Source organism: Triticum dicoccoides, chromosome 2A (genome assembly GCF_002162155.2).
Source record: "Triticum dicoccoides isolate Atlit2015 ecotype Zavitan chromosome 2A, WEW_v2.0, whole genome shotgun sequence".
NCBI lineage: Eukaryota > Viridiplantae > Streptophyta > Magnoliopsida > Poales > Poaceae > Triticum > Triticum dicoccoides.
Genome location: NC_041382.1, coordinates 589,529,453 through 589,601,541, shown reverse-complemented (window position 1 = coordinate 589,601,541; position 72,089 = coordinate 589,529,453). Strand labels below are relative to the sequence as shown.

Sequence of the window (72,089 nt, the reverse complement as noted above, 5' to 3'; positions counted from 1 at the left end):
TTATCACAAGCAAATACAACTGCTAAGAATTCTTTTTTAGTAGTAGCATAATTTCTCTGAGCATTGTCTAGAGTTTTACTAGCATATTGAATAACATTTAATTTCTTATCAACTCTTTGCCCTAAAACAGCACCTACAACATAATCACTAGCATCACACATAATTTCAAAGGGTAAATTCCAATCAGGTCGTTGAACAATAGGTGTAGAGATAAATGCTTTCTTAAGTATTTCCAATGCTTCTACGCAATCATCATCAAAAACAAATGGTATATCTTTTTGTTATAAATTATTCAGAGGCCGAGAATTTTTTTGAGAAGTCCTTAATGAACCTCCTATAAAAACCGGCGTGAACAAGGAAACTTCTTATACCTTTGATGTCCTTGGGACATGGCATCTTTTCAATAGCATCAACCTTAGCTTATCAACTTCAATACCTCTTTCAGAAACTTTATGCCCCAAGACAATACCTTCATTAACCATAAAGTGGCACTTCTCCCAATTCAAGACAAGGTTAGTTTCTTCACATCTCTGCAAAACTCCATCTAGGTTGCTTAAGCAGTCATCAAAAGAGGATCCATAGATGGAGAAATCGTCCATGAAAACCTCACAAATCTTTTCACAAAAGTCAGAGAATATAGCCATCATGCATCTTTGGAAGGTAGCAGGTGCATTACATAAACCAAAAGGCATACGTCTATAAGAAAAAGTACCGAACGGGCAAGTAAAAGTGGTCTTAGATTAATCATCAGCTGACACAGGTATTTGAGAGAAACCAGAATAACCATCTAGAAAGCAAAAATGTGTATGTTTGGATAATATTTCTAGCATTTGATCAATAAAAGGTAAGGGGTAATGATCTTTTTAGTAGCCTTATTTAATTTGCGGAAATCAATTACCATCCTATAACCTATAATAATTCTTTGCAGAATCAATTCATCTTTATCATTAGGAACGACAGTAATACCTCCCTTTTTAGGGACACAATAGACAGGACTTACCCACTGACTATCAGCAACGGGATAAATTATACCTGCCTCAAGCAGCTTTAGTATTTCCTTTCTTACCACTTCTTTCATCTTAGGATTCAGCCGTCGTTGGTGATCACGAACTGGTTTGGCATCTTTCTCCAAGTTTATTTTGTATTGACATAGTGTGGGACTAATGCCCTTAAGATCATTGAGAGTATACCCAATAGCAGCACGAAGCTTCTTCAGAGTTTTCAATAATCTCTCTTCTTCATGATCTGAAAGGTTAGCACTAATAATAACATGATATATCTTTTTCTCATCAAGATAAGCATATTTAAGAGTATCAGGTAATGGTTTGAGCTCAAACATGGGATCGCCCTTGGGTGGAGGAGGATCCCCTAGGATTTCGACATGCAAATTGTGTTGCAGGATGGGTTCGTGTTTAAAGAACACTTCATCTATTTCCCTTCTTTCATTCATAAACATATCATTTTCATGGTCTAGCAGATATTGTTCTAAAGGATCACTAGGAGGCACGACAATAGAAGCAAGACCATTAATTTCATCTTTACTAGGCAATTCCTCTTCACGGTGTTGTCTACGAAATTTAGAGAAATTAAACTCATGAGACATATCACCTAAACCAATAGTAACAACATCCTTTTCGCAATCTATCTTAGCATTAATTGTGTTCAAGAAGGGTCTACCAAATATAATGGGACAAAACCTATCTTGTGGGGAACCAAGAACAAGAAAATCAGCAGGATATTTAGTTTTTCCACACAAGACTTCAACATCTCTAACAATTCCAATTGGTGAAATAGTATCTCTTTTGGCAAGTTTAATTGTGACATCAATATCTTCTATCTCAGCAGGTGCAATATCATGCATAATTTCTTTGTATAAGTCATGAGGTATAGCACTAGCACTAGCACCCATATCACATAAGCCATGATAACAATGATCTCCTATTTTAATAGAAATAACAGGCATGCCTTACACGTGTCTATGTTTATCTTTAGCACAAGGTTTAGCAATTCTAGCAGTCTCATCACAGAAATGAATAACATGCCCATCAATATTATCATACAAGAGATCTTTAACAATAGCAATATTAGGTTCAACTTTAATTTGCTCAGGAGGTGTATAAGTTCTAATATTGCTTTTACGAACCATAGTTGAAGCTTTAGCATGATCTTTTATCCTAACAGGAAAAGGTGGTTTCTCAACATAAGCAGTAGGAACAATAGGATCATTATAAGTGATAGTCTTTTCTTCAACTTTAATAGGTGCAGCTACTTTGACTTCTATGGGAGGATGATATTTAAACCACTTCTCTTTAGGGAGATCAATATGAGTAGCAAAGGATTCACAGAAAGAAGCTACTATTTCAGAGTCAAGTCCATATTTAGTGCTAAATTTACGAAAAACATCGGTATCCATAAAAGATTTAACACAATCAAACTTAGGTGTCATACCTGACTCCTTACCTTCGTCGAGATCCCAATCTTCAGAGTTGCGTTTAATTCTATCCACCCATTTGAATTCAATAGTTTTCATCATAAAAGAGCCAGCACAAGAAGTATCGAGCATGGTGCGGTTGTTATCAAAAAGTCGAGCATAAATTTTTTGAATAATCATTTCTCTTGAGAGCTCATGATTGGGGCATGAATATAACATTGATTTAAGCCTCCCTCAAGCTTGAGCGATGCTTTCTCCTTCGCGACGCCAAAAATTATATATATAATTGCGATCACAATGAACAAGATGCATAGGATAAAACTTCTGATGAAATTCCAATTTCAATCGTTTGTTGTTCCATGATCCCATATCATCACATAGCCTATACCATGTCAATGCATCTCCCTTCAAAGATAAAGGGAAGACCTTCTTAATAACATCACCGGGCACACCTGCAAGCTTAAATAATCCACAAACTTCATCCACATATATTAGGTGCTCATCAGGATGCATTGTTCCGTCTCCTGCAAAAGGATTAGCTAGCAGTTTTTCTATCATACCCGAACGAATATCAAAGTAGACATTTTCATTTTCAGTAGGTTCAATAGGTTGAGGAGCAACTCTTTGCTCTACTGGTCGGGGTGAAGATACCCCGAACAAGCCCCTTAGAGGATTACTTTCCATGGTAACAAGTGACAATAAGTTTCAGGACACTATATAAATTATTCCTTACCAAATTCCACCTACCAAAGGCGCTTCACTCCCCGGCAACGGCGCCAGAAAAGAGTCTTGATGACCCACAAGTATAGGGGATCTATCGTAGTCCTTTCGGTAAGTAAGAGTGTCAAACCCAACGAGGAGCAGAAGGAAATAATAAGTGGTTTTCAGCAAGGTATTCTCTGCAAGCACTGAAATTATAGGTGACAGATAGTTTTGTGATAAGATAATTTGTAACGAGCAATAAGTAACAAAAGTAAATAAAGTACAGCAAGGTGGCCCAATCCTTTTTGTATCAAAGGACAAGCCTGGACAAATTCTTATATAGAGAAAAGCGCTCCCGAGGACAGATGGGAATTATCGTCAAGCTAGGTTTCATCACGATCTTATGATTTGCGTTCGGTACTTTGATAATTTGGTATGTGGGTGGACCGGTGCTTGGGTACTGTCCTTACTTGGACAAGCATCCCACTTATGATCCTCTATTGCAAGCATCCGCAACTACAACAAAAGTATTAAGGTAAACCTAACCATAGCATGAAACATATGGATCCAAATCAGCCCCTTACGAAGCAATGCATAAACTAGCGTTTAAGCTTCTGTCACTCTAGCAACCCATCATCTACTTATTACTTCCCAATGCCTTCCTCTAGGCCCAAATAATGGTGAAGTGTCATGTAGTCGACGTTCACATAACACCACTCGAGGAGATACAACATACATCTCATCGAAATATCGAACGAATACCAAATTCACATGACTACTAATAGCAAGACTTCTCCCATATCCTCAGGAACAAACGTAACTACTCACAAAGCATATTCATGTTCATAATCAGAGGGGTATTAATATGCATATAGGATCTGAACATATGATCTTCCACCAAATAAACCAACTAGCATCAACTACAAGGAGTAATCAAAACTACCAGCAACCCACATGTACCAATCCCGGACTTAGAGACAAGAATTGGATACAAGAGATGAACTAGGGTTTGAGAGGAGATGGTGCTGGTGAAGATGTTGATGGAGATTGACCCCCTCCTGATGAGAGGCTCGTTGGTGATGACGATGACGATGATTTCCCCCTCTCGGAGGGAAGTTTCCCCGGCATAGCAGCTCCGCCGGAGCCCTAGATTGATTCCGCCAAGGTTCTGCCTCATGGCGGCGGAGTCTTGTCCAGAAAGCTGGCTTATGATTTTTTTCTCATCGAAAGACTCCATATAGTAGAAGATGGGCATCGGAGGGCCACCAGGGGGCCCACGAGGCAGGGGGCGCGCCCCCACCCTCGTGGGCAGGGTGTGACCCCCCTCTGGAACTTCTTGCACTCAGTATTTTTTATATATTCTAAAAATGACTTCCGTGAAGTTTCAGGACTTTTGGAGCTATGCAAATAGGTCTCTAATATTTGCTCCTTTGCCAGCCCAGAATCCCAGCTGTCAGCATTCTCCCTCTTTATGTAAACCTTGTAAAATAAGAGAGAATAGGCATAAGTATTGTGACATAATGTGTAATAACAGCCCATAATGCAATAAATATCGATATAAATGCATGATGCAAAATGGACGTATCAACGTGCGCGGGGCGTGCCGCAAGCCAGAGCTCGACCGCTCAGGTTTATCGACGTGGTAGGGACGGACCCGTCCACCAGCACCGTGCCGATGTGAGGAGGCCCCTTGGGAGGCGACGATTGAGCAGGTAGTAATCATAGGTAGATTAAACATGAGAGTAGCAGGCTTAAGTAAGTGCATGGGAGATACGTGCCACTGGGTCAGGCCTGAGCGGCTTGGGGATGGTGCAGCCTGAGGGGCGCTCCCAACAAGGTAAGCTAAAGACATAAAAAGGGATACATGCCACAGGGACAGATAGACCCACGCGGCCTGGGAATGATGCAGCCCGAGGGGTGCTCCCAGCTAAATGAAGTTGGAAAGATGTCACTTGGTTATGTTGACGAAGGAGAGTTGGGGCACCTAAAGGTGCACGGCGAAGGGGTTGCTCCTCACGAGCCACCGGAGCCCTGAGCCTCGGGAGGCTCTGGGGGCTCAAGTGGTTCCCTAAGGACCGTCTCCATCTCCATCAGGACGGCGTGGTGCCTGGCCTCCTGCGCCGCAAGTTGCGCTGGTAGGCGGATGACACGTTCGGCAGGCCAAAGGGCATGCGAATGTAGCTGTGCGGTGGGCCCTCACAGCGTCCCACGCGCGAAGGCCGGAAAAGCTCCTGAGAAGCGGCCCTGTTGAGCCCTGGAACGTCGATGCTGACGCGCAGCCCAGCATCCTTGCCTGGATGGGAAGCTATGCCTCGTGAGCGGCAATCGCCGCGCATGGCCCTTGCGTCTTGCAATTCCTGGGTGGTCTTGGTGATGAACTCCTGAATGGTGGGCAATCCTTGCCCTGTGACCTCCTGACGGAAACGTGCCGCGAAGCACGCCTCCAAGTGGTGCCAAAGCGCCTCCCTCGTGATGTGGGCCAGGTCTGAGGCCTTCCAGAAGAAAGCCCCCGAGCCTTGCCCGAGAAGGGCGCCGGGCGCGCCTTCCTATGCGATGGAGGGAGGCGCCCCTGGAGCGGGCGCTGATCCTAACGAGGCTCCGGCTATGATGCCACCCTCCTGAGGTCCTACGCGTCGCAGCTGCTTATTCTTCTTGGGGATGGCCTCAGGAGGGCCCTCGCCCTTGTTGTCGGGGTCATCGATTGCTGTAGCTTGGAAGGCACGCTCGAGGGAGCACACCGCATATCTTTCTTCACATGGGACCGTGATGATCCCGCCGCTTCCCGGCATCTTGAGGACATTGTAGCCGTGATGGGTCACCGCCATGAACTTGGCCAGGGCCGGATACCCGAGGATGGCATTGTATGGCAGACGGATGTGCGCGACGTCGAAGTCGATGAGCTCGGTGCGGTAGTTCTTGCGTTCCCCGAAGGTGATAGGGAGGCGGACCTGCCTATCGGTGTGGTGGAACCCTCGGTCACTCCTGAGAAAGGCTTGGTGGGCTGAAGCTGGTCATATGGCACTTGGAGGTTGTCGAACATGTCAACGGACAGGACGTTGAGCCTTGCGCCGTCGTCGATGAGGGTCTTGGTAACTTGCACGTTGCTGATGACTGGGGATCAAAGCATCGGGAGGGCGCCAGCGGTAGCTGCGCACTTGAGCTGGTCTGCCGAGCTGAACGTGATGGGGCACTGGGACCATTTGAGCGGGCGTGTGGCTTCGAGCTTGGGGAGGACTGCATTCACTTCACGAGCAAACTGCTTGAAGATATGCTGCTAGGCTGGGGCCTGGGCTTCGCCCAAGATGCATGCGATAGCACGCGGTTCCTGGAAGCCCCCAGCCCCCTCGTCTTGATGGTGTTCATCATTCCTTCTTGGAGGAGGCGGCAGCGGCGGGATCCCAGCGTTGCCTTGAGGATGATCCTCACAAGGCTGATCCCTCCAGGCGCCCTCGCGAGGCTGATCCTGCCAGCGGTCCTCACGAGGCCGATCGCGCCACTCCTGGCGCAGGCCATGGTCATACCAGCGTCTGCCACCACGTCCTCCTCCTCGGCCGTAGCCCCGGTCGCCGCGCTCGGGGCGCCGACCGAAGCGTCCTTCGCAAATGGCTCTAAGCTCTTGACATTCACTGGTGTTGTGGGTGTTCAGGTTGTGGAAGGCACAGAACGGACGGCTGCTCTTGGATGACTCTGGTTAGTCTCTGCCATGCTTGGTGTCTGGTTCCACTGCGAGCACGGCTGCTCCCTTGCACTTCACGTCCTTGGCCTTCGTCTTCTTCTCCTCTGGGTCCATGGCAGGGAGCTCGAGGAGGGAGAGGCGCCCCTCCTCAGCTCTAGCACACTTAGTCGCGATGTTGAACAGCTCTAGGGTCATGCATAGCTCTTCATGGATGGCGAGCTCCTCCTTCATCTTGACGTCGCGAACACTGTCGGAGAATGCTAAGATGATGGCCTCGTCGGTCACCTTGGGGATCTTGATCCGTGCGATGTTGAAGTGCTGAATGTACTTCTACAGGGTCTCTCCTGGTTGTTGCTTGATGCAGCGCAGGTCATCCGTGACCGGGGGGTGGTCGCGAGTGCCCTGGAAGTTGGCGATGAAGCGGTTGCGCATTTCGTCCCAGGAGGAAATTGAGCCTGGGGGCAGGTTCAGGAGCCAGAAGCGGGCGCCCTCCTTGAGAGCCATGGGAAACCAGTTCACCATGACTTTCTCGTCACCGTTGGCCGCTTCGATGCTCAGCTTGTAGAACTGCAAGAACTCCGCGGGGTCGGGGGTGCCGTCGTAGCGAGGTGGCAGATCCGGCTTGAACTTGCCCGGCCAGGCGACGCTACGCAGCTCAGGGGTGAAAGCACGGCAGCCAGCTGTGGTCACCGGGGCCTGTGTTGGGGTGGAGCTTGGTCTTGATGGGGTCTGCGCCCTGCCGCTACAGGTGGCGCGCGGTCTTGCCGCAGCAGCCGGTCCCGGCGTGGTGGTGCGAGGAGCGGCGGAGCGTTTTCTTGCGGTCGAGGGACTTCTTGACAGCTTCTTTCTTCTCGCGCGGGCGCGGGACGTGGCTGGTCGCATCGCGGAGCCGCGCATCTTGGCGCCAGGGCGCCGTCTTGGGGCAGAGGTGGTGGAGGCGCTTCATGAGCTACGTCGCCCGTAGCTGGCGGAGGGCGAGGCGGAGAGAGGGACGGCGCAGGGGAGCCCCCTGCGGAGCGGACAAGCTCGACGATGCGGTCAAGCCAGTCCTCGTAGAGGTCGTCGATCGGGCGGTAGCGCAGGAGCTCGTGCGCCATGAGGAGCGCGGCCCGTGCGTCCATGGGAGGGCGACGTGCATGGGAATAAGAACCGGCCGGGGTCAACGATGAAGTGGCGTTGCGGCCGTCCCGCCGTACCGAGGGGTGCAGCGACGATGCTTGCTGCTTGTTCCCCGCCGGGCTGGTGGCGGCGTTGGCGGCAGGCGACGGGGAAAGACGAGGTGGCCCGCCGACGGGAGCCGTCTGAGCGATGTGGGCGGCAAGGGCAGCCCGGCGCTCAGCACGAGCGCAGCGCACGTCTGCCATGGAGATGACAGAGCAATGGGGCGCGGAGCGACGGAAGGAAGCTTTGGCGCACCCCTACCTGGCGCGCCAAATGTCAGATCACGGATTCCGGCGAACCCTCAAGGTTCGAACACTGGGGTGCGCGTGAAGGTTTCCTTCCTACCGATCCACGCCCTAGCTCTCTAAGATCTCACGGTACGAACTCGACGACTTGCAACACAAAGACACAAGATTTATACTGGTTCGAGCCACCATTGTGGTGTAACACCCTACTCTAGTGTGGTGGTGGTGGATTTCCTCTTGGGCTGATGATGAATAGTACAAGGGGGAGAATAGCCTCCTGAGGTTGAGGTGTTCTTGTGCTTGGTGGGTGTGTGGTTGGGGATGATCTTGATGATCCGTCCTCGATTCGTGATGAGGTTGATCCCCTCTACTGTGGTGGCTAGTTCTACTTATATAGGCCCTGGTCCTCTCCCCAAATATTGAGTGGGAAGGGAGCCAACAACATCCAATTTGAAAGGGGACAGCTAGTACAGCTTATCCTGACAAAAGTGATCTTCGCCTGCAAAAGGCTCTGGTGGTGACGCCATCTTGGGCTCTATGGTAACCTCCGTCTTGCCGTCCTGCTGGTCTTGGTCTTGTTGCACCGATATGGAAACCTTTGCTTGATGCCTCGGTACTCCATGCCTACGCTTGCCCCCTTGGCACCAAAGAGGAAGCAAGGACACTGCACGCACTGGCGCCCGCCTGGTCTCGATCGTCATGGCTCACGTCACGATGACCTCGCGAAGTTTTCCTTGCCTTGATCTCTCCGCCCCTCATGAGCCTGCCTGGCGTGGCCGCTCCTGAGGAGGTCTTCCGTCGTCCGCCTCGCGAGGCTTGGCCCCTCGCGAGGGTCTTGAATGCCTTGTCGATGAAGATGGGTTGTACAGACCTGCCAGCCCAGCCACGCCATGGGCTGCAGGCAGGAAAGTCTGGGGACCCCCGTTCCCAAAACGCCAACAAGAACCACTCGGCACGTCGTGATCTTGGCCTTCTCGCAGGGCCCGGACTCTGTCGACCAGGTTCTGAGCGAGGAAGTGTCTCTCGACGGGCGAGTAGGACTTGTCCTGCGGTCACCGTCGTGCGTTTGTCTGTCATCATAGGGCTGGTGCCCGTACGCGACATCTCACGGTGGAGGCATGAGGGCACAATCGTAGTCGTCGTTATGCCAGGGCGACATGACTCGATCGCATCTCTGATCTTCGTGATGATCTCTGGAGGAAAAAGTGGCTCGGCGCCTGCCCGAGCCGAGTGGGCTATGAGCTGACTGGACGGTCTGCGCATGCATGTATGTGCTATGGATCCGGTCTCTGGACTGAGACACCATCGCATTCTACGACAGGGTTGTCTTGAGGAGCGCATGGATCTGACGAGCCCCTTGTCGACGTGACGCGATCCGAGTGGCAGCTGCTAGATTTTGCAATGGAGTACTTGTTGTGGAACGCAGTAATTTCAAAATTTTCCTACGCACACGCAAGATCCATCTAGGTGATGCATAGCAACGAGATGGGATAGAGTTGTCTACATACCCTCGTAGACCATAAACGGAAGCTTTATGAAAATGCGGTTGATGTAGTCGTACGTCTTCATGATCCGACCGATCCTAGAACCGAAGGTACGGTACCTCCACGATCTGCACACGTTCAGCTCGGTGACGTCCCACGAACTCTAGATCCAGCTGAGGTCAAGGGAGAGTTTCGTTAGCATGATGGCGTGATGACGATGATGATGAAGTTACCGACGCAGGGCTTCGCCTAAGCTCTACAACGATATGACCGATGTGGAAATCTGTGGAGGGGGCCACCGCACACGGCTAAACAATCAACTTGTGTGTCTATGGGGTGCCCCCTTCCTCGTATATAAAGGAGTGGAGGAGGGGGAGGGCCGGCCCTCACATGGCGCGCCCAAGGGGGGAGTCCTACTCCCGGTGGGAGTAGGATTCCCCCTTCCCTTGTTGCAGTATGAAAGAAACGAAGGGGGGGAGAGGGAAGGAAGGGGGCCCGGCCCCCACCCAATTTGGATTGGGCTGCACCCTACACCTTGGCCGCCTCCTCCTCTCTCCCACTAAGGCCCAATAAGGCCCATACACTCCCCGGGGGGTTCCGGTAAACCCCCGGTACTCTGGTAAATGTCCGAACTCATCCGGAACCATTCCGATGTCCAAACATAGCCTTCCAATATATCAATCTTTATGTCTCGACCATTTCGAGACTCCTCGTCATGTCTGTGATCATATCTGGGACTCCGGACTACCTTTGGTACATCAAAGCACATAAACTCATAATATCGATCGTCACCAAACGTTGAGCGTGCGGACCCTACGGGTTCGAGAACTATGTAGACATGACCGAGAGTCGTCTCCGGCCAATAACCAATAGCGGAACCTGGATGCTCATATTGGTTCCTACATATTCTACGAAGATCTTTATCGGTCAAACTGCATAACAACATACGTTGTTCCCTTTGTCATCGGTATGTTACTTGCCCGAGATTCGATCGTTGGTATCTCAATACCTAGTTAAAACTCATTACCGGCAAGTCTCTTTACTCATTCCGTAATGCAACATCCCGTAACTAACGCATTAGTCACATTGCTTGCAAGGCTTATAGTGATGTGTATTACCGAGAGGGACCGGAGATACCTCTTCGATACACGGAGTGACAAATCCTAATCTTGATCTATGCAAACTCAACAAACACCATCGGACACACCTGTAGAGCATCTTTATAGTCACCCAGTTACGTTGTGACGTTTGGTAGCACACAAAGTGTTCCTACGGTACTCGGGAGTTGCATAATCTCATAGTCATAGGAACATGTATAAGTCATGAATAAAGCAATTACAACAAAGTAAACGATCATCGTGCTAAGCTAACGGATGTGTCAAGTCAATCACATCATTCTCTAATAATGGGATCCCGTTCATCAAATGACAACTCTTTGTCCACGGCTAGGAAACTTAACCATCTTTGATTAACGAGCTAGTCAAGTAGAGGCATACTAGTGACACTTTGTTTGTCTATGTATTCACACATGTACTAAGTTTCTGGTTAATACAATTCTAGCATGAATAATAAACATTTATCATGATATAAGGAAATATAAATAACAACTTTATCATTGCCTCTAGGGCATATTTCCTTCAGTCTCCCACTTGCACTAGATTCAATAATCTAGATTACATTGTAATGATTCTAACACCCATGGAGTCTTGGTGTTGATCATATTTTGCTCATGAGAGAGGCTTAGTCAACGGGTCCGCAACATTTAGATTTGTATGTATCTTACAAATCTCTATTACTCCCTCCTTGACTTGATCGCGGATGGAATTGAAGCGTCTCTTGATGTGCTTGGTTCTCTTGTGAAATCCGGATTCCTTTGCCAAGGCAATTGCACCAGTATTGTCACAAAAGATTTTCATTGGACCAGATGCACTAGGTATGACACCTAGATCGGATATGAACTCCTTCATCCAGACTCCTTCATTTGCTGCTTCCGAAGCAGCTATGTAGATCCTGCCACGATGCTCTGCTTGGAACTGCACCAACTGACAGCTCCACCATTCAATAAAAATATGTATCCGGTTTGTGACTTAGAGTCATCCGGATCAGTGTCAAAGCTTGCATCGATGTAACCGTTTACGACGAGCTCTTTTTCACCTCCATAAACGAGATACATATCCTTTTTAGGTATTTTAGGATGTTCTTGACCGTTGTCCAGTGATCCACTCCTGGATTACTTTGGTACCTCCCTGCTAAACTAATAGCAAGGCACACATCAGGTCTGGTACACAGCATTGCATACATGATAGAACCTATGGCTGAAGCATAGGGAATGACTTTCATTTTCTCTCTATCTTCTGCAGTGATCGGGCATTGAGTCTGACTCAACTTCACACCTTGTAACATAGGCAAGAACCCTTTCTTTGCTTGATCCATTTTGAACTTCTTCAAAACTTTATCAAGGTATGTGCTTTGTGAAAGTCCAATTAAGCGTCTTGATCTATCTCTATAGATCTTGATGCCCAATATATAAGAAGCTTCATCAAGGTCTTTCATTGAAAAATTCTTATTCAAGTATCCTTTTATGCTATTCAGAAATTCAGTATCATTTCCGATCAACAATATGTCATCTACATATAATATCAATAATGCTACAGAGCTCCCACTCACTTTCTTGTAAATACAGGCTTCTCCAAAAGTCTGTATAAAACCATATGGTTTGATCACACTATCAAAGCGTATATTCCAACTCCGAGAGGCTTGCACCAGTCCACAAATGGATCGCTGGAGCTTGCACACTTTGTTAGCACTATTTGGATCGACAAAACCTTCTGGTTGCATCATATACAACTCTTCTTTAAGATATCCATTAAGGAATGCAGTTTTGACATCCATTTACCAAATTTCATAATCATAATATGTGGCAATTGCTAACATAATTCGGATGGACTTAAGCATCGCTACGGGTGAGAAGGTCTCATCGTAGTCAACTCCTTGAACTTGTTGAAAACCTTTTGCAACAAGTCGAGCTTTGTAGACAGTAACATTACTGTCAGCGTCAGTCTTCTTCTTGAAGATCTATTTATTCTCTATGGCTTTCTGATCATCGGGCAAGTCAACCAAAGTCCATACTTTGTTCTCATACATGGATCCCATCTCAAATTTCATGGCCTCAAGCCATTTTGCGGAATCTGGGTTCATCATCACTTCCTCATAGTTCGTAGGCTCATCATGGTCAAGTTACATGACCTCTAGAACAGGATTACCGTACCACTCTGGTGCGGATCTTACTCTGGTAGACCTACGAGGTTCGGTAGAAACTTGATCAGAAGTTTCATGATCATCATCATTAGATTCCTCACTTATTGGTGTAGGAATCACTGGAACTGATTTCTGTGATGAACTACTTTCCAAGAAAGGAGCAGATACAATCACCTCATCAAGTTCTACTTTCCTCCCACTCACTTCTTTCGAGAGAAACTCCTTCTCTAGAAAGGATCCATTTATAGCAACGAATATCTTGCCTTCGGGTCTGTGATAAAAGGTGTACCCAACAGTCTCCTTTGGGTATCCTATGAAGACACATTTCTCCAATTTGGGTTCGAGCTTATCAGGTTGAAGCTTTTTTTACATAAGCATCGCAGCCCCAAACTTTAAGAAACGACAACTTGGGTTTCTTGCCAAACCATAGTTCATAAGGTGTCCTCTCAACAGATTTCGATGGTGCCCTATTTAACGTGAATGTAGTCGTCTCTAAAGCATAACCCCAAAATGATAGCAGTAAATCGGTAAGAGACATCATAGATCACACCATATCTAATAAAGTGCGGTTATAATGTTCGGACACACCATTACGCTATGGTGTTCCAGGTGACGTGAGTTGCAAAACCATTCCGCATTATTTCAAATGAAGACCAAACTCGTAACTCAAATATTCTCCTCCACTATCAGATCTTGGAAACATTATTTTCTTGTTACGATGATTTTCCACTTCACTCTGAAATTCTTTGAACTTTTCAAATGTTTCAGACTTATGTTTCATCAAGTAGATATACCCATATCTACTCAAATCATCTGTGAAGGTAACAAAATAACAATACCCGCCGTGAGCATCAACACTCATCGGACCGCATACATCAGTATGTATTATTTCCAACAAGTCTGTTGCTCGCTCCATTGTTACGGAGAACGGAGTCTTAGTCATCTTGCCCATGAGGCATGGTTCGCAAGCATCAAGTGATTCATAATCAAGTGATTCCAAAAGCCCGTCAGCATGGAGTTTCTTCATGCGCTTTACACCAATATGACCTAAATGGTAGTGCCACAAATAAGTTGCACTATCATTATTAAACTTATATCTTTTGGCTTCAATACTATGAACATGTGTATCACTACTATCAAGATTTAGTAAAAATAGACCACTCATCAAGGGTGCATGACCATAAAAGATATTACTCATATAAATAGAACAACCATTATTCTCTGATTTAAATGAATAACCGTCTCACATCAAACAAGATCCACATATAATGTTCATGCTCAACGCTGGCACCAAATAACAATTATTTAGGTATAAAACTAATCTCGAAGGTAGATGTAGAGGTAGCGTGCCGACGGAGATCACATTGACTTTGGAACCATTTCCCACGCGCATTGTCACCTCGTCCTTAGCCAATCTTCACTTAATCCGTAGCTCGTGTTTTGAGTTGCAAATATTAGCAACATAACCAGTATCAAATACCTAGGCGCTACTGCGAGCATTAGTAAGGTACACATCAATAACATGTATATCAAATATACCTTTCACTTTGCCATCCTTCTCCTCCGCCAAATACTTGGGGCAGTTCCGCTTCTAGTGACCAGTCCCTTTGCAGTAGAAGCACTCAATCTCAGGCTTAGGTCCAGACTTGGGCTTCTTCACTTGAGCAGCAACTTTCTTGCCGTTCTTCTTGAAGTTCCCCTTATTCCCTTTACCCTTTTTCTTGAAACTGGTGGTCTTGTTGACCATCAACACTTGATGCTCCTTCTTGATTTCTACCTCCGCAGCCTTTAGCATTGCGAAGAGCTCGGGAATTGTCTTATCCATCCCTTGCATATTATAGTTAATCACGAAGCTCTTGTAGCTTGGTGAAAGTGATTGAAGAACTCTATCAATGACACTATCATTAGGAAGATTAACTCCCAGCTGAGTCAAGTGGTTGTGGTACCCAGACATTCTGAGTATATGTTCACTGATAGAACTATTCTCCTCCATTTTGCAGCTGTAGAACTTATTGGAGATTTCATATCTCTAAATCCGGGCATTTTCTTGAAATATTAACTTCAACTCCTGGAACATCTCATATGCTCCATGACGTTCAAAACGTCGTTGAAGTCCCGGTTGTAAACCAGCAAGGCACACTGAACTATCGAGTAGTCATCAGCTTTGCTCTGCCAGACGTTCATAACATCTGGTGTTGCTCCTGCGGCGGGTTTGTCACCTAGCGGTGCTTCTAGGACGTAATTCTTCTGTGCAGCAATGAGGATAATCCTCAAGTTACGGACCCAGTCCATGTAATTGCTACCATCATCTTTCAACTTAGCTTTCTCTAGGAACGCATTAAAATTCAATGGAACAACAGCACGGGCCATCTATCTACAACAACATAGACATGCAACATACTGTCAAGTACTAAGTTCATGATAAATTAAAGCTTAATTAATCATATTACTTAAGAACTCCCACTTAGATAGACATCCCTCTAATCATCTAAGTGATCACGTGATCCATATCAACTAAACCATGTCTGATCATCTAAGTGATGTTGATCATATCTACTATATGATTCACGCTCGACCTTTCTGTCTCAGTGTTCCGAGGCCATATCTGCATATGCTAGGCTCGTCAAGTTCAACCTGAGTATTCTGCGTGTGCAAAACTAGCTTGCACCCATTGTATGTGAACGTGGAGCTTATCACACCCGATCATCACGTGGCGTCTCGGCATGACGAACTGTAGCAACGGTGCATACTTAGGGAGAACACTTATACCTTGAAATTTAGTGAGAGATCATCTAATAATGCTACCGCCGAACTAAGCAAAATAAGATGCATAAAGGATAAACATCACATGCAATCAATATAAGTGATATGATATGCCCATCATCATCTTGTGCCTTTGATCTCCATCTCCAAAGCACCGTCATGATCACCATCGTCACCGGATTGACACCTTGATCTCCATCGAAGCATCGTTGTCGTCTCGCCAACTATTGCTTCTACGACTATCACTGCCGCTTAGTGATAAAGTAAAGCAATTACATGGCGATTGCATTTCATACAATAAAGCGACAACCATATGGCTCCTGCCAGTTGCCGATAACTCTGTTACAAAACATGATCATCTCATACAATAAAATTTAGCATCATGTCTTGACCATATCACATCACAACATGCCCTGCAATAACAAGTTAGACGTCCTCTACTTTATTATTGCAAGTTTTACGTGGCTGCTACGGGCTTCTAGCAAGAACCGTTCTTACCTACGCATCAAAAACCACAACACGGTATAGTGATTGCTTTTTGATCTTCAGAAAGAACCATGTTCATTGAATACGATTCAACGAAAGTCGGAGAAACTGACACCCACTAGCCACCTGTGTGCGAAGCACGTCGGTAGAACCAGTCTTGCGTAAGCGTACGCGTAATGTCGGTCTGAGCCGCTTCATCCAATAATACCCCTGAATCAAGAATCAACTAGTGACGGCAAGCAATATGTATATACCCACGCCCACAACTCCTTTGTTTTCTACTCGTGCATATAACATCTACGCATAGACCTGGCTCGGATGCCACTATTGTGGAACGCAGTAATTTCAAAATTTTCCTACGCACACGCAAGATCCATCTAGGTGATGCATAGCAATGAGAGAGAATAGAGTTGTCTATGTCCCCTCGTAGACCGTAAGCGGAAGTGTTATGACAACACGGTTGATGTAGTCGTACGTCTTCACGATCCGACTGATCCTAGCACCGAAGGTACGGCACCTCCGTGATCTGCACACGTTCAGCTCGGTGATGTCCCATGAACTCTAGATCCAGCTAAGGTCGAGGGAGAGTTTCGTCAGCACGACGACGTGATGACGGTGATGATGAAGTTACCGACGCAGGGCTTCGCCTAAGCTCTAGAACGATATGACCGAGGTGGAAATCAATGGAGGGGGGCACCGCACACGGCTAAACAATCAACTTGTGTGTCTATGGGGTGCCCCTTCCCTGTATATAAAGGAGTGGAGGAGGGGAAGGGCCGGCCCTCACATGGCGTGCCCAAGGGGGAGTCCTACTCCCGGTGGGAGTAGGATTCCCCCTTCCCTTGTTGGAGTAGGAGAGAAAGGAAGGGGAAGAGAGAGGGAAGGAAGGGGGGCCGGCCCCCCACCCAATTCGGATTGGGCTTGGGGGGGCGTGCCCTCCACCTTGGCCGCCTCCTCCTCTCTCCCACTAAGGCCCAATAAAGCCCATACACTCCCCGGGGGGTTCCGGTAACCCCCCGGTACTCCGGTAAATGCTCGAACTCATCCGGAACCATTTCGATGTCCAAACATAGCCTTCCAATATATCGATATTTATGTCTCGACCATTTAGAGACTCCTCGCCATGTCCGTGATCATATCCGGGACTCCAAACTACCTTCGGTACATCAAAACAAATAAACTCATAATACCGATCGTCACCAAACGTTAAGCGTGCAGACCCTATGGGTTCGAGAACTATGTAGACATGACCGAGACTCGTCTCCGGTCAATAACCGATAGCGGAACCAGGATGCTTATATTGGTTCCTACATATTCTACGAAGATCTTTATCGGTCAAACCGCATAACAACATACGTTGTTCCCTTTGTCATCGGTATGTTACTTGCCCGAGATTCGATCATCGGTATCTCAATACCTAGTTCAATCTCATTACCGGCAAGTCTCTTTACTCGTTCCGCAATGAAACATCCCGTAACTAACTCATTAGTCACACTGCTTGCAAGATTTATAGTGATGTGCATTACCTAGAGGGCCTAGAGATACCTCTCCGATACACGGAGTGACAAATCCTACTCTTGAACTATGCCAACTCAATAAACACCATCGGAGACACCTGTAGAGCATCTTTATAGTCACCCGGTTATGTTGTGACGTTTGATAGCACACTAAGTGTTCCTATGGTATTCGAGAGTTGCATAATCTCATAGTCATAGGAACATGTATAAGTTATGGAGAAAGCAATGGCAGTAAACTAAATGATCAAAGTGCTAAGCTAACGGATGGGTCAAGTCAATCACATCATTCTCTAATGATGTGATCCCGTTCATCAAATGACAACTCTTTGTCCATGGCTAGGAAACTTAACCATCTTTGATTAACAAGCTAGTCAAGTAGAGGCATACTAGTGACACTCTGTTTGTCTATGTATTCACACATGTACTAAGTTTCTTACGAGGTTGGTCACTCGAGTAGACCCGACATTTGTGCCGACTAGAACTGGATTGACGGTGCTCACGTTCGTCCAGCTCCCTCTGAAGCCGTTCGAGGCGGTCGCGCTCGGCCAAAGTGGCCAAGCAAGTCGAATCCATGGCTAACGCCTCGGGAGTCGTTCCGGTGATGGGAGTGTTCAAGAGCTGGTTGTTCCTGCGATGGAGCTCATCCCGCTGCTCCTGAGTGAGCGCTTGAGGCACATATCGCTTGTGGCCCGGGAAGCCGCTGTAAGTGTTGACGTGGGATGTTCCCGCGCGGTCGTCTTTGGGCTTTCTGTAACCTAGGGGCACACGGTGCTCGGAGTTGTCCGCCATAAGAATCTCAATGGTCGACTCGATGCTCTCATACTCAGATTCTTTTGAGGAATTACCAAGTGATCCGTCGGACAGGTCAAGGGCAGGCTCGCCGAATGATACGTCTCCAATGTATCTATAATTTTTGATTGTTCCATGATATTATATTTTCTATTTTGGATGTTTTGTTTTCATTAATATGTTATTTTATATTATTTTTAGGACTAACCTATTAACCAAGAGCCCAGTGCTAGCTTCTATTTTTTCCCTTGTTTTTAAGTTTTACAAAAAAGGAATATCAAACGGAGTCCAAACAGAATAAAACTTTCGCGATGATTTTTCTTGGACCAGAAGGCATCCATAGAGCTTGGAGAGGGACCCAGAAGCTTCCCGAGGAGGCCACAAGCCTCCTAGGCGCGTCCCTGGGGGGGCATGCCTTGAGGGCTTGTGGGCCTCATGGGAGTCTTCCAACCCTAATTCTTGCGCTATAATTTCCCAAACCACCAGAGGCATCTACCAAAATACTTTTCCGCTGCCGCAAGCCTCTATTCCCGTGAGATCCATTTTGGGGCCTTTTTCGGCACCCTGCCGGAGGGGGATTCGATCACAGAGGGCATCTACATCAACCTTGCTACCCTTCCGATGAAGCGTGAGCATTTTACCACAGACCTAAGGGTCCATAGCTAGTAGCTAGATCGCTTCTTCTCTCTCTATGATGTTCAATACCATGTTCTCCTCGATATTCTTGGAGCTCTATCTGATGTAATATTCTTTTGCGGTGTGTTTGTCGAGATCCGATGAATTGTCGATTTATGATCGGATTATCTATGAATATTATTTGAGTCTTTTCTGAACTCTTTTATGCATGACCAAATATCTTTTGTATTTCTCTTTGAATTATCGGTTTGGTTTGGCCAACTAGATTGGTTTTTCTTGCAATGGAGAGGTGCTTAGTTTTGGGTTCAATCTTGAAGTGTCCTCACCCAGTAACATAGCAGGGGTAGCGAAGCACGTATTGTATTGTTGCCATCAGGGTAAAAAGATGGGGTTTTCATCATATTGCTTGAGTTTATTCCTCTACATCATGTCATCTTACTTAATGTTACTACGCTCTTCTGAACTTAATACTCTAGATGCATGTTGGATAGCGGTCGATGTGTGGAGTAATAGTAGTAGATGCAGGCAGGAGTCGGTCTACTTGACATGGACGTGATGCGTATATTCATGATCATTGCCTTGGATATCGTCATAACTTTGCGCTTTTCTATCAATCGCTCAACAGTAATTTGTTTACCCACCGTATGTTTTCTTTCAAGAGAGAAGCCTCTAGTGAAACCTATGCCCCCGGGTCTATTTTCCATCATATATTGTCAGATCTATAAGCCAAAAAACCCAAAAATAGTTTGTTGCAATTTATTTAGATTTATTTTGGTTTGCTTTTTTATTTATCTTTTATACCTATCTATATTAGATCTCACTCTTGTTTGAGACCGTGAAGGGATTGACAACCCCTTTTTCACGTTGAGTGCAAGTGTTTGTTAGTTTGTGCAGGTGCATAGATTCGAGACTTGCTTGTGCCTCCTACTGGATTGATACCTTGGTTCTTAACTGAGGGTAATACTTATCTCTACTTTGCTGCATCATCCTTTCCTCTTCAAGGGAAAAATTGACGCAAGCTAAAAAAGTAGTAGGAAGAATTTCTGGCACCGTTGCCGGGGAGGTTCTACATCAAGCCTACCAAGTACCCATCATAAACCCTCATCTCTTACACTTATATTATTTGCCATTTTCCTCTTGTTTTCCTCTCCCCCACTTCTAAAACATTTTCAGAAAAACACAAAAATATTTGCCTTTTTGTTTGCCCTTTTTGTTTGCCTTTATGTCTTACTTGATTTGTTTGCTCATTTCCTTGGTATAATTGTGTATTTATTCAAAATCAGAAAGCGAAAAGTTTATGGATCCTCATCCATTTGCTAATTTTTTAAGAGATCCAACTATGCTAGTGAGTTGAGTGCACTAGATTATCTTTATGATGATTTGCTTGAAATTCATGAATTTGAAAATTATGATGAAGTGCTAAAAGAAGAAATTTATAAAGTGATTCATGATAGCTCCTTGAATAAAAAGTATGATTGCAATTATGTTATTATAAATTCTATAAATGTCAGTTGTGCTAATAATATGCAAAACCCTAAGCTTGGGCATGCTAATTTTGCTATGTCCATTGCTTATTGCAATGATCATGATTGGGGTCATGATGTTTCTTATGATCTTGAAAATTTATTTAAGCCTCATGAAGAATATGTTTGCATTAATATTGAAAGTGGGTTTGGAAGAGCATCAACTTTAAGTAAAAGTAATTCCACATATTTGGAGAGTGTTCAATCTCATGAGTTTTTTCATGAAAGTGGATTTGGAAAGGTCATGACTTTAGTTAATGATATTCCCACTCTTTTGGAAGAGTGTCAACTTTGCATGCATCTGGATCATGTAGAGAAAATTTAATGCGATAGCTATATTGTTCAACTTCATTATGATCCTACATGTAATTATTATGAGAGATGAAAATACGGTTGTAGAAATTTTCATGTTACTAAATTACCTCTCATTATATTGAGATTGTTATTGTTCCTTTCTTCTTCCTTGCATATGCTAGTTTTTGCTTGTCTTGATAAATCTTTTCCCTATAAAATGCCTATGCATAGGAAGTATGTTAGACTTAAACTTGTATTTCACATGTTACATGATGCTCTATTCGTGTTTCAATTGCTATCTTTCATGTGAGCATCATTAAAATTATCAACGCCTAGCTAAAAGGCTTTAAAGAAAAGCGTTTGTTGGGAGACAACCCATTTTCTTCGTTTTTATGTGTTTACACATTATTACTTCTGTAGTAATTGTGTTTTTGTGTTTTAATTAGTGTTTGAGCCAAGTAAGACCTTTGGGATGGTCTATGGTGACAATTGATTTGATTTTGCCGAAAAACAAAAACTTTTGCGCCCAGTAACAAAATTGATCTGAGTTGCTGGAACGTGATAAATTATTGCATTTTTTACACAAGATTGATAAATAAATTGCCCATATTGTCCTAATTTTTCAAAAAAAATGGAGTTACATAAGTATGCGAAGTTTCCAGATTACTACAGACTGTTCTGTTTTTGACAGATTCTGTTTTCTATGTGTTGTTTGCTTATTTTGATGAATCTATGGGTAGTATCGGGGGGTATTGTCGGTGTCAAAACCGGCGGATCTTGGGTATGAACCATGGAGAAGTAGGAATACAGTAGATATAACACCAATAAAAATTTAGAATGAGTTCAAAACAGTACCTAAAATGGTGATTTATTTTATTATACTAACGGATCTCATGAGTTTTCTGTTGAGTTTTGTATTGTGAAGTTTTCAAGTTTTGGGTAAAGATTTGATGGACTACTGAATAAGGAGTGGCAAGAGCCTAAGATTTGGGATTCCCAAGGCACCCCAAGGTAATATTTAAGGACAACCAAGCATCTAAGCTTGGGGATGCCCCGGATGGCCTCCCCTCTTTCGTCTTCGTTCCATCGGTAAATTTACTTGAGGCTATATTTTTATTCACCACATGATATGTGTTTTTCTTGGAGCGTCTTGTATGATATGAGTCTTTGCTTTTTAGTTTGCCACAATCATCCTTGTTGTACACGCCTTTTGAGAGGGACACACATTAATCATGAATTTATTAGAATACTCTATGTGCTTCACTTATATCTTTTGAGCTAGGCAGTTTGCTCTAGTGCTTCACTTATATCTTTTTAGAGCACGGTGGTGGCTTTATTTTATAGAAATTACTGAACTCTCATGCTTCACTTATATTATTTTGAGAGTCTTTAACAGCATGGTAATTTACTTAGCTTATGAATTTAGTCCTAATATGATGGGCATCCAATAGGGATATAATAAAAACTTTCATATAAAGAGCATTGAATACTATGAGAAGTTTGTTTCCTTGCATATTGTTTTGAGATATAAAGATGGTGATATTAGAGTCATGCTAGTGAGTAATTGTGGATTGGTATAAATACCTGTGTTAAAGTTTGTGATTCCCGTAGCATGCACGTATGGTGAACCGTCATGTGATGAAGTTGCATCATGATTTATTTCTTGATTGTCTTCCCTATGAGTGGCGGTCGGGGACAAGCGATTGTCTTTTCCTACCAATCTAACCCCCTAGGAGCATGCGTGTAGTACTTTGTTTCGATGACTAATAATTTTTTGCAATAAGTATGTGAGTTCTTTATGATTAATGTTGAGTCCATGGATTATACAAACTCTCACCCTTCCACCATTGCTAGCTTCTCTTAGTACCGCGCAACTTTTGCCGGTGCATTAATCCTACCATATACCCTTCCTCAAAACAACCATCATACCTACCTACTATGGCATTTCCATAGCCATTCCGAGATATATTGCCATGCAACTTCCACTGTTTCGTTTATTATGACACGCACCATCATTTTCATATTGCTTTTCATGGTCATGTAGTTGGCATAGTATTTGTCGCAAAGCCATCGTTCATATTTTTTATACATGTCACTCTTGAGTCATTGCACATCCTGTTACACCACCAGAGGCATTCATATAGAGTCATATGTTGTTCTAGTATCGAGTTGTAATTATTGAGTTGTAAAGTAAATAAAAGTGTGATGGTCATCATTATTAGAGCATTGTCCCATGTGAGCAAAGGATGATGGAGAATATGATTCCCCCACAAGTTGGGATGAGACTCCGAACGAGAAATAAAAAAGAGAAAAAAAGAAAAGAGAGAGAGAGGCCAAAGAGCCAAAATAAAAAAATGAGAGAAACAGAGAGATGGGACAATGTTACTATCCTTTTACCACACTTGTACTTCAAAGTAGCACCATGATCTTCATGATAGAGAGTCTCCTATGTTGTCAGTTTCATATACTAGTGGGAATTTTTCATTATAGAACTTGGCTTGTATATTCCAATGATGGACTTCCTCAAATTGCCCTAGGTCTTCGTGAGCAAGCGAGTTGGATGCACATTCCCACTTAGTTTCTTTTTGAGCTTTCATACACTTATACCTCTAGTGCATCAGTTGCATGGCAATCCCTACTCAATCACATTGATATCTATTGATGGGCATCTCCATAGCCCATTAATATGCCTAATTGATGTGAGACTATCTCCTTCTTTTTTGTATTCTCCACAACCACCATATTCTATTCCACCTATAGTGATATATCCATGGCTCACGCTCATGTATTGCGTGAAAGTTGAAAAAGTTTGAGAACACTAAAAGTATGAAACAATTGCTTGGATTGTCATCGGGGTTGTGCATGATGAAATACTTTGTGTGATGAAGATGGAGCATAGCTAGACTATATGATTTTGTAGGGATAACTTTCGTTGGCCATGTTATTTTGATAAGACATGATTGCTTTATTAGTATGCTTGAAGTATTATTGTTTTTATGTCAATATTAAACTTTTGTTTTGAATATTATGGATCTAAATATTCATGCCACAATAAAGAAGATTACATGGATAAATATGTTAGGTAGCATTAGACATCAAAAATTCTGTTTTTATCATTCACCTACTCGAAGACGAGCAGGAAATAAGCTTGGGAATGCTTGATACGTCTCCAACGTATCTATCATTTTTTATTGTTCCATGCTATTATATTATCTGTTTTGGATGTTTTATATGCATTAATATGCTATTTTATATTATTTTTGGGACTAACCTATTAACCTAGAGCCTAGTGCCAGTTTCTGTTTTTTCTTGCTTATGAGTTTTACAGAAAAGGGATATCAAACGGAATAAAAACTTTCGCGGTGATTTTTCTTGGATCAGAAGACATCCATGGAGCTTGGAGAGGGGGCTAGAAGCTTCCTGAGGAGGCCACAAGCCTCCTAGGCACTCCCGTGGGCGGGGGGCTGAGGGCTTGTGAGCCCCTCGGGAGTCCTCCAACCCTAATTCTTGTGCTATAAATTCCCAAACCACTAGAGGCATCCATCAAAATACTTTTCCGCCGCCGTAAGCCTCTGTTCCCGTGAGATCCTATCTTGGGGCTTTTTCCGGCACCCTGCCGGAGGGGGATTCGATCACGGAGGGCATCTACGTCAACCTTGCTGCCCTTCCGATGAAGCGTGAGTAGTTTAGCATGGAACTAAGGGTCCATAGCTAGTAGCTAGATGGCTTCTTCTCTCTCTATGATCTTCAATATCATGTTCTCCTCGATGTTCTTGGAGTTCTATCCGATGTAATATTCTTTTGCGGTGTGTTTGTCGAGATCCGATGAATTCTGGATTTATGGCCAGATTATCTATGAATATTATTTGAGTCTTTTCTGAACTTTTTTATGCATGATCAAATATCTTTGTAGTTCTCTTCGAATTATCAGTTTGGTTTGGCCAATTAGATTGGTTTTTCTTGTAATGGAAGAGGTGTTTAGTTTTGGGTTCAATCTTGCGGTGTCCTTACCCAGTGACATAGTAGGGGTAGCGAGGCACGCATTGTATTGTTGCCATCAAGGGTAAAAAAGATGGGTTTTTCATCATATTGCTTGAATTTATTCCTCTACATCATGTCATCTTACTTAAGGCGTTACTCCGTTCTTATGAACTTAATACTGTAGATGCATATTGGATAGCGGTTATGTGTGGAGTAATAGTAGTAGATGCAGGCAGGAGTCAGTCTACTTCACACGTACGTGATGCCTATATTCATGATCATTGCCTTGGATATCGTCATAACTTTGCGTTTTTCTATCAATTGATCGACAGTAATTTGTTTACCCACGGTATGTTTTTTCTTTCAAGAGAGAAGCCTCTAGTGAAACCTATGGCCCCCAGGTCTATTTTCCATCATATATTTTCAGATCTATAAATGAAAAAAAATATTTTGCTGCAATTTATTTAGATTTATTTTAGTTTGCCTTTTTATTTATCTTTTATACCTATCCCTATTAAATCTCACTCTTGTTCGAGACCATTAAGGGATTGACAACCCTTTTTTCCGTTGAGTGCAAGTGTTTGTTAGTTTTTCAGGTGCATAGTTGAAGACTTGCTTGTGCATCCTACTGGATTGATACCTTGGTTCTTAACTGAGAGAAATACTTATCTCTACTTTACTACATCACCCTTTCCTCTTCAAGGAAAAAATTAACGCAAACTCAAAAAGTAGCACCGAACTCGATAGCCGCCACTTGTTCCGCTGCTGCCTGAGTGGCGACAACGTGCTTGATCCAGAGTTGCAGCCACGAACTCCCGGAGCCCACTCGACCGGTACCCAAAACTGCAGACATTTCCAAGGTCACAAGCTAGTTTTCATTTGCTTTTTTATACGAGCAATTGGGGAGGGGGGGTCCCTAGCTCACCCTATAACGGAGCCGATACAATGGGTTGACCTTGGACTTGGGCAACAACTAGCTTGGACACGTATCCGATTAGGGCCGATTCAGAGCTTTGGCTGGACTTTTGATCCGGGTGTCGACTCAGTCGGGTGGCTTCCTGGACTTGAGTGTAGCTAGGGTAGTGTTGTAGTCGATTTGCCCGACAGTTTGGGCATATGGTGTGCTTCATTGACCTATATGAGAGGGTTGTGCATATGGGTATATTGGTGCACACCTACGGGGATAAATCTTTTTGAACAGTTGTGTCCATGGTTATGGAGAATATGGATCTTGTTGATTTGATCATTGAAACAACTTTAACTTTAATAATCAAAATTTGCCAACCATATAAGTTCCTTGTGGGTTTTCCCTGGTGGAAGATGCAAGGGGAGGACAAGCAAATGCTCCTGCTGTGAACAGTAAAATAGAAAAAATCCAAAAAAAATTGTGGTAAACTTTAAGAAATGTTGAAGTGCATGCAAATTTTCATCACAAAATCACATTAGTGGAAGTCGTGGCAAAAAAGCCAAAATCAAAGCTCCAAAATGTGTTTGAAAGTAACATTCTCAAAGCATCGATTTTGTTTTTGTTTTACCATGCATTGCACCGATGTGATTTCGCGATGAATTTTTGCATACACTCCAAAAATTCCTTAAAGTTTCCCATAAAAGAATCAGTTTTTTTATTTGCGGTTCATCCCGGAACTTTTGAGTTTAACATTATTTCTAGCATTCGTTGTACTATCATGATTGAAGATGAATAGATTGAAAGTTTTCCCGCAAAAAAAAAACCTGTCCCCTTTCCTACCTTTTCTTCTAAAATGCAATAGCATGTGGTGTATTAGCATGTGCCAGCCTAGAGTCTAAAAAGAGGGTAGTATAATGCAGCGTACACTGGTGCATATACAGTACTTAGTGGAAAACTGTGGAATCTACAGGCCAAATTCAGGAGAGGCTGCTTGGACATGTCCTTGTTACGGAGGCACGCTTGCTTTCGTGAGACAGGTCGGACTAGGTCTCATCTCTACCACTGTTAGCTAGTGCTCTACTACAGCAGTGATCGGCGTGAGGTCGAGTTCCTTCCGATTGAACCAGTGGCACATTTGCCGCAGCCCACAGCATTGGCGCAGGCCTCCTATGCTGTCCTGTAATATATTTAGCTTTCCACGTATACAGTTGTACCTCGTACAAAGTACCGTCCTTCATTGTAAATGCGACGAGCGGCAATACGACGAGTGGTACGTAAGATGCATGCATGCATGTTCCTGTTCTCTTGTACCGCGCTCTACAAAAAGTTTACGTACTGTGAGATGGGAAATAACCAGCAGGAGCATATTGTGGCAGTAAACGTCCGTGGATTGAACTAGTAATACGTGAAGTATTTGTAAAACTCTTACGTAAGAATTGCATCGCTCCATGCAAAAAGGTCGATTACGTACGTACGTAGCCGTGCTAGCGGCCGTAGGGTGTAGGACTGTAGGTGTACCGTGCACGTACGTAGGAATTGAAGTGGTCACAGGAGGTAATTTGATGTGCTCTGCAGTCGTCAGGACGAACGTACTACGTAGGTGGTCGATCGATTGGCGATTGCCTGTGAACCGGGTGATCGGTAAAGTCCGGCACGGATTTACCCGATAGATGTGGCTGTGCGTATACTAGTATGTGGCATGCATTGCACCATGCAGGACCTAGCTTTCTTCTACGTATCTTTTTCGAAGCAAGGGGTCGAGCAGGCGCAAATATTGGTGTGGCCGTCGGTCTGGTGGAACAAAAAGGTGTTTTTGGCCACGCATGTTTCTCCATATAGGTAAACGACCACGGCGCGGCTTCGAGATTGCTATCGCAGTTGTGTGCATTAGGCTGGCCACTTTGGTCACAGCTACTAGAAGAACCAAACACGCAGGGCCTCGAGCAAGCATGCGCCGGTTCTGAAATCCGAAATGGGTCGTCGAGCTACTTGTAAAACATCGCTAGCGAGCCATGCACGAGCAAGTGAACGCGCAGGCTTCGGATAAATATGGGCCGTTGGATTGTGCACGCGGGGCAAAGGAGGGTCGTCGATTCTTGGGCCCTACTACGTAGTACCACGTCGTTACCAGCTCGATCGATCGGTACGAGTAGTCGCGCCAAGTAGCTGGCAGTAGGCCGGCTGCGCCGCGCGTGCCGAGCAAGGATGGAGACCGGTCGGTCGCGCTCGCACAGGCAGAGTCCCGGCTCGGCTCGGCTCGGCTCGGCTCGGTAGCTCAGCCGAGCCGCGCGCACCTGCGGTGGCGAGACGGGCACGGGATGGCGGGTCGCCCTGGCGTGGCCGCGTGGACGCTCTCCGGTTGGCTTGGTTGCCCCCGATAAAGCCGCTGCCGGCGCTGCCGCCGGCGCAGGGGAAGCGTCTCTCCATCGCTCTTTCTCCGCACTGCCCGCTGCTGCTGCTCTGATAAACAATTTTCTTGAGGCAAAAGCTGGCACTTTGCTCACAGACACTCCCGCCGCACCAAAGTGTGTTTTCCAGAGCACGTCGCCATTAGTTTTTTTACTGCTAGATAGATAGATAGATAGATAGATAGATAGATAGATAGATAGATAGATAGATTGGCATCATCCTGCATCTGTGGCGCGTAGACGCCCGCCCGTCCGTATGATCCTGCCAGCGTCGCTGAGCTGTGGCCTAGTACTACTGGTTTGCAGCGGCAGCGGGTGCGTTATGTTTGCATTGATCGCGATCCGCAGTGCGCACGCTAGCTCCTGGCATGGCCTCGTGGTCCACGGGGTCCGGGGCGAACGGTCAACCGATGCCCGAAAACAGAAATGGATCGCCTGCACTGGAATGGATTTTTTTTTTAAAGGGGATACCCCGGCCTCTGCACCAGATCGATGCATACGATCCGATGCATACGGCCTGCACTGGAATGGGTAAGCAAAAGATACGGTGATGTCGAGCGCACGGTACACCACAACCACTACGCTGGCCTTCTTCTGCTGCTTGCTCAGATATTTTCGCCGTCGACGTGCTCGGTTCACTTGGGTCCTTGCCACCGTTCTTTACCATAGCAGCACGGTGGCATTTGGAGCGTACATTGTTTTTGGGGGGCTGCTTGATCGATCACGTGAAGTGCATCCGTTGTACTCTTGCAATGCATGCATACAACTCCTACTCGATGTGTAGAGAAGAACGCAGAGCCCACGACCCGCTAGACGCCTAACCAAGCTAGTAGACGGTAGTATATCATGCATGCTGAGGTCTGCAGCGCGTACGTACGATCGCCCCGTCCTTTCGACGGAAAACTGCCACCAACTTGCGTTTCCTCCCGTGGCATGCACTTGTCAACTTGTCACGTATGTACGCATACACTTGCTCTCCGCATCATGTACGTACACCAGGACGACGCCAAGATTCTGAGGCGGCCAAAGAAACCTTGGACACGTCGCCCACATGCCTGCAAAGCCAAAATTAACCTATAGTACTACTATCATGATGGGGTCCCCCTCCAGTCTCCCGCCTTGTGTTGCATTATGCATGCATGCATCATGCGCGCGTATATAGTACTACTAATTAGGCTAGCTAGCGTTAATCAAGTGTGAGCCACTTGCGAAGTACGTAGTGCTTATACTACCACTACGTGAGTACCTGAGCTAGGTAGGTAGATACTCACAATCTCAGGAACGTGCGTGCTAATTGTATTACTCGCTGCAGATATTCCCGTCCACAGGCGCAGATCCGAACCAAGGTGTACGCACCAAAGCAAGAAAAACAAAAGAAGAAAGTTATGTATAAAAGAAAAGAAAAGAAATGGCTGTCTACTGTCTGTCTAGGCGCACACCTGACAATACATCCGTCCATCTTTTTGTTTTGCATGGTAATGCGTGTCTCATTCATATCATGAAAAACAAAGTACAAGCCACATAAAAACCGACATGACAAAACTGAAAGATCATCAACACCCGTAACCTGTTTCCGGCACCACCATAGCAGCCACGAAGAACATGCTGTGTGCGTGAATGATGTAACTGACCGATGTGAGATCGGAGGAGGGCCATAGCCAGGGGAATATAAATAAAGCTGATCGCTCGCCACTACGGTTGGCTGCTAACCTACGTACGTACGTACGCACGCGGAATTAATCGAGTGCCAGAAAGTATAGAGAGGAAACAAGATAATCTGATGCAACAAAAGGACCGGGATCTCTGCGCGCGGTGGCGTGCCGTGTGCGGTGCCGGTGCCTGCCGGCTGCCGGGTGGGTCGTCAGAAAACCGGCACGGGTCAACTCGTGCTGCCGGGACACGCAGGGCCCGGATCATTTTGCTAGATCCGCTTTGATCCTGGTGTCCGTGGAGGTAACCACCACGTGAGGTCAACTCAGGCTTAGTTTAGCTTTAACTCCGTGCTCCTTTCAACCGGCCTAGGCTAGGGGTGGCTACCCTGTTGTACTTTATACGTAGGCTCATGTGGCGCGCGCGCGCAGGCCCAAATGTTCCGCTAGCTAGCTCCATCTCGACTTCTCCAGTGGAACCGGACCGTGATGTGTGCATGTGAGCCTCCGGGCACGTATAGCTGCGCCATGCATGTGGTACGTATTAATTGGATGTGGTTGCATTGCATGCAGTTAGGTTAATCTGCCTTGATGCTGATGCGTATTGTTGCATGGCGTGCATGACACACCCGCCCAGCCCACGTACGTGTCGGCGGGTGGGGCGGATGCGGTGTCCATCATTACGCGTAATGGTAAGAATGGAAATTACTCTAGAACCGATGCTCGGATTACAAACGACATTAGCTCTGTGCTAAATGGAGATCGAAACAGTGGAGCAGGGGTGGCACTCCTTGCTTAACCGTGTGCCCTCCCGCTGTGTTTGGTTGAGGCTGAGATCCACCATTTATGCTGACAAGATTCGGTGCTACTCCTACTACATGCTTGCTTGTTTTACCCCCCCGTACGTTTCTTGTGGCGCTAATATAAGATGCAGAGACATGGTAATGTCGACAAAAACCACATGCAAAGAAATGGTCGTACGTACGCACGTACTTTGTCGCTTGCCACGCTCAAGTAGTTACTTTCCACGGTGTGCTTTTGGTCATGGGCCTCATGGCCACGTTGCACTGTGGCGTACGTCTCTGACAGTTCTGTTCCGCTGTTCGGACGTGTTGCAGCGGACGATTTCTCAAGAGCGCGTCTTCTCCTCGACCCTGCGCAAATCTCAGCGCGAAACATCGGACAGTTCAGGACATCAACGTAGACAAACCAAAAAAAATCTCAGGCGACTTAATTTTAGCAAAATCTTATACCATATCTGTCAAAGTTTCAGATTTTCTCTCTCTTTTTTTTACTATAGACCTATGTCTAAGACGCCACGATTACGTGAACCGGGCGAAACCTTTACCGTGTGCCGCTAGCTGAAGACGACTGTTTCTACCGGCGACCTGTTCCTCTTCACGTCCACCGCATGGATGATGGCGTGTTTTCAGATTATTGTATCATGACTTGGCCAGGAGCGACGCGCAGCACACATGCAGCCAACTGAAGCATATCCACAGTTCGGCGCACAGGACAAGAACCAGACGAGAAAATAGTAAAAATCCTCAACTACGACAACGCTTCGGTCCAACAACTACCATGCCATGCATGTATCAACAAAAGGGCTCGCATGCGGGTACAAAACAAGAACTGTTAGTCCTCGAGCTGTCGAGCACAAATGTGTTAGGGACAGTTCAAAGGCATTACCCTCTTGTCACGAGCAAGCCGGCTAAGTGCTACCGTAATGTGATATAGCATCGGCGCTCGGTAGGCTTTCAGCTAGGGTTATGTGTATATTTTGGGGCTGGGTTAGTAGATTACCCAGTGGCCATGTGGCCAAGGAAGATATATATCTCCGCAATCCACGCATCCCAAAACCAATCATGGCCAGTGTACATTTGCCATTACAAGTGCACACATATATAGCTAACACTGCACCTGTCGTCACCCACTTGCCATGTTCGAGACGGCGCGCTAGCAAGCCCAGCTCCTGTCGAGATCCTTTTGGTTAATGGCCCTAGCGTTTGGCTTGATCGGCTCTCGGGAGTCTCGGTCCATGCCATTGCGTTGAACAAATCAAAGGCTGGCGTTAAATAAAAGCTAGGCTTGGTAGGCAAGATTGCTTTTAGTCCTTGTATGACGCTCCCTGTTTTGTCTCAGAACATGTGATAGGCCCAAGGAAACCATTTGGCGCCCGGCCGAAATCCAGGCCATGGACGGCATTAGGTGAGATCTGGGTGTAAGAAAAATGTATAGCTGCCTGAATCCATCCATCGGCGTCTTTGCGTCAGCATGAGCAGGAAAGCCGTGTCGCTGCCGGTGCAAAATGTGCATGCATGCCAAGCTAAAATGCACCACTTATAGAATCGGGGAAATGCACCACTTCTATTTTCTATTTCAGACAAGGAACATGAAACACTCGGAGGCAAGCTTCATGGATAAGGCGGTCAAGCTATCTATCCAGTCCTCCAGACATGGAATTTTTTAAGGGCAAAACCAAACCTTTTGCTTTGTTATCTATCCATCTCCTTTATGGTCAGTGGCCGCCATGCTCATACAATACGGGAGGCTGTGCCCAAGAAGAAAAGTGCAGTGAAGGACATAAAGGCTCCAAGGAGTGCCCTACTCATGCTTTCTTGTGCCCTAAAGTTCCAAAGGAAGCAACTGCCTTTTTTCTCTCTCACTTGCACCAAGCACAATCAAATATCAGTTCTGGGAACCAAAACATTGGCCCCAATGTACCCTTCCATTCCAACTCATCTCTTACCTTCTACTGTAATGCCTCCTTGATTCTAGGGAGCTGCACTACTACACAACCTCGGCTTTCATTGCATGTCTACAGAGGTGAACGTACCTTTTCAAACGAGGACAATGATGTGTATGTAGGAGTATGATCCAAACCTAAGCTTGAAGCATCATATGTAATCCTGCGGATCATGGTAATTATGGAGCACTACCCTAGACGTCAAAAGATGGCCAACCAGCCAAAGATGAAAGAGAGGAACATAATTATGCACATTGCAAGTGGAGCACGCATCCCGTACAAGGATATCTTTTGCCTGGATTCTCACAGGACTTCCAGTTTCGCTTCAACCTACAGACCTTCGGTCAGTTGGCATGCTGAACTGTGCCTCTTACAGCATAAAGGTAGTACTACTAAGTAGCAGTAGTGGTAAAGATGAATCACCAGGAAGACTTCGCTTGCCCATCCCAAGATAGTTGAACAAGACAACACCCAAGTGTGTCAGTCAGAACTGGCTGTTGATGTCCCAGAGGTGGTGTACGTTCTACTACTACTTAACAGCAAAACGCAAAATGGCAGGCAAATAATTCCACGGCTTGATGGCCCCTGCAACGCACAGATCATTGTTGTTCAGAGCCACACTGTAACTCAACAGAAGTGTGGGCACAAAGAAACCCCTCGAGCACCATGCAGCTTGGGAGGCTAATCCAACTGGTCAAATTATACATGGCATAACATCTCAAGAAATTCCAGTTTTATTGCCAAAGCAAGTCTATATGTCAATGATTACTGTTCAAAATAACCACGAACACTTCATGCGATCAGAATTATTTTGCACTCCTTGTCCTTGCCCATCTTTACACAGCTCGAATACTGGATGCCTGCTTAATGCTTAGGCTTATAAAGAGATTGCCAACCACTGCTATCATTTTAAATCTAACATAGTGTGAGAAATATAGTCTGCCAATGCTAGAAGATAGGTCAGACACCGTCGATATTAACTAACTTGCTTGATGCCTGACTCAAGGTATGAGATCACAAGGTCCGCTGTGTTACTTCCTGAAGCTATGACATTTCCAACAGCCAACCCATCCTTGTTATTTCCTACAAGACATCAAAGTTAAAGTTATAAGTTAACATCTAAGAGTCACTTGGCGGGATTACTATTTCTGGTTTGCTTGCTCTACAAATTTCCAACGAGACTGTTTTTAGATGTTATACACGCATTCTTTTGTTAGAGCTTCATTTCCAGCAGACCAAGGAGCACCATAAATTTTCATGAGAAGTAACAAAAGTAAGGTGGCTTTATTGACTTGCCTGCATAGAAGAACCCTGGAAGATCACTTTCCATCTTTCCTATAGCTTCCAGTGCCGAATCATAATCATGGCCATACAAAGGAAAAGCATTTCTCCAATGTATATGTCTGAGTAACATAAGAAATACTAATAAATTACATGAGCATGAGACAGTGAAACAAATTGTGCACATTCTGAAATTCCCTAGAAGATGGAAAACCACAACACAAGCACAGGAAGGGAAAGCATATAGGCCGATATGCGTGAATACTTACTTCACAAAAGTTGGCTGCCCCTTTACCCCCAGTAGCTTTGTAAGGTCAGATGTCACAAATCGTTTCAAGATAGCCCTGCAGAAGTAAAAAATTGGAATAATGTGCATAAGAAAAGAAGCATAATACAAGATCAAAAGGTTTTTACGTTGGAGCTCCAGCGAGATCTCTATTGTGGCTTCCCCCAATGAATGTTGTAAACAAGTACTGGTCATTAGGAGCTCGATCTGGGAACATCATAGAGGAGAAGAGAGTTCCTATACAAGAAACAGTCACGCACGTATAAATGAGGCTATGTTCTGGGAAAAAAGATGTAGTATGAAGCAATATAAAATCAGAATAAACTAATCACGAGTACACGAAAACTGGTAAAACAAGATTGTTTTGTGTGCCGAACTGAGTGCAATGGTACTTCTGTAAATTGAAAACAGTTCAAGTATAAAGCTGAGGAACCTACCAAGCGTTTTCAAACCATGTTTTTGTTGTTCCTTAAAGGGTATCAAGACCCCAAATCCTTCCAGGGGTCTTTTGACGTCTTCCTTCTTAAATGCTGTTACCATGAGGGACAATGGCAGATAATCCACCTACAAATTAAATATGGCTTAAGATGAGATTCTGCTACACATGTAAAGTTATAAGAAGCCCGTGTATTTTATGACACGACATCAGTCACACATCTTTACAAAAAAGAAAGAAAGAACAAAATCAGTCCACATCTCATAGGTCATAAATGCAATGTTGTGATACAATAACTCGCAGGCTCTAACAACACTAAGTACGGTGTTGTGATATGATCTCCAAGTGCATATGTATCAAGAAAAATATAAAATAATAGCTACAGTGGTACTGGTACAACAGAGTATCTTAACAGTGGAAATGTGATTCCATTATGGCATTGTCTTGAAATCATATACATTCACGTAGCAAGGAATCCTTTGATGATGGAGAAGCAATATAACCATCTTCACTTCAATTATGTATTCATGTCAGTAAAACAGAGTACAGTATGTCTAGCTTATATTCTTAATTACCAATATATTTCCAAAATATGTGTCACTCATTTTGTCCAGAAACAGGAGTTACTTAAAGTGCTAGCAAAAGCACTGAATACTGAAATAGACCATATCACTGATCTACTACTGTTCTCATATAGTTACTTTTTCATGCATTAATAAATACAGTTAGTCTGTCCGCCTTCTGAAATAGACCATATCACTGAACTACTACTATTTTCATAGATCCGTTCGTGACAAGGTACGGGAATGAATCATGTACATGCAAATGTAGAAGCAACAACAAACAGCAACAAGAAAGCCTTTCAGTCCCAAACAAGTTGGGTAGACTAGAGTTGAAACCCATAAGATATCGAAACCAAGTCATGGTTCTGGCACGTGGATAGCTAACTTCCACGCACCCGTCCATGGGAAAAAAACAAACCAGCAATATGGCTCTTGTAGTGATAGACCTGAGAAAAATGGAACTGCTGAAGGGATTGAGACAAATTTCCCCTAGCACCAATTTCTTTACAAGAGCAACCATTTCAATTATTGCATTTGATCTAAAATGGTGATCCTAACCTGACCTTAGGAAGAAAGTCTAGCACAAAGGGAGCTCCACCTTTTGTGAACTTCATCCTCTGGACATTGGACAGTGGAGCCTGCAGAGGGGAAAATGCAAGAGGTACATAATTTGGTTTTATGACCTACGTTTAATAGTAATAATAGCCAGTCATGCGTGAGTGCAGAAATATTAAGTATATTTTATAGATTGGTAGAAAGCAAATTTACCAGATTGTGTATCAAATGAACTTTGAAAAATAATGCAGATGAGTGATTCTTACTGTCATTATAACAGCATCAAAGGACTGGTTCTTTGCAAGCTCCTTACTACTAGCATCTTTTGAATCCACAAAAATTGACCACCCATCTGATGCAGAGAGTTCATCGCAGTTACACGCCAATGACAACACTTGTGTTCCAAGCTTCACATTACTATCTCCAACTTCCTTGTGAAGTGCATCTACTAGTGTCTGAAAAGCATTCAACAACATATGACTTCTAAAAAACAGATGTGAATATTAAGTTTTATGCACCAACCAGTAGAATCAAAAGTCTGAACTGATGGATGGAAAAGGTTGGACAAACCACATATACTACAACACCTGCATGGCTCGATAAGGCCTAAACGTGGACAGAAGGAGGGCAAGCAATATTTCCATTTAAATTGCAAAATCTGAGACTTGAATCCAAGGCCTCTTGGCTTTGATACCATATTAAATTTCATGTACCAACGAGAAGAACCAAAAATCCAAACTGATGGAGAAGGTTGGGCAATACACATATACGTCAACACCCCCTCTAGTGTGTGGCTCGATAAAGTCTAAACTGGCCATGAATGTTGTGTGATTCCACCATGCAACTATTTTGCGATGTTAGTCCTCTTGTATCATAGCTACCTTTGACTTATTTCTCATCTTGCAATACTGTTTCTCGACAACTACGTAGCTAAACATATTCATACACTTGGTCATATATTTGGGCTTTTGTTTGACATAGCTTTAACTAATATCCGCAAGCTAATAAACTTGTGCCAAGTCAATACAGAAATCAGCAGTGATCATGACAGGGTGTAAATGGATCGCTAAGCTGTACAATGGATATAAACATGGCAATATTCCTGGCTTGTGAAACATAAAATAGTGATGCTGGTTCATCGAGTGAACATGCATCCTTGAATGGCACAAAAATAACCATTCCTGCAGTGGCCAAGTAAATGCAGCTCTTTCAAATGGGACAGATGGAGTTTTTCCTTTTTTAGGGAACACAGATGGAGTTAATAGGGTATAGGGCCCATACGCGGGTTTTATTTTTATGTTGTTTACACTAACAAAGGAAATGACATGACACCATTGAAGGAATACCTGCATACCACCATGAAATGAAAATGAGGCCCGCTTGCTCCTTCCTTTTCCTGACGAAGTGCCTCCTTTCTTTGCTGAATCACCTTTAGCTGTTAGTTTTGACAAGATGGCACCAACGATGAGAGAACCATACCTGAGAGCATTGAAGGAGTGTGAATCACCATAACTGGGAACAAATATTGTTGCTATCCAAATTTACGACAACAACATGCTTTAGTGCAAATGACAAGTTGAAACCGCAAACGTAGTGTGTCCCATTTGAAAAAAACTAGTACAAAATCTATTATCATGATAGCAAACATTTTTCTGAATAATGGTGTTGTAGCCCTTTATATTTATAATAATTTATGTCGGCAATTTGTATAGGCATGGATTGATGTTCAAAAAGATGCATATCATCGGGCTAATTAGAAAATATTTCACTCGAAATGAAAATTACAGTATGATTTCGGGAAGATGCATATTATTGGGCTAATTAGGAAATATTATCTTAAATGAAAATTACAATATGATTTTTTGTTCTAGAAGATGCATATTATCAGGATAATTAGGAAATATTTCTCTCAAACTAATCAGTTCTGTTGCATGGCCAATTAGTCCAACTCCAGCAGTAAAAATAGAAAATAAAGTAATATTTGGAGAAAAGCAGAATATCAAATAAAGAGGAAAACACAAGGAGATAGATAGTGCACATATAAGCAGTATTAAAGGGTGAACATTCCGTCAATGCCCAATTCAAGGAAGTCCAACAGGGAAAAAGAAAGGCAGTTCAGTAACAAGCTAACAGCAGGACCCAAGAAAGCAATGCAAGAAACAAGGATATCTGAAAATGACATTTTCACTTGTAGAATCTTTACATAGGTTAAACTGATATACATGCTGTAACATAAAAAAATGCATGGGAGATAGCAAAAGCAAAAACATGGACAAGACAACAAATGAAAATGTAGAAGTGAGAATAGATCACTGCGAGCAAATAAAAAAATGTACAAACTTACTTCTTTTCTAAATTCCATAACCCTGGAAATGCATGACGAATCTGCAAAAAATAGTTGTTACTCAAAGCCAGTACAGTTAATTAACAAGGTGATATGGTCTGGAATAATAATTACTATTAGATTATCAACATTAAGCAAGCATCACATGGAAAGGTCATATGGTGTTTGTGCACATAATGCAGTAGTAACTTACAGATAATGACTCAGGATCTCCTGCACTTGTTCCAGCTACAAATGGATCAATAAGATAGTCAACAACCTGTAATCAACATGGAAATTCATAGCCATGGCTGGTTACAATACGAGCTGCAGAGCTTTTAACTCTATATGATTGAATTACTGATGATCCGTAAGGAAAGAACTCACCTCTTTCCCAAAATGGCGTTCAAAAAAACTCCCAACGCTGTAAAGTTGTCAAAACAGGGACATTCAATTATCTCCTTTAAACAAATAATACATACTACAAACAGTCATGGTGCGCTATATATGCCTTTCCCCTACATAAAACTGCAAGCAGATGAGGCTTAAGGAACACTAGAGTACCAGACAGCCTCTCGGATCCTAAAAACTTCATACGGAAGGTCACCATTTATTATCTTGTTAGCATTTGGCATCTACACCAATGCAAAACACCAAGTGTGAAGGTTCACCTCTCGCGCAAATGCTCGTCAGACACTTTTTTGGAGTTCCTTGTGCTAGATTTTTCATAGAGAAATGGTTCCAGAAAGAACTTGAACTGCAAGGGTAAGAAAGAATTCAGAGCAGAATCAAATTTGAAAGGAAAAGACCTGGAGAATCTACAAATTGTCAATTAGTTACTGAAACCAGCTAATTCAGGTCATGGTAGTGGGCACTAAACTAACACTAGCAATCGATAAAATGTTTGTATTTGTTATGCATTCCAATCTATCAGTGGCACTGGCAATAAATAACTCATTTAGAAGGGGTTAGTGTGCCATGTAACATGTACTGTAGGCTGAAGTAGTTCGTACTAAATAGCAGGATATACCTTTGATTTCGTAGAAAGAACAGTGCTTTTCATTAGCGCGATGGGATCTGAAGGGATCTTATGGAACAAAAAGGAGAAGACTCAAGGGTGAGCTACAATAAGAAAAATGGAAAAGGAGATGCATGATTACATGGAAAACCTATTTACCAGTGCTGGCGCTCCATCCTTAACAGTATAACGCTTGTGCTGGGAGTTAGGCTGAAATAGACATTGAACTTGTAAGGTAATTCATTGATGGGAACAATTTACAGACGACAATGCAGAATGCAAACATAACTAATTATTCGAAGATAGCATTGGCACATACATACTGCAGTCTGTCCTCAAGACCAAGATCGTCGATTAGTCTACTAGCCTCCAATGCACTTTCTGTCTGCGGGTGACAGGATCAGGTTATGTCATCAGCTAATCTTCTAGGTTCCATTTCAGTTTTGAATTCTAATAAGGAGAGGAGTGCATGCCCCAACAGCACACACAAACACATGCTTCTTATATACTAGCAAGCAATTGCGACAAGGAGCAGTAAACCATAATGTACACAGGTCGCACCATTCGCTCCAACACTCGCCACAATCCGTGGCATACAGAGACAGCGCTACACAACGCCACAAGTTATTCACAAACAGAAATGAGCTCACCATAGTGTTGGCTCCTTCGTCCCAGAGGAATCCGCCGTCGGAGTTGGTCCGTATCTTCCCTCCCGCGCGGTCTTCCGCCTCGAACACGGTGACCCGCACGCCGCTCTTCCTCAGCCTGTACGCCGCCACGAGCCCACTGCACGGAGTCACCATTCCGTCAAACACCTGACGTGCGCGAGCGCAAAACCCCCACCCGAGAATTCGGCGCGAAATCGTGTGGACTCACCTGACGCCGGCGCCGACGACGGCGACCGATCTGGCGCGGGGGTCGTCGGAGGCGGCCATGGCGAGCACGGGGCGGAGGCGGCGCCCGCGCGCGGAGGCGAAGCGGGTGGGAGCGTGGGACGAGCAGGAGGAGGAGGGGGCGGTGGCGGAAGTGAGCATTTGATTCGGGGTTTGGATGGGGAGAGGAGCCGCTCGTCGTTTTTCTCCGTCGCTGTCGCCGATCGGAGCCGCGGAGTACTAGTAGGTACGGGGTGGGTAGACCAGTCAGTGGGTCGAAACCGGAGGCGGCGCCCTGGTTATGCCACGACGAGTGCTCTGCGTCATCGCCTTCGCGATCGCTATGCCATCGGCTGTTCCGGGAGCACGTACTAAAAATTATTTTACTCGGACGGGAGAAGAAGCTCTTCTCTTCTCCCAGTCGCAGTTGAACGTCCGTACGATTTCGCTAGTTGTATTTTACACATGGAGCTTCACGAGCGCACACATTTTTGGTGAATGTGACGGTACAGTACCACCACACATCCTACAGGGTTACAGTTTACACTTGTCGCCGCCGCCGCCGCCTGGCGTCGTCCACTTCTTGATGAGGCAGGTGATGGCCCTGGCCAGCCGCTTGGACTTGGACCTGCTCAGCCGCGCCGGCGGCTTCTTACCCTCGCCGCTCTGCTCGGACGCCGCCGTCTTCCCCGCAGCGGCATCCTCCTGCTGTTGCTGCTGCTGCTGCTCCTCCTCCTCCTGTTCCTGCTGCGCGGCGGCCTGGCTGGCCACCTCGAGCAGCTCCACCCGCGGCTGCTGCTGCTCCAGCTCGCGCTGCCGCTGCTCCCGGAACAGCCGGAGCAGCCTCTGCGCCTTGTCCTTGGCCTTGCCCGTGCCGTTCGCCGTCAACGACACCAGCGCCGGGATCACGCCCTCCTGCAGCACCGTCTGGCTGCACCCCTCGTCGCCGTTGCAGATCATCCACAGGCACGACACCGCCTTCTCCTGCTCCGCCGCCTCGCCGTTGTCCAGGATGAACACGATGTCGCCCACGATGGCCTGGTTCGCCGCGATCTCCTTCTTCCCGGGCCAGCTCAGCGCCAGGTTGATCAGCAAGGTCAGGGCCTGGTCCGTCCACGGCGACGACGGCGCCAGGACGGTGTGGATGCTGTGGACCACGCCCGACGAGAGGAGCGCCGGGATGTTGGGCGCGTGCAGGGACAGGTTGTACAGCGTCAGGAGCGCGTCCAGCCGGCACGTGTCGCTCCGGTACCCTTCTTCTTGCAGGCACCTGATCAGGACAGGGATGACTTCGCTCGAGCCGATGATGGCCTGCGCCTCCTCCAGGCAAGACAGGTTGAGGTACATCGCCACCGCAGCCTCGCAGGTCTCCGGTTTCTGCATCATCTGCTCCATCAGAGGGATAACTCCAGCTGAGAGCAGCTGCCGCTTGTTCCTACAGGGCAGACATAGAGCTGAAATGATCAGGCCAAAGAACTGAGCTAAGATCATCCGATCTACCTATGCTTGTTGCAAAGAGCCTTTTCTCTGACACTGTGATTTGAAGGAGAAAGAAACAGGAATGAATGATCTGTATGTGATATTTACCTGTTATTGCTGACAGCAAGATTGAAAAGAGCCATTGTTCCGACCTCCTGAGATTGCACGTCTTCTCTGCTGAGAGCCATCTTCAGGAAGCAGGTGAGTGGCTCGGTAATACCATTAGCACCCACATAGTCCCTGAGCTCATCATCACCCTTCAGCTGGAACCTGACCTGCTCGACCACCTCACGCTGCTCATCGATGCACTCACCACCCTTGCTTAGCACACGCAGCCAGCGTTCACATCTCTCGGGTGCAGCCTCTACAGGGTTATTCTGAAAAGAGCACTTCTCCACAGAGACCTCCTCTTCTTCTTCGCATGTCTCAGATGTCGCCTCCCTGGAATTATGGCTAGAGCACTTCTCCAAAGCAACATCGGTGTTCAACTTGTCGTCTTTTGCGTCTTTTGCGCCTGCGTCTTCGAACAAAATCGTGCTAACACCATTCGTCACCACGCATTTGCTACTCTTTAGAGATGTTATCCTCAAATATTTGAGCTTTGGAGATTCTGGAGGGGCGGAGGGAACTGGAACCCCATTTTGTTCACACCAGGATGTTATCAGACCCTTGATGCAGTAATTAGGTGTCACGGAAAGCTGGGGTAACTCTTTCCGAGTTTTGGGGCAGGTTGTATTCCCACTGTTAAACCATTTCTCGATGCAAGCCCGCTCGTAGGTCTGACCAGATGCGATAACAACAGGGTCATACATGAGCTGCAGAGAGATTGGACACCTTAGTTCCTCAGGTGGCAATGGCATGCTCCCTGATAGCCCTTTAATCTGCTTGAAATTGATGGAGCCAGACCTAGGCAGGAGCTTCTCGAGAGAAGGGAGATTTCCTTGGGGATCAATTGAGCTGGATATTGAAGTGAAGGAGCACGAAGGACTTGAGGACTGGGAGTTGACGGAATCCATTGTTTCGCTCCTGAAATGACTTGAATATTTCCTCATAAGATGCAGCAGATAGGATGCTATTGATTCTTTCTTCGTGTCTTCTTCTGCCTGGGCTCTTTCAAGAAGTCTTCTAATTGCTCTTCTCTCAGTAAGAGCCGCAGCAGATGATGTAATGCCAGCTCTCAAAATAGTTTGCCGAAAGAATTCAAGTTCATTGTCATCAAGGAATCCATTGGATTTCTTCTCATTCTGAATTATCTGTTTCACTTGATCACCAACTTGCTTTTCAGCCTGATCCAAAGCAAAAACTGAATTCTCCAGCTCATTTGCAATCTCTGGGATCTGAAATTTTCCAACAACAAATAATTATCGAAGGGTTTCGCCAAAAATATATCATCTGAAGAATAGGCATGCAAAAAAAAACATGAGAAAACAATTAGCGACTACATCAAGGTAGTGAAGAAGAATCGATGCTATGATATAAAAAACTACAACTCCCTGCTTATGGTGAATCCGTCCATGATGAAACATTATATTCTGTAGTAGAAATTCTAGAAATACGTTTGTACATGACCAGTGAAAACCTGAGAATTAATTGCTTCTGGAAGTGTTTCTTCCAACTGGTGAAGACTTTCTAAAAGAGCGCATCTTGCTTTCTCAAATTTTGTAAGAACACATTCTGCTGTTAGGGCCTGCAATACAATAACCACGTTAAATACAGAACATTGCATTGCTGTAAAAGGAAACAGAAATATGAGAAAAATTGTTCTCTAACATCAGGCATATCCACCAAGTTTGATGAGCGAGATTGTCCAACTAGCATTAACAATTTTATAATGTAGCAGTGCAGTAAAAGAACAGATCGTGTATACATAGTCTGATAAGCTTTTACTTCTCAAACATGGAGAGCAAGCATATTCATACAAATGAAAATTATTTACCAAGTAAAGCTTGCTACACTCTGAGCAATACTGAAGTAGATTCTTGGCTTTATCAACAGCTATGCGCAAGGAGCTCAACGCCAGAAGTCCAGAATTACTTCCAGGTTTTGTACTCTCAAGGGCAGGGATGGCAATTGAAACTTCATGAACTACAGTGTAAAGTTTCTTACATAGTTCACCATGTAGCTGCACAAATAATCAAATAGCAATCCAAATGAATCTACAATGTTAATATGCCATATTATTGCATAAGCAAAGTACTTCCAACGACAGAGTCAAAGACAGGAAATGTAAGAAAAAAACAGCAGCGTTTATCACAGTTTTCTAACTTACTGTTTGGTGACATCAGAGTGTTCTCACAGAAGAGTCTTATCATATATTCCCTCCGTTCACAAATATAAGATGTTTTAACATTTTTATGAATTGGATGTATATAGACATGTTGTAGTTTGCTTGTTTTCCCATTTCAGTCTGTATGTAATCCATATTGAAGTATCCAAAAGATCTTGTATTTGTGAACAGAGGGAGTACAATACAAACTGGTGGTGGTATTTACTGGATGCAATTTTATTTTCTAGCACAAGAGTGCTTATATACATAACTACATAATCATCACAAGGCACATAGGAAGTGGAGTCAATGATCAGAAGCTGTGTTCAATGCCTTCCTATATCTAAAGACAGTCCACAGAGAACAGCAAGGTTACAATCTCATTACCATTGCTGAATTAATAGCTTTTGGTGGAATTTGGGGATCAGCCAGATTACCTTCCAATTGCCAGCAACAACAAAGTCCGCGTCAACCTCAACCCTCTCCATGGCGTCCTTTTAGTCAAATTTCATCTGCAAAGAGAGCAATGTATTGAACATGATATTGCTCATAATCCCCAGCACAAATATGTGATAGGTAACTGGCAAAAGTTTCTTTAATGTTTACAAATTGATTGCATTGGTATATATACAAGAAACGGCTCAAATCTCTCACCATGAGTCAGTATAACTAACTTAAATGCAAAAAAAATATCAAGTTCTACTTGAACTGATGCCTATAGCTTACATAAATGGCATTGATCACATAACCTGAAAGAAAAACATGTCATCAATTAAGTATGCAGTATGTAACCTTAACAACATGAAAAATAGCACCAGAAAAAGAAGGTGGCAAAAGTTCTATGGCCTTCTGATTCACCCACAATTAGCACAAGATTAGAAAATAATAAATCAAACCAATTTAACAAGAGAAGAAGAAAAAGGATGTCTAATCTCTGCAGTTATGCAATCGAAATTGTAAGATGGGAACTCCAGCAACCTTGTTGGTACGGATTCCATCAAGGTGCTTTTGTGTCTAAAAACTGATTTTTGCCAGTTGGGCCAGCTAAAAATGGAGCAATGACAGCATATTTCATGGACCGAAGAGCTAAACTCGGATGCGAGTTGTTTGCGTTCAAATACGTAGAGAAAGCTAGATTCTGAATTGTAACATGCAAACTCCATATATTTCTACAAAATAGCATAAGTGCATCTACCACTGATTTCGACAGCCTAAAGACATTATGTGTAGTTTTTAGTAAATGAGCCAACACGTCTGGTTTTGGTATGGCAGGGCAGGCAGGATGCTCTCTATTGTCAGCATATATTCAGCCACATTGAATAAATAAGGTCGTAAAATATAGTTTAAGCTACACGAATTCCATCTCCATAGTATCACCACGAAGATTGGAGCTCTAATCCATGAGGAACCCAACGCATGCACAAGCTGCAAAGTTAGCAGCGTTCCTCCTCCTCCAACCCCCATCGTCATATAATTCGATAACTGTAGAAATCGAACGAAACCGTCCATACCTGACGGAGACAGGGTGAAGAAGGAGCCGAACCTTAAATTTCCCCATTGCAGGGCAACTTCATCAACTGCTCCGCCTTCAGGTTCTTCCAACCCCCAACCCACCCACCCTTGGTCCAGAGGCGCTTAACTTGGCGCGAGACGGAGAGATGGGAGGAGGGCGGGGAGAAGAGAAAAATGGCCGTGGCGTCGAACCGCGAATAGCACGGGTGCGCCCCCGCGGGGACGGTGGAGGCTGCCGTCCTCGCTGGGCCCCGGAAACCTCGTGCTCCGGAGGGTAAATTTAGGGCCTCCGCCCCCGTTCCCGCTCGCGGAGCTAACCGACGGCGTTCGGATTCGGTTGGCGAGAAAAGGCTGCGCCATTTGCGCATGGAAGCGGCGTGCGCGGCCGCGGGTTGCGGGGCTACAGCTGAGCGCGCGCGGTTGCGGCCACGGCGGCCGGGGTAGGGGTCAAGCGCGTATGGCTGGCAGACCTGGCGGTCAGCTTGGGGGCTCTGCGTTGGGGCAGCGCAAGGTGCGGGGGGCGAGGGTTGCTGCAACGAAATTGCTCTGCTCTTGCTGCAATGGCCGTTCGCGCGAGGCGCCGGGCCGCAGGCACCCTGGGGGTGCGATGCCATTCCATTACTCTCGTCTTTGTGACAGGCGCGGGGCCGAGCTTGGGGGCGATTTTTTATCTTTTATTTTGAGCTGAAAAAACCATTCCACTACTCTTGTTTCTGTGCGACACAGTATAATTTCATTTGGTATCATTGGTTTTTTTTTCTTTTGCATGACGATATCACCGTGTCTCATCATTATTATTGCGATAGTGACTAGGAACAAAGGACCGGAGACCTACCTATAGTGACGTCAAAGTACCAGTGGCCATGGAGGTTCGGTTGAAATTGGTTACGACGACGTCGAGTTGGCGGCGGAGGAAGACTCGACATGAAGGTCAGCCGTCCGGTGATGTGGAATGTAGTGGTGATAGCACGCGCCCCATTCCCTTTGGCATTTAACTAGGAAGGTGTCAGTACATTGCAACGATATCTACATGTTCACAAAATTGAAAACTTGAAAACAAATATGTTAAATTTCACGCGAAATGTATTCCTCTTTTTTTTCTTATTACATGAGGTGGGGAGGGATGGGGCTAGTCTAGAGAGAGGTTTTCTGCAAACGTAGGTTGGAGTGGTTGTAACCCGTCGGCAACTCTAATTTATTATACGTTAAATCAGATTCATCAAATGTATACAGATACAACCATCTAGATATGTCCATGTATAACATTAGAGGAGCCGGTCGTCCAACCCGGTTGACAGAGTACTGGACTAGCTGTACTCACCACGTCGTCTCTTGGTCAGGTGGGTCGGGTCGGGGACATCATGGAGGTTCATCAGGGGCCACGTCAAGAAGGCCCGTGACACATACAAGGAAAATCAAGAAGTCTTGCTGCTAAAGACAAGAACTCCTAATCCGTGGAGAACTCCTCTCCACCGGCGTAGCCGACAAGGACTCTTGTTATTCTAGGCCTCTGGTAGTCTTATATAAATCATTTGAAAGGACATGCGGTGTCCCATGTGTGGTTTTGGTAATTGATGACATTCTCTATGGACTAATGGTTGCTTTGAGTTATATTGGAAGGATTTGTCCATAGGCATTTCTTGAAGTCCATGTGTTGGTTTCAAGGAGTTTATGAGTTGACCAAGGTGCTAGTAAGGAATTATTCAAAGATTGGTCATGTGAGTGTTGAGCTTATTGCAAGCATGTCTTGAAGAAGAAGATCGTGTGATCATCCATGTTTACCTTCAAGACATCATCCAAATGAAGAGAGTTGGAAATATTCAAGGTTGATCAAGGCTAAGTCCAGAGTGAATCAAGTTGATCGACTCACAAAGCATAGAAGAAGTACCGAGAGGGATCAAGTGATCCCATGGTATGGTAAGCATTGTCCATTGCGCTTTGTGTACTAACTCATGGTCTATGTGAGAATCCTATGTGGGGTTAGGTACGTGTCCATGGTCTTGCGTCAAGAGGAAGATATCACTCACCCCATGGAGAGAATGACATCAAGTGGTGATCGTCATCAAGATTGCCGTGTGCAAGTTTAAGTGGGGCATCACGAAGAGATCATGTAACGCCCTCGATGCGGCTATATCTCCCACGTGTCGAAGCACGACTTAAAGGCATAACCGCATTGAAAGCAATGTTGCAAGTGAGGTAATCTTCACACAACCCATGTAATACATAAGGGAAAAGATACATAGTTGGCTTACAATCGCCAGTTCACACAAATACATGAATAAAGCATTACAACATCCAAATACAATAAAGGTCCGACTACGGAACCAAAATAAAATAAGAACCCCAAATGCGACAAGGTCCCCGATCGACCCCAACTGGGCTCCACTACTGATCAACTAGAACGAAACAACACAAAGGACAAGATCTTCATCGAGCTCCTCCTTGAGCTTGGTTGCGTCATCTGCACGGTAACCTCGGCACCTGCAAGCTGGTTTTGAAAGTATCTGTGAGTCACGGGAACTCAGCAATCTCGCACCCTCGCGATCAAGACTATTTAAGATTATAGGTAGGGTAAAGGTATGATGATGGAGCTGCAGCAAGCGACTAGTATATATGGTGGCTAACATATTCGCAAAAGAGAGCGAGAAGAGAAAGCAAAAGCACGGGCGAACAACTATGATCAAAAAGTGATCCTAGAACAACCTACGTCAAGCATTACTCCAACACTGTGTTCACTTCCCGGACTCCGTCGGAAAAAGACCATCACGGTTACACACGCGGTTGATGCATTTTAATTAAGGTCAACTTCAGGTTTTCTACAACTGGACATTAACAAATTCCCATCTGCCCATAACCGCGGGCACGGCTTTCGAAAGTTCAAATCCCTGCAGGGGTGTCCCAACTTAGCCCATGATAAGCTCTCACGGTCAACGAAGGAATAGACCTCCTCCCGAGGCATTTCGATCAGACTCGGCATCCCGGTTCTACAAGACACTTCGACAAGTTAAAACAAATCCAGCAACACCGCCCGAATGTGCCGACAAATCCCGATAGGAGCTGCACATATCTCGTTCTCAGGGCACACTCAGATGAGCTCTCCATACAACTAAAACCAAACCTCGAGTTTCCCCGAGGGGGGCGCTGCACAGGACTCTAGTTTGGACCAACACTCAGAGGAGCACTGGCCCGAGGGGTAAAATAATGATGACCCTCAGGAGCGCGACTCCCAAGGGAAAAGAAAAGGCTAGGTGGAAAATGGTAAAACCAATGTTGGGCATTGCTGGAGGAGTTTTATTCAAGGCGAACTGTCAAGGGGTTCCCATTATTACCCAACCGCGTAAGGAACGCAAAATCCAGGAACATAACACTGATATGACGGAAACTAGGGCGGCAAGAGTGGAACAAAACACCAGGCATAAGGCCGAGCCTTCCACCCTTTACCAAGTATATAGATGCATTAATTAAATAAGAGATATTGTGATATCCCAACAAGTAAACATATCCCAACAAGGAACAACATCTCCATGTTCCAACAAGGAACAAACTTCAATCTTCACCTGCAACTAACAATGCTATAAGAGGGGCTGAGCAAGGCGGTAACATAGCCAAACAACGGTTTGCTAGCACAAGGTGGGTTAGAGGCTTGGTTCAACAATATGGGAGGCATGATAAGTAAGTGGTAGGTATCGCAGCATAGGCATAGCAAAAGAGCGAGTAACTAGCAAGCAAAGATAGAAGTGATTTCGAGGGTATGGTCATCTTGCCTGAAATCCCGCAAGGAAGAATAACGAGTCCATTAAGAAGACAAACGGACGTAGTCGAACGGTTCCTCACAAACGCGACGTTAACGGAAACAACTCGAAGAAGCATCACCGGAAAGAAGCAAACAACATGGTAAACAACCAGCACAAGCATGGCATGATGCACAACCAAGTATGATGCATGTCCGGTTTAAGGAAGCATGACATGGCAAAGTGCACAAACAATACTACAAATTAAGTGGAGCTCATTATGCAACGGAGTTGCATATTGAAGAAAACACCACATGACTTATTTAGTTCTCTCTCGTTTATGTACCCAACACGATTAAATGTTGTTAGCATGGAAAGAGGGTGAAGCAAATGAATACTACCTATCTAGTCAAGTTTAAATGAGGCCGGAAACAACGAACAACAATTCTGGTAAATCCCCATATGCATATTATAGATTTGGTACTGTTCTGCCCTAAACACAATTTTAGGGTTGTTAAACATGCAAAACAAGTACACCATGTTAAACTAGGCATTTTTCTACCCCATATACATATAAAGTTTATTAAATTCCGAGTTACGGTTAAATAGTTATGAATTAAATCATTTTAGCAAGTTATTTAAGCAAATTTAAACAAACGGCATTTTAAACATTTTAAACATAGATGAAAGTTGGATATAATTAACCTACACATAATTCTAAGCATTTTTCATATATAATACATTTTTATCCGGTGCATAAATGATGAGTTATTATATGCATGAAACAAGAGGGGTTTTTCTGCAATTCTGTCTTTACTGGATAAAAAAGAAAATCACAGCAGCAGGAAAAAAAATACTGGGCCGAAAGGGAGCTGCTCACAATGGGCTCTCAGGCCACGCGCGGCTGGAGGGGAGGCTGGGCCTGGGCGCTGGATGGATCGTGCGGGGGCGAGCGGAAGCAGAGGAGTGGTCAACGCGGCTGCGACGACTGCAGCCTCCTCCTCTCGACAAGAGGCAGGAGCAGAACTTGGTGGCTCCAGGCGACGGGGATGGGTGGATCCGGCCCTTGGTCACCGGATCTGACCGGATGTGGGCAAGGACGACGAGGGCGGCACAGATCCGGGCGAAGAACGGTGGGGGTCGCGAGCTCCGGCGAACTCCATGCGGCGGCGCGACGAAACACGAGGATCTGCGCGACACGGGGAGAGAGAGCTCTGTGAGAGAGAGATGAAGAAGGAGCGGCAGGGGAGGGAGAGAGAGACAGGGTGCTCGGGTCCTCAACTCCGGCGAGAGGTCAGTCGGCGGCGCAGGGAGCTCGGGATCGAGCTCTCCCGATCTAGCTCAAGCGAGGCGACGGGGCACAACGGTCGGGCTTGGGACGGCCCAGGATGGGCTCCCCGTGGGCCTGCAGGGCCGCGCGGTGGAGGGAAGACCCAGGGGTGATGTGGCCTCGTCTGGTTGGGCGGGGCGGCGACGCTGCCCACTGGGGTGGCGCCAAATGGCAGGGACGAGGTGGCCGGCGACGGAAATTGAGGAGGAGGTGGTGGATCTGGTTAGTCGGCGCGGGTTTCGAGGTTGATGCGGCGGCTGGAGGTTTGGGAAGGGGCTAGGCTAGGTTTGGACCCGATTTGGAAGGGGAAGTGGTCTATTTATAGTAGGTGGGCTAGGATTAGGGTTTGGAGAGGGGTTTGCTCCGTTTGGACCCTCGGATCGTGATCGTGTGGTCCGCAGCGGAGGGGGAACTAGGTGGTCTGAGAGCAGAGAAGAGAAGAAGAGGCCCGGCGGCTGTTTCCGGAGACCGAAAACGTCCGACGTTAGACCGACTATATTGCCGCTATAGTTATCCGTTGGGCTATCAAACAAACTCCGAATGCGATGAAACTTGGCAGGCGGCCTACCTACAACATAACAACACCGCATGCCAACTTTCAACCCATTCCGAGAACATTTTTCTGGCCACTTATAAAATAATATTTCGGACGTGCCGCGGGCGCGTGCAAGTGTGTCTGGGCTCAGAACGGACAACGGAGAGAACGAGGAGGCCGAGATGGATGCAAGTTTTTAAAACATGATGATGCAATGCACATGATGACATGGCAAGATGCAACACGCAAGCAAAAGACAAGGCAGCAACAAAGAATAAATGGAGGACACCTGGCACATCGGTCTCGGGGCGCCACAGATCATGTGCTTGAAGCTTGCCATCCATTGTACTGTCAATTGACTTGTGAAGATGTGCTAAAGAGTGGCTCACCCATAGTGGAGTATGGGGGAGCAATCAACTAGTCTTCATCCAGCCAACACAATCAAGAAAGATGGTTTAACTTGAGGAAGTCAAGATCCTCGTCATCTAGCTCAAGTGGACTATGTGCAAGACAAAGGTTTTCCCTTGATATGTTTTCTATTTTACCGGTCTCATGGAGATGGGAGACCGAGTTGTAGGATCGATTGTCGTACTATCAAGGGGGGCTCTCTAGTGAGTAGCTTGATCTATCATTCGTCGAGAGCTCAAACCATTGCATCCTTTCATCATCTTTCTTTGTTCTTGTTTGGTTCTTCTCCTTGTGAGCTTTGGAGCTTATGGTCATCTTCATGACAAGCTCGAGTTCATCGAAAGCCGATTTCATATGCATCTTCTTTTATGTTTTCGGTGTTGGGGTTTTTACCGGTCTTATTTGAGAAAGGGTTCTCACCATTTTATTTTGGGTTTTTTCTCAATTGCTTTTAATTGATATTTCTAGCAATATTGTGTTTGCTCTTGTCTTTAGCTTTCCAACAAACTTGATTTTGTTGAATTCCGAGCTCGTATGCGAAAGTTGTGGCCGTTTTGATCTTACCTGTTTTACATAGAGAGGTTGTACCGGTTGACCGGTACAACCGGTGTTTGGAGCGGTTGTACCGCTTCAGAATTGGTCCGAAGGTTGTACCGGCCCTGTACCGCTCTACCACCGGTCTGGGTTCTGTTGTGGAGCGGTTCTTGGGAGGTTGTGGAGCGGTTGTACCGGTTAGTTCAGTTTAACCGGTACTACCGGTTCCCCGGGCTGTTGTACCGCTTAGGGCTTTTTTCCTACAGTTTTTCTGCACATAACGAGCAGATTCGTGGGGACCTATAAAAGGGGGTCTTCTTCCCCATTGTACCCCATCCTTTGAGCTCGTGTTCTTCCCCCATTGTTTACCTTCTTCGAGCTTGCTTTCTCTCAATCCCTCCAATGATTCTTGCTAGTTCTTGAGGGAAAAGAGAGAGGAGATCTAGATCTACATTTCCACCAATTACTTTCTCCTCTATGTGAGGGGAACCCCTTGGATCTAGATCTTGGAGTTCTTGGTGTTCTCCTTCTTGTTCTTCCTCTCATTTTCCTCCCTAGCATTTGTTGCTTTGGTGGGATTTGGGAGAGAAGGACTTGGGCACTCCGTCTGCCCTTGCCATTGCATTTGGTGCATCAGTTTGAGTCCTCCATGGTGATACGTGGAAGTTACAAGTTGAGAAGCTTATTACTCTTGGGTGCTTGGTACCCTTGAGCTTGTTCCTCTTGGGTGCTTGAGCGCCCTGGACGGTTGGTGGTGTTTGGAGCTCAATCATGGTGTAAAGCTTTAGGCAAGCATCGGGGTCTCCAATTAGGTTGTGAAGATCGCCCCAAGCAATTTGACTGGTTCCGGTGACCGCCCCCAAGGGTTGCCAAAGTGTACGGGTTCGGTGACCGCCCCCAAGGGTTGCCATTTGTACGGGTTCGGTGACCTCCCTCAAGGGTCCCTTAGTGGAATCACGGCATCTTGCATTGTGCGAGGGCATGAGGAGATTATGGTGGCCCTAGTGGCTTCTTGGGGAGCATTGTGCCTCCACACCGCTCCAAACGAAGATTAGCATCCGCAAGGGTGTGAACTTCGGGATACATCATCATTTCCGCATGCCTCAGTTATCTCTTACCCGAGCCCTTTACTTATGCACTTTACTTTGTGATGGCCATATTGTTCTTTGACATATATATTGCTATCACATAGTTGCTTATCTTTCTTAGCATAAGTTGTTGGTGCACATAGGTGAGCCTAGTTGTTTTAGGTTTTGTGCTTAACAAATTAACCGCTAGGTTTATTCTGCATTTGTTCAAGCCTAAACTATAATTATTTTAAAGCATCTATTCACCCCCCCTCTAGGCGACATCCTCGATCTTTCAATTGGTATCAGAGCCTTGTCTCTCCTTATTAGGCTTTACTACCTAGAGAGTAAAGATGTCGACTAGGGGATTAGGATTCTCTGACACTCTTAGTTTCGATGGCACAAATTTTGATGTTTGGGTAATTCACATGCTTAATCTCTTTAGGGTCATGGACCCAAATTTAGAGTGAATTGTAGATATGGGTTTTTCTCCTCCAAAGGATCCCCAAATATTATCTTTAGAGGATGAGAAAAACTCTTATCTCAATGCTCAAGCTTCTAATGTGCTTTTCGATAATTTGAGAAATGTAGTTATATTTCAACTCATGCCGTTCCGGGATGCTCATGAGTTGTGGACAAAGCTTCAAGATAAATATGGTGTGCCCAAGATTTGTGGGGATGATTGTTCTCCCTCCACCTCCAGTCGTGTTGCCTTCTCAACTTCTTCTACTTTACCTACATTTGGGTTGCCACAAGGTAATGTTATGGTGAGTAGTGTTGGTTATTGCAATGATGATAGTGCGCTTATCGTTGATGACTCTTCATCACTATCTTGTTGCAATGTTCCATCTTTGGACTTTAACACTTCGTGCACCTTACATGTTTCACATGCTTGTGTTGATAGTCCATGCATATCATGTAGAAATTGCTTGACTAAATCTCGTAATGATATGCTTCCTATATCTTGTTGCCATGATTAAAATGCATGTATTTCCTCGAGCTGTTGTGTTAATAATGTAGAGGAAACCCAACACTCCATGGAACAAGATGTGGTCTCAAATGGTGCTTGAAGGGATCCTACATCATCATCTATTGCTTTATGCCTTATGGCCAAGGCTTCAAAGGTATCTCCTGTTGGGGAACGCAGTAATTTCAAAAAAAAATCTTACGCACATGCACGATCTATCGTGGTGATGCATAGCAACAAGAGGGGAAGAGTGTTGTCCATGTACCCTTGTAGACTGTAAGCGGAAGCGTTATGACAACGCGGTTGATGTAGTCGTACGTCTTCACGATCCGACCGATCCTAGTACCGAAAGTACGGCACCTCCGGGATCTGCACATGTTCGGCTCGGTGATGTCCCACGAACTCCCGATCCAGCTGAGTGTCGAGGGAGAGCTTTGTCAGCACGATGGCGTGATGATGGTGATGATGAAGCTACCGGTGCAGGGCTTCGCCTAAGCAGTACGATGATATGACCGAGGTGGATTATAGTGGAGGGGGGCATCGCACATGGCTAAGAGATCAATGATCAACTTGTGTGTCTATGGGGTGCCCCCTCCCCCGTATATAAAGGAGTGGAGGAGGGAGAGAGGGCCGGCCTCCTAGGCGCGCCCAAGGGGGTCCTACTCCCGGTGGGAGTAGGATTCCCCCTTCCCTAGTTGGAGTAGGAGAGGGAATGAAGGGGGAGAAGGAGAGAAGGAAAGGGGGGCCGGCTCCCCTCCCAATTCGGATTGGGCTTGGGGGGCGCCCCCACCTTGGCTGCCTCCTCATTCTTTCCACTATGGCCCATTAAGGCCCATTGACTCTCCGGGGGGTTCCGGTAACCCCCCTGGTACTCCGGTATATGCCCGAACTCTCTCGAAACCTTTCCGATGTCCAAACATAGTCATCCAATATATCGATCTTTATGTCTCGACCATTTTGAGACTCCTCGTCATGTTCGTGATCACATCTGGGACTTCGAACTACCTTCGGTACATCAAAACACATAAACTCATAATACCGATCATCACCGAACGTTAAGTGTGCGGACCCTACGGGTTCGAGAACTATGTAGACATGACCGAGACACGTCTCCAGTCAATAACCAATAGCGGAACCTGGATGTTCATCTTGGCTCCCACATATTCTACGAAGATCTTTATTGGTCAAACCGCATAATGATATACGTTGTTCCCTTTGTCATCGGTATGTTACTTGCCCGAGATTTGATTGTCGGTATCTCAATACCTAGTTCAATCTTGTTACTGGCAAGTCTCTTTACTCATTACGTAATGCATCATCCTGCAACTAACTCATTAGTCACATTGCTTGCAAGGCTTATATTGACGTGCATCACCGAGAGGGCCCAGAGATACCTCTCCGACAATCGGAGTGACAAATCCTAATCTTGATCTATGCCAACTCAACAAACACCATCGGAGACATGTGTAGAGCACCTTTATAATCACCCACACTAGTAGAAAAGGGGGCTTTGGTCCAGGCCGGGTAAGCCCATTAGTCCTAGTTCAGTCCAGAACCGGGACCAATGAGTGCATTTATCCCGGTTCGTGCGGCTAAGGCATTAGTCCCGGTTCAACTGGGCCCTTTAGTCCCGATTTGTGCCACGAACCGGGACTAAAGGATGTGATGCCCATTAGTCCTGGTTGGTGGCACCAACCGGTACTAAAGGTTAGACCTTTAGTCCCGGTTGGTGCCACCAACCGGGACTAATGGGCTTTGAGGCATTAGTATCGGTTCATGGCACGAACCGGTACTAAAGGTCCCATTTTCAACCCCCCCCCGGTGGACCGCCTTTTCAGTTTTAGAAAAAACAAAAGAAAATGATGGAAATGTCAATAAAATAAAATAAAATAAGTTTCCCATGTGATATGTGGTCTAGTTGTTGGGAAATTTACAAATATGAATTTCGACTTTATTTACAAAATCTCTCTGGAATTTGTAAAATGGGCATAACTTTTGCATACGAACTCGGATTAAAAAGTTTTTTATATGAAAAATCATCTACTCGAAAAGTTACATCCGATAGAGACCGCTTATGGCCTGTTTGCAAATTTGTAGAATCCTCAAATTCCAAAAGGAAAAAAAGTTATGCTCAAATTTCAGTTTTTTTAAATTTTCATTAAATCTGGTCAAACTATGGTCAAACTACTTATTCAAGAAGTATTAGTGTTACTAAATAATTATTCAAGAATATTAGTGTTATTAAATAATTATTTTAGTTTTTTTGAATTTTGGTCAAATCTGGCCAAACTGTGGTCAAACAATGGTCAAACTACTTATTCAAGAAATATTAGTGTTACTAAAAAATTATTGTTTTTTCGAACAATAGTTTCAAACTCAAACAGTGAAATGTGTGACTTCATGCTCAAGCTAAACTCCCGAGGGTTAATAGGATTGACATCTTACTATTGTCAGGAAAACAACGAGTGCAGACTTGGAAACGAGGGAGAATAGAACCCGGAAGTTAAGCATGCTCAGGCTGGGGGAGTGGGAGGATGGGTGACCGTCCGGGAAGTTAGATGATTTGGAATGATGAGGGGTGATTAGAGATTAAATTGAGCAGTGATGAGGGGTGATTAGAGATTAGAGGTTAAAATAATTCAGAAATTTGAAAATAAAAAAAATTCAAAAAAAAATTAAAAAAAATCAGAAAATTTCCTTTAGTATCGGTTGGTGTTACCAACCGGGACTAAAGGTGGACCGGCCACGTGGAGGGCCTTTAGTCCCGGTTCTGGTTCAAACCGGGACTAAAGGGTCAGGGCATTAGTACCGACCCTTTAGTCCCGGTTCAGGAACCGGGACTAAAGGCCCTTACGAACCGGGACAACAGGCCCTTTTTCTACCAGTGCCAGTTACGTTGTGACATTTGGTAGCACACAAAGTGTTCCTCCAGTATTCGGGAGTTGCATGATCTCATAGTCATAGGAACATGTATAAGTTATGGAGAAAGCAATAGCAACAAACTAAACGATCATCGTGCTAAGCTAATGGATGGGTCAAGTCAATCACAACATTCTCTAATGATGTGATCCCGTTAATCAAATGACAACTCATGTCTATGGTTAGGAAACATAACCATCATTGATTCAACGAGCTAGTCAAGTAGAGGCATACTAGTGACATTCTGTTTGTCTATGTATTCGCACATGTACTAAGTTTCCGGTTAATACAATTCTAGCATGAATAATAAGCATTTATCATGATATAAGGAAATATAAATAACAACTTTATTATTGCCTCTAGGGCATATTTCCTTCAGTCTCCCACTTGCACTAGAGTCAATAATCTAGATTACATTGTAATGATTCTAACACTCATGGATTCTTGGTGCTGATCATGTTTTGCTCGTGAGAGAGGCTTAGTCAATGGGTCTGCAACATCCAGATCCATATGTATCTTTCAAATCTCTATGTATCCCTCCTTGACTTGATCGCGGATGGAATTGAAGCGTCTCTTGATGTGCTTGGTTCTCTTGTGAAATCTGGATTCCTTTGCCAAGGCAATTGCAGCAGTATTGTCACAAAAGATTTTCATTGGACCCGATGCACTAGGTATGACACCTAGATTGGATATGAACTCCTTCATCCAGACTCCTCCATTTGCTGCTTCCGAAGCAGCTATGTATTCCGCTTCACACATAGATCCCGCCACGACGCTCTGCTTGGAACTGCACCAACTGACAACTCCACCATTTAATGAAAACACGTATCGGGTTTGTGACTTAGAGTCATCCGGATCAGTGTCAAAGCTTGCATCGATGTAACTATTTACGACGAGCTCTTTGTCACCTCCATATACGAGAAACATATCCTTAGTACTTTTCAGGTATTTCAGGATGTTCTTGACGGCTGTCCAGTGATCCACTCCTGGAGTACTTTGGTACCTCCCTGCTAAATTGATAGCAAGGCACACATCAGGTCTGGTACATAGCATTGCATACATGATGGAGCCTATGGCTGAAGCATAGGGAACACCTTTCATTTTCTCTCTATCTTCTACAGTGGTCGGGCATCGAGTCTGACTCAACTTCATACCTTGTAACATAGGCAAGAACCCTTTCTTTGCTTGATCCATTTTGAACTTCTTCAAAACTTTATCAAGGTATGTGCTTTGTGAAAGTCCAATTAAGCATCTTGATCTATCTCTATAGATCTTGATGCCCAATATATAGGCAGCTTCACCGAGGTCTTCATTGAAAAATTCTTATTCAAGTATCCTTTTATGCTATTCAGAAATTCAGTATCATTTCTGATCAACAAGATGTCATCTACATATAATATCAGAAATGCTATGGAGCTCGCACTCACTTTCTTGAAAATACAGGCTTCTCCAAAAGTCTATATAAAACCATATGCTTTGATCACACTATCAAAGTGTATATTCCAACTCCGAGAGGCTTGCACCAGTTCATAAATGGATCGCTGGAGCTTGCACACTTTGTTAACACCTTTTGGATCGACAAAACCTTCTGGTTGCATCATATACAACTCTTCTTTAAGATATCCATTAAGGAATGCAGTTTTGACATCCATTTGCCAAATTTCATAATCATAAAATGCGGCAATTGCTAACATGATTCGGACGGACTTAAGCATCTCTACGGGTGAGAAAGTCTCATCGTAGTCAACTCCTTGAACTTGTCGAAAACCTTTTACAACAAGTTGAGCATTGTAGACAGTAACATTACCGTCAACGTCAGTATTCTTCTCTATGGCTTGCCGATCATCGGGCAAGTCAACCAAAGTCCATACTTTGTTCTCATACATGGATCCCATCTCAGATTTCATGGCCTCAAGACATTTTGCGGAATCTGGGCTCATTATCGCTTCCTCATAGTTTGTAGGTTCGTCATGGTCAAGTAACATGACTTCCAGAATAGGATTACCGTACCACTCTGGTGCGGATCTTACTCTGGTTGACCTATGAGGTTCGGTACTAACTTGATCAGAAGTTTCATGATCATCATCATTAGCTTCCTCACTTACTGGTGTAGGAATCACTGGAACTGATTTCAGTGATGAATTACTTTCCAATAAGGGAGCAGGTACTGTTACCTCATCAAGTTCTACATTCCTCCCACTCAGTTCTTTTGAGAGAAACTCCTTCTCTAGAAAGGACCCATTCTTAGCAACGAATGTCTTGCCTTCAGATCTGTGATAGAAGGTGTACCCAACAGTCTCCTTTGGGTATCCTATGAAGACACATTTTTCCGATTTGGGTTCGAGCTTATCAGGTTGAAGCTTTTTCACATAAGCATCGCAGCCCAAAACTTTAAGAAACGACAACTTGGGTTTCTTGCCAAACCACAGTTCATAAGGTGTCGTCTCAACGGATTTAGATGGTGCCCTATTTAATGTGAGTGCAGCCATCTCTAAAGCATAACCCCAAAACGATAGCGGTAAATCAGTGAGAGACATCATATATTGCACCTCTAATAAAGTACGATTACGACGTTCGGAAACACCATTACGCTGTGGTGTTCTGGGTGGCATGAGTTGCGAAACTATTCCGCATTGTTTCAGATGAAGGCCAAACTCGTAACTCAAATATTCTCCTCCATGATCAGATCATAGAAACTTTATTTTCTTGTTACGATGATTTTCCACTTCACTCTGAAATTCTTTGGACTTTTCAAATGTTTGAGACTTATGTTTCATTAAGTAGATATACCCATATCTGATCAAATCAGGGTGAGAAAATAACGATATCCGCCGCGAGCTTCAATGTTCATTGGACCACATACATCAGTATGTATGATTTCCAATAACTCTGTTACTCGTTCCATTGTTCCGGAGAACGGAGTTTTAGTCATCTTGCCCATGAGGCATGGTTCGCAAGTACCAAGTGATTCATAATCAAGTGATTACAAAAGTCCATCAGAATGGAGTTTATTCATGCGCTTTACACCAATACGACCTAAACGGCAGTGCCACAAATAAGTTGCATTATCATTGTCAACTCTACATCTTTTGGCTTCAATACTATGAACATGTGTATCACTACTATTAAGATTTAGTAAAAATAGACCACTCATCAAGGGTGCATGACCATAAAAGATATTACTCATATAAATAGAACAACCATTATTCTCCGATTTAAATGAATAATCGTCTCGCATCAAACAAGATCCAGATATAATGTTCATGCTCAACGCTGGCACCAAATAACAATTATTTAGGTCTAAAACTAATCCCGAAGGTAGATGTAGAGGTAGCGTGCCAACGGCAATCACATCGACTTTGGAACCATTTCCCACGCGCATCGTCACCTTGTCCTTATCCAATCTTCGCTTAATCCGTAGCCCCTGTTTCGAGTTGCAAATGTTAGCAACTGAACCAATATCAAATACCCAGGCACTACTGCGAGAATTAGTAAGGTACACATCAATAAAGTGTATATCAAATATACCTTTCACTTTGCCATCCTTCTTCTCCGCCAAATACTTGGGGCAGTTCCGCTTCTAGTGACCAGTCCTGTTGGGGATATACCCCGCGGTATGACCCGACCAGAAGTGTAACCCGGCCGGACTTGGTGGCTCACAGAGACCTGGCGAGTATTTGGTGACTTACTCATGATCCCTGATACGTCTCCAACGTATCTATAATTTTTGATTGCTCCATGCTATATTATCTACTGTTTTGGACAATATTGGGCTTTATTTTCCACTTTTATATTACTTTTGGGACTAACCTATTAACCGGAGGCCCAGCCCAGATTTGTTGTTTTTTTTTGCCTATTTCAGTGTTTCGAAGAAAAGGAATATCAAACGAAGTCGAAACGGAACGAAATCAACTGGAGAAGTTATTTTTGGAAGGAAAGCAACCCAAGGAACTTGGAGTGCATGTCAGGGGAGACACGGGCTGCCCACGAGGGTGGGGGGCGCCCCCTACCTCGTGGGGCCCCCGTGGCTCCTCCGACGTACTTCCTGCACCCATATATATCGTCGTACCCTAAAACTTCCAGAACAGAGATTAGATCGGGAGTTCCGCCGCCAGAAGCCTCCATAGCCACCGAAAGCCAATCTAGACCCGTTCCGGCACCCTGCCGAAGGGGGCAATCCCTCTCCGGTGGCCATCTTCATCATCCCGGTGCTCTCCATGACGAGGAGGGAGTAGTTCTCCCTCGGGGCTGAGGGTATGTACAAGTAGCTATGTGTTTGATCTCTCTCTCTCGTGTTCTTGATTTGGCACGATCTTGATGTATCGCGAGCTTTGCTATTATAGTTGGATCTTATGTTTCTCCTCCCCCTCTTCTCTCTTGTAATGAATCGAGTTTCCCCTTTGAAGTAATCTTATCGGATTAAGTCTTTAAAGATTTGAGAACACTTGATGTATATCTTGCCGTGGATATCTGTGGTGACAATGGGATATCACGTCATTCACTTCATGTATGTTTTCGTGATCAACTTGCGGGTTCCGCCCATGAACCTATGCATAGGGGTTGGCACACGTTTTCGTCGTGATTCTCCGGTAGAAACTTTGGGGCACTCTTTGAGGTCCTTTGTGTTGGTTGAATAGATGAATCTGAGATTGTGTGATGCATATCGTATAATCATACCCACGGATACTTGAGGTGACATTGGAGTATCTAGGTGACATTAGTGTTTTGATTGATTTGTGTCTTAAGGTGTTATTCTAGTACGAACTCTAGGTCTATTTGTGACACTTATATGAATAGCCCAATGGATTGATTGGAAAGAATAACTTTGAGGTGGTTTCGTACCCTACCATAATCTCTTCATTCGTTCTCCACTATTAGTGACTTTGGAGTGACTCTTTGTTGCATGTTGAGGGGTAGTTATGTGATCCAATTATGTTATTATTGTTGAGAGGACTTACACTAGTGAAAGTATGAACCCTAGGCCTTGTTTCCTAGCATTGCAATACCGTTTACGCTCACTTTTACCACTTGTTACCTTGCTGTTTTTATATTTTCAGATTACAAAAACTATTATCTACTATCCATATACCACTTGTATCACCATCTCTTCACCGAACTAGTGCACCTATACAATTTACCATTGTATTGGGTGTGTTGGGGACACAAGAGACTCTTTGTTATTTGGTTGCAGGGTTGCTTGAGAGACCATCTTCATCCTACGCCTCCTACGGATTGATAAACCTTAGGTCATCCACTTGAGGGAAATTTGCTACTGTCCTACAAACCTCTGCACTTGGAGGCCCAACAACGTCTACAAGAAGAAGGTTGTGTAGTAGACATCAAGCTCTTTTCTGGCGTCGTTGCCGGGGAGGTTAGCGCTTGAAGGTATATCTTTAGATCTTGTCTCATACGCTTCACCTTTTTAATATCTTTCATGAGTATGATGGAAAGGATAATTGTGCTCAAGTGCTAGAAGAAGAAATCTATAAAATGTTTGGCACTAAATATTTGAATGATGAGCATGATTGCAATGTTGTTAGTATGAATTCCTTGAATATCCATGATGCTAATGATATGCAAAGCCACAAGCTTGGGGAAGCTATGTTTGATGAAGATGATATTTTTTGTCCCCCAAGTTTTGATGAGCAATTTATTATGATGAAAGCATGCCTCCTATTTATGATGATTATATTGATGAAAGTGGTTTCGGAGAGGTCATGACTTTATTTAGTGATGATTTCACTATTTTGGAAGAGGTTCCAATTAATTATGAGAACAAAGTTGCTATTTATGATGATTATTGTTATGACTTGTATGCTATTAAGAATAATGATAACCATGAAACTTGTCATCATGATTTTAGTTTTCAATTGGATTATGCCTCACATGATAATTATTTTGTTGAGATTGCTCCCACTATTATTCATGAGAAGAATTTTGCTTATGTGGAGAGTAGTAAATTTTCTATGCTTGTAGATCATGAAAAGAATGCTTTAGGTGCTGGTTATATTGTTGAATTCATTCATGATGCTACTGAAAATTATTATGATGGAGGAATATATGCTTGTAGGAATTGCAATAATATCAAGTTTTCTCTCTATGTGCTTAAAGTTTTGAAGTTATGCTTGTTTTGCCCTCCTATGCTAGTTGATTATTGTTCCCACAAGTTGTTTGATCACAAAATCCCTATGCATAGGAAGTATGTAAGACTTAAATGTGCTATTCATATTATTCATGATGCTCTCTTTATGTTTCAATTCCTATCTTTTATGTGAGCATCGTTGAAATCATCATGCCTAGCTAGGGGCATTAAACGATAGCGCTTGTTGGGAGGCAACCCAACTTTATTTTTGTTCCTGTTTAGTAATAAATAATTCATCTAGCCTCTTATTAGATGTGGTTTTATGCTTTTAATTAGTGTTTGTGCCAAGTAGATCCTTTGGGAAGACTTGGGGAAAGTCTTGTTAATCATGCTGTAAAAAACAGAAACTTTAGCGCTCACGAGAACTGCTGCCATTTTTATTTGGAGAGTGATATTTAGTTAATTCTTTTTGAAGATGATTAATAGATAAATTCCTCAGGTACAGAAATTTATTTGAGAATTTTATGAGTTCCAGAAGTATACGTTTGATCCAGATTACTACAGACTGTTCTGTTTTTGACAGATTCTGTTTTTCATGTGTTGTTTACTTATTTTGATGAATCTATGGCTAGTAAAATAGTTTATAAACCATAGAGAAGTTGGAATACAGTAGGTTTAACACCAATATAAATAAAGAACGAGTTCATTACAGTACCTTGAAGTGGTGATTTATTTTCTTATACTAACGGAGCTTACGAGTTTTCTGTTAAGTTTTGTGTTGTGAAGTTTTCAAGTTTTGGGTAAGGATTCGATGGACTATGGAATAAGGAGTGGCAAGAGCCTAAGATTGGGGATTCCAAAGTCACCCCAAGGTAATATTCAAGGATAGCCAAGAGCCTAAGCTTGGGGATGCCCCGGAAGGCATCCCCTCTTTCGTCTTCGTTCATCGGTAACTTTAGTTGGAGCTATATTTTTATTCACCACATGATATGTGTTTTGCTTGGAGCGTCAATTTATTTTGTTAAGATTTGCCTGCTGTTATTCATAACAATGTTTTGCATCTTTTATTTCAATAAAAGTGGCATTGATAGCCCTTACTATGCCTATGTTACAGGTATACATGTTGCTGTTTGGAAACAGAAAGTTTACCGCTGTTGCAATAATTCCCTAGAAAAGTCAGAATGCGATAAAATGTTGAAACCTTTTGCATATTAAGCTCTGGTAAATTTACTACAGTGGGAATTTTCTTTCATAATTTTTGGAGCTAGGTAAGTATGGATGTTGCAGCATTCTTTATAGACTATCCTGTTTAGGCAGATTGCTGTTATGTTTGCATTGTTTGCATATGTTTGCTTCTTTAATGATTCTATTTGAGGATAGGACTATTAAATATGCAGAGGCATTTAGTATTCAATGTTGAATAATAATTTTAGTGATTTCCTACAGTATAGTATGATAAGGTTTTTGCAATGGTTTATACTAACTTATCTCACGAGTCCTTGTTGAGTTTTGTGTGGATGGAGCTTTTGAGATTTAGGGAGACCTTGATATGAGAGGAATTAAGGAGACACAAAAGCTCAAGCTTGGGGATGCCCAAGGCACCCCAAGATAATATTTAAAGAAGTCTCAAGCATCTAAGCTTGGGGATGCCCCGGTTGGCATCCCACCTTTCTTCTTCAACAATTATCGGTTAGTTTCGGTTGATCCTAAGTTTTTGCTTCTTCACATGATGTTAGCCATTCTTAGAATGTCATTTTATTTTTCTTTGCTTGCTGTTTGAATAAAATACCAAGATCTGAAATTATTAAATGTTAGAGAGTCTTCACATAGTTGCATAATTATTCAACTAATCATTGATCTTCACTTAAATCTTTCGGAGTAGTTTGCCATTTGCTCTAGTGCTTCACTAATATCCTTTTAGAGCATGGTGGTAGTTTTATTTTGAAGAAATAGATGAACTCTCAAGATTCACTTATATTATTTTGAGAGTCTTAAATAGCATGGTAATTTTCTTAAAATCCTAATATGCTAAGTATTCAAGAATAATAAAATTCTCTTATGAGTGTTGAATACTATGAGAAGTTTGATACTTGATAATTGTTTTGAGATATGGAGATGGTGATATTAAAGTCATGCTAGTTGACTAGTTGTGAATTTGAGAAATACTTGTGTTGAAGTTTGTGATTCCCGTAGCATGCACGTATGGTGAACTGTTATGTGATGAAGTCGGAGCATGATTTATTTATTGATTGTCCTCCTTATGAGTGGCGGTCGGGGACGAGTGATGGTCTTTTCCTACCAATCTATCCCCCTAGGAGCATGCGCGTAGTACTTTGCTTCGATAACTAATAGATTTTTGCAATAGGTATGTGAGTTCTTTATGACTAATGTTGAGTCCATGGATTATACACACTCTCACCCTTCCATCATTGCTAGCCTCTACGGTACCGTGCATTGCCCTTTCTCACATCAAGAGTTGGTGCAAACTTCGCTGGTGCATCCAAACCCCGTGATATGATACGCTCTTTCACACATAAACCTCCTTATATCTTCCTCAAAACAGCCACCATACCTACCATAGCCATTCCAAGATATATTGCCATGCAACTTTCCACCATTCCGTTACTATGACATGCTTCATCATTGCCATATTGCTTTGCATGATCATGTAGTTGACATCGTATTTGTGGCAAAGCCACCGTTCATAATTCTTTCATACATGTCACTCATGCATCATTGCACATCCCGGTACACCGCCGGAGGCATTCATATAGAGTCATATCTTATTCTAAGAATCGAGTTGTAATTCTTGAGTTGCAAGAAAAATAAAAGTGTGATGATCATCATTCAATAGAGCATTGTCCCAAAAAAAGAGAAAGGCCAAATAAAAAAATAAAGGCCAAAAAAGGGGCAATGCTACTATTCCTTTTTCCACACTTGTGCTTCAAAGTAGCACCATGTTCTTCATATAGAGAGTCTCTTGAGTTATCACTTTCATATACTAGTGGGAATTTTCATTATAGAACTTGGCTTGTATATTCCAATGATGGGCTTCCTCAAAATGCCCTAGGTCTTCGTGAGCAAGCGAGTTGGATGCACACCCACTAGTTTCTTTTGTTGAGCTTTCATATACTTATAGCTCTAGTGCATCCGTTGCATGGCAATCCCTACTCACTCACATTGATATCTATTGATGGGAATCTCCATAGCCTGTTGATACGCCTAGTCGATGTGAGACTATCTTCTCCCTTTTTGTCTTCTCCACAACCACCATTCTATTCCACCTATAGTGCTATATCCATGGCTCATGCTCATGTATTGTGTGAAGATTGAAAAAGTTTGAGAACATCAAAAGTATGAAACAATTGCTTGGCTTGTCATCGGGGTTGTGCATGATTTAAATATTTTGTGTGGTGAAGATAGAGCATAGCCAGACTATATGATTTTGTAGGGATAGCTTTCTTTGGCCATGTTATTTTGAGAAGACATGATTGCTTTATTAGTATGCTTGAAGTATTATTATTTTTATGTCAATATGAACTTTTGTCTTGAATCTTTCGGATCTGAATATTCATATCACAAGTAAGAATAATTACATTAAAATTATGCCAACTAGCATTCCACATCAAAAATTATCTTTTTTTTATCATTTACCTACTCGAGGACGAGCAGGAATTACGCTCGGGGATGCTTGATACGTCTCCAACGTATCTATAATTTTTGATTGCTCCATGCTATATTATCTACTGTTTTGGGCAATATTGGGCTTTATTTTCCACTTTTATATTACTTTTGGGACTAACCTATTAACCGGAGGCCCAGCCCAGATTTGTTGTTTTTTGCCTATTTCAGTGTTTCGAAGAAAAGGAATATCAAACGAAGTCGAAACGGAACGAAATCAACTAGAGAAGTTATTTTTGGAAGGAAAGCAACCCAGGGAACTTGGAGTGCACGTCAGGGGAGACACGGGCTGCCCACGAGGGTGGGGGGTGCGCCCACCCCCTAGGGCGCGCCCCCTGCCTCGTGGGGCCCCCATGGCTCCTCCGACGTACTTCCTGCACCCATATATATCGTCGTACCCTAAAACTTCCAGAACAGAGATTAGATCGGGAGTTCCGCTGCCAGAAGCCTCCGTAGCCACCGAAAGCCAATCTAGACCCGTTCCGGCACCCTGTCGGAGGGGGCAATCCCTCTCCAGTGGCCATCTTCATCATCCCGGTGCTCTCCATGATGAGGAGGGAGTAGTTCTCCCTCGGGGCTGAGGGTATGTACAAGTAGCTATGTGTTTGATCTCTCTCTCTCGTGTTCTTGATTTGGCATGATCTTGATGTATCGTGAGCTTTGCTATTATAGTTGGATCTTATGTTTCTCCTCCCCCTCTTCTCTCTTGTAATGAATCGAGTTTCCCCTTTGAAGTAATCTTATCGGATTGAGTCTTTAAAGATTTGAGAACACTTGTTGTATGTCTTGCCGTGGATATCTGTGGTGACAATGGGATATCACGTCATTCACTTCATGTATGTTTTGGTGATCAACTTGCGGGTTCCGCCCATGAACCTATGCATAGGGGTTGGCACACGTTTTCGTCGTGATTCTCCGGTAGAAACTTTGGGGCACTCTTTGAGGTCCTTTCTGTTGGTTGAATAGATGAATCTGAGATTGTGTGATGCATATCGTATAATCATACCCACGGATACTTCAGGTGACATTGGAGTATCTAGGTGACATTAGGGTTTTGATTGATTTGTGTCTTAAGGTGTTATTCTAGTACGAACTCTAGGGCTGTTTGTGACACTTATAGTAATAGCCCAATGGATTGATTGGAAAGAATAACTTTGAGGTGGTTTCATACCCTACCATAATCTCTTCGTTCGTTCTCCGCTATTAGTGACTTTGGAGTGACTCTTTGTTGCATGTTGAGGGATAGTTATGTGATCCAATTATGTTATTATTGTTGAGAGGACTTACACTAGTGAAAGTATGAACCCTAGGCCTTGTTTCCTAGCATTGCAATACCGTTTACGCTCACTTTTACCACTTGTTACCTTGCTGTTTTTATATTTTCAGATTACAAAAACTATTATCCACTATCCATATACCACTTGTATCACCATCTCTCCGCTGAACTAGTGCACCTATACAATTTACCATTGTATTGGGTGTGTTGGGGACACAAGAGACTCTTTGTTATTTGGTTGCAGGGTTGCTTGAAAGAGACCATCTTCATCCTACGCCTCCTATGGATTGATAAACCTTAGGTCATCCACTTGAGGGAAATTTGCTACTGTCCTACAAACCTCTGCACTTGGAGGCCCAACAACGTCTACAAGAAGAAGGTTGTGTAGTAGACATCAATCCCAACGGCGGGTCAGATGGATGACAAGGCCCAAGGCCTAGAAGGCCAGTTCATGTGATGGTGGGCTGGCTTAAGAGGAAAGGCATAAAGAATATTCTCCTACAAAGGAAGCAAGACTAGGACTCCACTTGTAATAGAGTAATCCTAATCCTACTAGGACTAGTCATGTAACCCGCCCCTTCAACATATATAAGGAGGGGCTGGGCACCCCAAAGGGGAGAAGAAACAATCTCTAGGGCTAGACACAAAGGGGGAGCCGGCTTATGCGGCGACTCTCTCATGAGCATAATAGATCTAGCCACAAACAACATGTAGGGCTATTACCGGATGATGTTTCCCGGGGCCCGAAGCTGTCTAAATCCTTGTCTTGTGTTGCATCTCTCGATTCCGCTCAACCCCTCTCAGGCTACTACAAAGATGCGTTGGCCTCATGACTAAGTCCTCACACTAGGACATCTGCCGTGACAATTCCACGACAAGTCCCTTTGAAGTAGAAGCACTCAGTCTCAGGCTTAGGTCCAGACTTGGGTTTCTTCACTTGAGCAGCAACTGGCTTGATGTTCCTCTTGAAGTTCCCCTTCTTCCCTTTACCCTTTTTCTTGAAACTGGTGGTCTTGTTGACCATCAACACTTGATGCTCCTTCTTGATTTCTACCTTCGCAGCCTTTAGCATTGTGAAGAGCTTGTTGGGGAACATAGTAATTTCAAAAAAATTCCTACGCACATGCAAGATCACGGTGATGCATAGTAACGAGAGGGGAGAGTGTTGTCTATGTACCCTCGTAGACTGTTCGCGGAAGCGTTATATCAACGCGGTTGATGTAGTCGTACATCTTCACGTCCGACCAATCCAAGTACCGAAAGCACGGCACCTCCGAGTTCTGCACACGTTCGGCTAGGTGACGTCCTCGCCTTCTCGATCCAGCAAGAGGGGCGAAGTAGTAGATGAGTTCCGGCAGCACGAATGCGTGGTGACGGTGTTGGTGAAGAACAATCTCCGCAGGGCTTCGCCTAAGCACTACAAAAACTATGACGAAGGATAAACTAGAGGGGACGGGGTTGCCGACACACGGCTTGGTGTTTCTTGACGTGTCTTTGGTGCTAGCCCTACCCCTCTATTTATATGTTGAGCCCTGGGGTCGAAACTTGGAGTAAAAGCCTCCTCAAAGTCGGTTTCACCCGAAATGCAAGAGTCCTTCTCGGACTCCAGGGCTAGATGCCAGGGTTCCCGGCGTCTACCCCCTAGACGTCAGGGTTCCTGGCGTCTAGCCTCTGGTCTCCGTGAAACTTCCTTTTGCACTTTCCAAAAGCCTCGTGGGCTTTCCCTTTTGGCCCAGATAAAGTGTTCTCGTGCCCAAACATTTCGGGAATCATCCAGAACCCCTTCCGGTGAATTCCGGAACGCTTCCGGAGATCAAACACTACTATCCCATATATCAAACTTTATCTCCGGACCATTCCGGAGTTCCTCGTCATGTCCGTGATCTCATCCCGGACTCTGAACAACATTCGGTCATCAACATACATAACTCATATAGTACTATATCGTCAACGAACGTTACGTGTGTGGACCCTACGGGTTCGAGAACTATGTAGACATGACTGAGACACCTCTCTAGTCAATAACCAATAGCGGGACCTGGATGCCCATATTGGTTCCTACATATTCTATGAAGATCTTTATCGGTCAGACCGCATAACAACCCAGTTACGTTGTGACGTTTGGTGGCACACAAAGTGTTCCTCCAGTAAACGGGAGTTGCATAATCTCATAGTCATAGGAACATGTATAAGTCATGAAGAAAGCAATAGCAACAAACTAAACGATCAAGTGCTAAGCTAACGGAATGGGTCAAGTCAATCACATCATTCTCCTAATGATGTGATCCCGTTAATCAAATGACAACTCATGTCTATGGTTAGGAAACATAACCATCTTTGATCAACGAGCTAGTCAAGTAGAGGCATACTAGTGACACTCTGTTTGTCTATGTATTCACACATGTATTATGTTTCCGGTTAATACAATTCTAGCATGAATAGTAAACATTTATCATGATATAAGGAAATAAATAATAGCTTTATTATTGCCTCTAGGTCGTATTTCCTTCAGTCTCCCACTTGCACTAGAGTCAATAATCTAGTTCACACCGCCATGTGATTTAACATCAATAGTTCACATCACCATGTGATTAACACCCATAGTTCACATCGACATGTGACCAACACCCAAAGGGTTTACTAGAGTCAATAATCTAGTTCACATCGCTATGTGATTAACACCCAAAGAGTACTAAGGTGTGATCATGTTTTGCTTGTGAGAGAAGTTTAGTCAACAGGTCTGCCATATTCAGATCCGTACGTATTTTGCAAATTTCTATGTCAACAATGCTCTGCACGGAGCTACTCTAGCTAATTGCTCCCACTTTCAATATGTATCTATATTGAGACTTAGAGTCATCTAGATTAGTGTCAAAACTTGCATCGATGTAACCCTTTACGACGAACCTTTTGTCACCTCCATAATCGAGAAACATATCCTTATTCCACTAAGGATAATTTTGACCAATTTCCAGTGATCTACTCCTAGATCACTAGTGTACTCCCTTGCCAAACTCAGGGCAGGGTATACAATAGGTCTGGTACACAGCATGGCATACTTTATAGAACCTATGGCTGAGGCATAGGGAATGACTTTCATTCTCTCTCTATCTTCTGCCGTGGTCGGGCTTTGAGTCTTACTCAATTTCACACCTTGTAATACAGGCAAGAACTCTTTCTTTGACTGTTCCATTTTGAACTACTTCAAAAACTTGTCAAGGTATGTACTCATTGAAAACTTATCAAGCGTCTTGATCTATCTCTATAGATCTTGATGCTCAATATGTAAGCAGCTTCACCGAGGTCTTTCTTTGAAAAACTCCTTTCAAACACTCCTTTATGCTTTGCAGAATAATTCTACATTATTTCCGATCAACAATATGTCATACACGTATACTTATCAGAAATGCTGTAGTGCTCCCACTCACTTTCTTATAAATACAGACTTCACCGCAAGTCTGTATAAAACTATATGCTTTGATTAACTTATCAAAGCGTATATTCCAACTCCGAGATGCTTGCACCAGTCCATAGATGGATCGTTGGAGCTTGCATATTTTGTTAGTACCTTTAGGATTGACAAAACCTTCTGGTTGCATCATATACAACTCTTCTTTAATAAATCCATTAAGGAATGCAATTTTGTTTATCCATTTGCCAGATTTCATAAAATGCGACAATTGCTAACATGATTCGGACAGACTTAAGCATAGATACGAGTGAGAAACTCTCATCGTAGTCAACACCTTGAACTTGTCGAAAACCTTTTGCGACAATTCTAGCTTTGTAGATAGTAACACTACTATCAGCGTCCGTCTTCCTCTTGAAGATCCATTTTATCTCAATGACTCGCCGATCATTGGACAAGTCAATCAAAGTCCATACTTTGTTCTCACACATGGATCTCATCTCAGATTTCATGGCCTCAAACCATTTCGCAGAATTTGGGCTCATCATCGCTTCCTCATAGTTCGCAAGTTCGTCATGGTCTAGTAACATGACTTCCAGAACAGGATTACCGTACCACTATGGTGCAGATCTCACTCTAGTTTACCTACGAGGTTCGGTAGTAACTTGATATGAAGTTACATGATCATCATCATTAGCTTCCTCACTAATTGGTGTAGTAGTCACAGGAACAGATTTCTGTGATGAACTACTTTCCAATAAGGGAGCAGGTACAGTTACCTCATCAAGCTCTACTTTCCTCCCACTCACTTCTTTCGAGAGAAACTCCTTCTCTAGAAAGGATCCATTCTCAGCAATGAATATCTTGCCTTCGGATCTATGATAGAAGGTGTACCCAACATTT

General features: G+C 44.2%; 2 protein-coding genes across 3 annotated transcripts; both read right to left on the bottom strand.

Moving 5' to 3' along the window:
* Positions 1-33,369: 33,369 nt before the first annotated feature.
* Positions 33,370-40,271, bottom strand: LOC119355557 (protoporphyrinogen oxidase, mitochondrial-like). The gene is made up of 17 exons (XM_037622376.1): positions 39,995-40,271; positions 39,769-39,904; positions 39,438-39,503; positions 39,278-39,328; positions 39,131-39,187; positions 38,772-38,857; positions 38,488-38,524; positions 38,315-38,380; positions 38,122-38,162; positions 37,124-37,256; positions 36,044-36,232; positions 35,786-35,860; positions 34,661-34,787; positions 34,352-34,460; positions 34,207-34,281; positions 33,953-34,059; positions 33,370-33,739 (listed from the first exon to the last, which is right to left on the bottom strand). The coding sequence occupies exons 1-17, from the start codon at positions 40,150-40,152 to the stop codon at positions 33,633-33,635; spliced, it is 1,620 nt and encodes a 539-aa protein (XP_037478273.1). The 5' UTR covers positions 40,153-40,271; the 3' UTR covers positions 33,370-33,632.
* An 88-nt stretch (positions 40,272-40,359) lies between these two features.
* LOC119355556 (U-box domain-containing protein 7-like) lies at positions 40,360-45,385 on the bottom strand. 2 transcript variants are annotated; one of them, XM_037622374.1, is made up of 6 exons: positions 45,279-45,385; positions 44,173-44,247; positions 43,406-43,591; positions 43,049-43,156; positions 41,578-42,806; positions 40,360-41,425 (listed from the first exon to the last, which is right to left on the bottom strand). In XM_037622374.1, the coding sequence occupies exons 2-6, from the start codon at positions 44,221-44,223 to the stop codon at positions 40,525-40,527; spliced, it is 2,475 nt and encodes an 824-aa protein (XP_037478271.1). In that variant the 5' UTR covers positions 44,224-44,247; positions 45,279-45,385; the 3' UTR covers positions 40,360-40,524. The 2 variants fall into 2 exon arrangements, with proteins under 2 accessions (XP_037478271.1, XP_037478272.1); XM_037622375.1 differs by having other exon boundaries at positions 45,247-45,351.
* Positions 45,386-72,089: the final 26,704 nt, after the last annotated feature.

Excerpts from the sequence above, each read along its gene's own strand:
- LOC119355557 (XM_037622376.1), bottom strand. The coding sequence starts at position 40,152 with ATGCTCACTTCCGCCACCGCCCCCTCCTCCTCCTGCTCGTCCCACGCT. Across the intron at positions 39,329-39,437 it reads TTGAGGACAGACTGCAGTAT|CCTAACTCCCAGCACAAGCG; the intron begins GTATGTGCCAAT and ends TGTCTATTTCAG. Across the intron at positions 33,740-33,952 it reads TCCAGGGTTCTTCTATGCAG|GAAATAACAAGGATGGGTTG; the intron begins GCAAGTCAATAA and ends GATGTCTTGTAG.
- LOC119355556 (XM_037622374.1), bottom strand. The coding sequence starts at position 44,223 with ATGGAGAGGGTTGAGGTTGACGCGGACTTTGTTGTTGCTGGCAATTGG. Across the intron at positions 43,157-43,405 it reads AGTGTAGCAAGCTTTACTTG|GCCCTAACAGCAGAATGTGT; the intron begins GTAAATAATTTT and ends ATTGTATTGCAG. Across the intron at positions 41,426-41,577 it reads CTTGCTGTCAGCAATAACAG|GAACAAGCGGCAGCTGCTCT; the intron begins GTAAATATCACA and ends TCTGCCCTGTAG.